This window comes from Homalodisca vitripennis, chromosome 6 (assembly GCF_021130785.1).
Source record: "Homalodisca vitripennis isolate AUS2020 chromosome 6, UT_GWSS_2.1, whole genome shotgun sequence".
Classification (NCBI taxonomy): Eukaryota; Metazoa; Arthropoda; class Insecta; order Hemiptera; family Cicadellidae; genus Homalodisca; species Homalodisca vitripennis.
Window position 1 is genome coordinate 143,628,260 of NC_060212.1, and position 50,538 is coordinate 143,678,797.

The window sequence follows — 50,538 nt, forward strand, 5'->3', positions numbered from 1 at the left end:
CAAGCGGGCGACTGCTAAGCAGTGGTGGGGATACTAGGATCACAACGGCGGAGGGGTATTTACCCCACCCTGCTTGAACTAAAATCGTCCAGTATCTTTTTGTTAGTGGTTTACCTATAACAGTATTAGGTGTATTATTGTTCAGAGGTTTAATATAAAATAAAAAGGTTATATATTTTTTAGCTATGATTTTTCAATAATAATAATAAGTTGTTTATATAAAATTTCATTACCCTTCATCCTAAATTAGTCATTTATTTCTTTAATTATTCCTTTTCAACATAGAGTGTGTTGTTGACTATTCAAAACATGATGTACTAGGATAAAGAAAAATAGAGTAATTATTGAGAATGTTGTTTAGCAATTGTAATTCAAGAAACAAAATTATAATTTTAAAGCAATTTTTATTAAATATTGTTCTTGTACAAAACACATTAAACTTAAAAAGCTGAGGAATAAATTTTCAAGATGAATTTTCTACAGATTCACTTGTACTATCACTAGAGTCTTGGTTTAAACTAAGCAAAAACAATCTGTGGTTGACCATCTCGTCGACAGAAGGCATCAGAACTTCCAAAACTTTCTCACTTTCGTTACGTTCCGCCACAAGCCGCTCACATTCTCCCACCATCCTGGTCAGCAAGGGCAGTGCATCACGCAATATTTTCAGTTCTTGGTGCAGCTCAACGTCAAACGACTTTGTCTAGAACAGTTGAGTACACCATAAACCATTGAGAACACATACAGAATTTGTATACTATTTTATAAAAAGCAGTAAGTGTACATTTTAGAATTGAGATAAGAATATTCAAACAATCAAAATAAAACCATGATGTTAATTAATTGTTGACTTAACAATCCAACTTCACATATGAAGTTTTTTTTTCATGAGTAAGTTTTGGCACTTTTTTAAGAAAAAGACGATTACATTTTTATAGATACTGTAGGCGAGCCACGAGATGACCCCTGGTCTCTTTGCATACCGGCAAATTCAAGGTGCTAATCTGAGGAGAATTTTCTTGACAATATTGTCAAGTGAGGACTTGAGACTGTAACTATAATCGTGTGCATTATTGTTGCAGAAGTAATTACTGACTTACATGCATGTAAAATAAGGTGATACCACTTCAATACACAGCTGTATCGTGTAATGGGCCAGGGATCGTCTCGTGACTCGTCTACAGTAGTGAATACAGAGAGATATTTTACAAACATATTGATGTTAAAGTGCTATGAGATGCTGGTGTAAAGTTCTGTCATCATGTAGTGTTAACAAACTTTATTACAGAACAGTGAAACAGTGAATGAAACATGCACGGTAAGACCAACTTGAATTATCACTGGCCACAGCAGGGATTTTGTAAATACACACACGGGGTAGCAAGAACTGCTAAGTTAACTACGTTCTTCATACAAAAGCACTAATTTCAGAAGAAAAAATGACACTTGGTACAGAAGCAGCTAAACAAGATTAGAGGCCAACTGTAGTGAAATGGCCTTGAGTTTTACCCCATAATAATAATTTTAACTTAACTTTTAAACACTTATTTTTGGTTAGAAGTATGAGTGATATCGCATTTTAAAAATATAATTAATACACATCTAAAGTTTTAGTTTTTCTTGTAAAATATTTACCTTTTGGATGATTAAATGCCAAAGTACAAAAACATTTAAAATTTTTTTAACCAATCAAAATATAAAAAATATTGAAAGAAAATTTGGATTGTATATTATTCATATCTTTAAAATGAGACACATCCCACTATTAATATGATTAAAAAATACGATTGGAAAAGTTTTTAAAGTTTAAAATTGTTCTTATGAGACTAAACCCACGATGGCAACAAGTACAGCCGGCTCTTAACTCATTTATAAGTTCTGGTCTTTAAGTCAAAGGAGAAGGGGTATTTTTTGCTGAACCTCCTTTTCCTGGAAGAGTAGCTTACAAAAATTATATGAAGAGCTATTATCTTAATCCTGGGATAACAACAAGTACAATAACAGTTTGAAAACAAGCTTATAAACAACTCTTGGCCCCCAATGTAATTTACCCTCTTAATCCTCATAAGAAGGTCCGACAACTGGTTGTCCATCTCTTTTTCTTCACTGGCAGAGTACTGGGTTCTCTGGATGGTGTCCCCAGGAAGTAACACATGTGCTGGAATGTGGAGTAGATCTTTCAGTTGAGTCTGCGACAAACATCATAATCTCTAACACAATTCTTTATCACTCGGGGAGAAATTAGTGCTCTGGGAGAGAGCAATGTGTGATAATTTAATAATTAGCTAAGTTCATTACACATAATAAAGTTTTGAAACAACAAATTGATAACTAACTCACGTCATAACCTTTCCTTTTTATACACGTTCAGGGTTGTTCAATCCTGTAAAACTAAACGGTGGCTTCAAGAAATATTAAAAAGCATTCACATAAATAAATATGTATTTAATTTTTTTTTTTAATCAAGAAAGACAAATATTCATTTAAACACTGCTTTACATATTTTTAAAGAAGTTCGTTTCAATTTCTTCTTTTTATATAAAAATTCTTTTTAAACGTGATCAATTTAACCTTAGAACTGACAATCGACATTATAACGTCAATCAGTTGATTCACAAGTGGCAATCGACATTATAATGTTGAGTTATGAAGTCGGAGAGTGAAACTGTTTTTGATTAATACTCTGAAATATATCAGAGAAGTTTAACACTGTTTATCTTTTACAGGTTTTTAAATATCTAGATTTAGCAGCGACAAAGAACCCTGCAGATCACTTTTGACGTCCAGTTTATACCAAATACTGTGATAAAAGGCCTTAAATTCATTTATAAATTGCAGCGGTAGATGTATCTTCAATAGATTTATCATTTTTATTCAAAAACTTCCAGTACAACAAATAGAGTTTCAAATGTCTGTGGTGTGGTATCATTACTCACATCGTTGCAAAGAACACATGGAGGTAAATTATAACCGTTTGTGTTAATGGAAATGAATCCATATTTAATGTAATCATAACTATATAATCTTTTCTTTAGCATCAATATGACCATTTTATTGGCCTACAAAAAAATACACAACTTGTCTGTCCCACTTTTTTATGCTTAAGTTACTGATCCAACAAACTGCAGAATATTACACTAATAAACCATGCAAGTGACAAGAACCACTCCATAAACAAACTGAGCATTACGAGAATTGCTTGCAAGCAGTGTTCTCCAACACTTTCTTATTATTCTAATACACTGACACATCCCCCTCTCACGGTTGAGAACCACTTTAATAAATTATGGCATTTTACTATAGTTGATTAAAATCCCAATAAGAACAAAACCAGATAAATTAAAGCTTCTGCACGCAACATGACATCTGTATAACTGATTTTGACTGATAAATAACAACAAACCACTATCACCTGTTTAAATGTGAACAAATAATTTTACTTATTATTCTTGACTTTGACATGTAATTAAAAACACATTACTATCTGCTGATTAAGCCAAGTCAATAAATATAATGGAGTGTCATTTCAAGACCAGTGGGGTGGAGGGATTTTTGAAATAGGAATTTAGGCTTATATGTTTTAAAACCGGGGACCCTAAGAATGTCCATATAAAATCAATCCAGTAGTTTTTAGGTGATTGAGCAACAAACACACAGAAAGACACAATTAGATTTTTATGTATTTAATAGTATAGATTAAACTACCACAGTAAAAGTTATCAGGTTCAAAAAGACAAAAAAAACATTTAATATGGTACATAAAATGTAATCAGAATTTAAAAACTTACTTACCTCTAAGGTCTTTAGAGGTTCCACTGATGCATTCATGTATTGGTCAATCAATGATTTGGTTATTTCTTTGACTCTCCCTATTTCTGGATCATCATCAGCATATTTCTTTATTAATGCTGTTGTCATTGCATCAGTGAAATGTGTCACCTCATCCTTGACAAGGAGTCGGACTGAAAAATACCGGTTATTCATTTTAAAGACATGAATTAAAACATTTCAAATTAAATTAATGAAAAGAAACTGTTCCTGAAGATTCAACATGAACTGGAAATTAGACAAATCAAATTGTTTGTTAATGAATTACATTAGAGACTATGCATCACCACTGTCAAGATTATTATCTTGTACTCATTTTAAACATTATTCAATATTTAAAAATCGTATGTTTACTGCCATTTTTCTTGCTGATGTCACTAGCCTACTCAGCACGTAATTGACTTTACTTTATAGAATTAAATTAATGTTCATCAATATTACTATTCTGGTAAATAAAAACACCTGGTACTGATTCATTATGATTATCTATGGGTCAAATGTTTATATATTCTATAGTCAGATATTTTTAAATTGATAATCATGATTCAATTGTATTGGTGGCCACTTATTACATTGCTGCCATAAAGCTCTCTGTGTGGCTACTAGACATTGTCATTTCACAGCATTGGGGTACAGTACGATAAGCGGATCCGGTTTTTTATATCGAAGAATGTCTAGTCATCGATACCTAATATTCGCATCTCAAATACTAGACTATCAATCGATATAAAAGTATCTATAGTACTCAATAACAATCATGTTTTAAATTAAAATATGAATTTAACACGTTCACGACGACGGCAATTTTACGTGTTGTTACATATTGAGCAGTCATATATAACACACAAAATCTTCAAAATAGGCGTAAACGTTGTTTTCCATAAAACTATTCTATAATGCATAAATAATGCATTTTAGGTTGAAAAACAATGATTAAATATATACGAATAAGTTAAAACCGGTGTGTCCCCCGTGTCACACGACGCCTATACGTTGCCCTTCGCTTCAATGGGCGTTGTGTGTCACCGGTGACACACTGTTTTACTGCATCTAAAAAGTACAAAATGGTACAAGAAGGTAGCAATCGAGCTTCTATTGGGTACATGTGTGGTCAACGCTTATGTAATATTGAACGAACATCGGCAGAAAAAAAATCGAAATGTTACATTTCAGAGAATCACTGGTAAAGTCACTTATAGCACCAGCCGGAGGAGATCATCGCAGAAACACAAATTTTTGCAGATACCAGGACCATCTCGAAAACGATACCTGACGTGCCACGAGAAAATTATCAGTGAAAGGGGAGCAAAAGAAGCACGAAAAAACTCTAAGCGGGTTGTAACGTATTGCAGTGGCTGCCCAAATGAACCTACCATGTGCCTTGGATGTTGCAGTGTGAAACATTTGTAATTTTATATATAAAACATAACATGTTGTAGTTGTTTTCTTCATAGTTTTGTTAACAGTGTGATTGGTTATTTTTAAATAAACATTTTTATTAATACTACTGAGACTTTGCGTACATTTTTACCTCCCAACCACAATCACTTCATATAAGAGAGAACACCATGCTAACTTTTATTTTAACCGTATATATTAAAACAAACATTATTGTGATAGGCGTTGAACATAAAACATGGCCTCAAACTCTGGCGTAAGTTAAAAATTCATCATAACAACGTATAGCGATAGTGCGTCACCCGTGCCACACTCCGCCCAGTTGTAACGTATAGAGTGCGTTACCGGTGACACACGCCGGCATTCTGAACGAAGCAGCGTGTGACACCGGTGACGCACGTCGTCGTGAACGTGTTAATATTTACAGTAATCAAACAAATTATTATAACCAAAATTAGGAAAATTGAAGATGGACCATATTTGCTTCTCTCAGTTACAGTAAAGTTGTTTCTTTCCCACAAATTTCACATAATGGGTTTTTCGGTACGAGTCCAACAAGTTGAAGTCACGTAAAACATGTCTTATCATCTTTCAAAGCAATGTCGTGTAGTTTTCTAAAATTGACTGCCATTTTTAATAATCAAAATTACTTATGTAAAATTGAAATATTGCCCTACATGTATTATTTGAAAGTGTATACAGCTGTTGATATAGTTTATTTAAGTAAATAGTTCAAAATAATTAATCAGTATCGATTGATTATATCGATGGTTATGATTGAAGTAATATCGGTTGCTAATTTCGATATAAAAACCAGGTCTGTTTATCGTATCCTACACCAGCTATTTAAACAAGACATGATTTAAGTAGAAAATACATTTCTATTGAAAAAAAATTTCAACTTGTGCCAATTAAAATTTTCCATACAATGAAGAAATTAAATTAAAAATTAGAGTGATATTCAGCAAGAATGTTACCAAATTGAGAAGTGTAAAACTAGGCTAGCCTCAAAATGAGATTAGGCAATTCTATTTCTCATCCTTTATATAACTAATAAATCCTCTAATTCATTACATCTTAAAATACCTATACATAGGCCTAGGAGTAACTTCCCGGCTTTGGAGGTTAGCTCATTTCCCACGATCTAATGTTTTACAAATTTCACAGGTTTGTTCCTGTGGCCAATAGATATTTAGAATAGGGGGCCATAGTACGTTACAAGGGGAGGGGGCAGTCTGGGGATAAAATGTACATTATATACTCAATATCACCCTTAGAAACACACCTGCAAATTAAAAAAAAATGAATAATGTGAAATAGGTTGAACCCGAGCTTGGGGGTTCCCAGCTTAGGATTACTATTTAAATTAAATAATATATACTTAACATTTTTATTTGAACTTACTTGCAATCATGAAATCTTCTACAGTAAATCCAAATAACTGTGCATCATATTCTTGCTCTTTAAACTCTTTTAAGTCCATTCTAAAAGAGTTTAGCACACTCCTGTTTCAGTTCACAATTATATTTCAAACAAAGCTCGTAAAATCTGTTATATAAGACTTGAATCAATTTGGAAAATACTCACTTATACAACTCTGTATAGCAATATTATTATTTATTTAATTTTAAAAAAATCATTAGTTTCACCGAACTTTGCAATAACATAACCTACGCAATAAAAAGTATTTAAATATTCTACGTAAAATTTCAGAAAATTAGCAAACAAACGTAACACAAACACTACAAGAGATTACAAAAATGAAACTACTCATTGCATTTGGGTTGTAAATCGTAGTGTAGTGTAATTAACAACACATCAAAACACTTCCCAGTCGACAAATAAAACAAAAACATCCATTTGAGTTTTTGGAGGAATGAAAATGGTTGTAGAAAACTTTATTCCGCGGGAAAAGCCAAACTGTTTAATTTGCGAATGGCCCGCTTTACTTTGAATGTACTGCAGCCTTATACTCTTAAATGTGCATGAGTTCTAAGGTTTGTTTATATCAGATTCTGGCATGCTTAAAAAATTTTTTTATTTTATTTTATTTGCGGAAAATCCATTTTTACATTCAAGCATAGTAAACATTACATAAACTTTACATTAAAATACAAAACCAATATTTAATACATATTATTGTGAGGCCTTTCGATATCCAAGATACCTTCATCAGACACATCACAAAATAAATACAAAAAGTAAATCAAACAAACACAGAAGATCTATTAAATCAAGAAGATGGACCAATTCAAAATTCAATATTACTAAAACGAAAATTACAAAAAAATAACATTCAAAATTTATATAGTATAATACCAGTAATAATTTAATTATATTTACACACTACGCCACCCAAGACAAATTATTATTAAATCACATATGTTAACTATTATTAATAATCAAATTTACTTTTTGTATTTATTTTGTGATGTGTCTGATGAAGGTATCTTGTTGATATCGAAAGGCCTCACAATAATATGTATTAAATATTGTTTTGTATTTTAATGTAATTTAACAGTGACCAATATAAGCTCCATCTACAGCATTACATAAACTAGTAAAAGAAAAAGTACAAATATGTCAAGGAAGTCTAATATTAACTACAACATCAAAGCACCAAGGTATTACATGTACACAAAAATTTGCATGTATATAAATGCACTCAACGTTTATATATAATAAGTTCATACCACTTAAGAATAACAAAGAACTACAACTATAAAAAATCTAAATGAAACAACAAAATCACAAAACATGTCGGTATAATCACTAGTGAAACAACAGAAACTAAAACAAAACAAATTTATAAACAAGACAACAATGTGACAACTAAGCAACAAGACACAGAATTAACAATATATCAAGATGACAAACAACTTTTATAACAATAACAAATGACAAGGCAACGGTTATAAAATAACTAACAAATAAACTATAGTAAATAGTTGCAGATACAACAAACATGCACGAAGTATTTACTATTTAAATGTTAAGAGAAATAAATTATATGGTAATATACAGACCACTATTTTTAACATCAATTCGTAACATTACGCATATCGTCTTGCAGGGATATTAAAGTCGTCGATGTTAGAGACAGTGGAAACCAATTTTACATCGTTAACAAAGAGCAAAACATTGGCATTGAGACCCTTAAGCAGATCATTTATGAAAAGGTTAAATATGAATGGCCCCAAATGTGAGACCTGCGGGACACAAGAGCAACAAAGGTGGCAGACGTTGTTTCAGCAAAGTTAACCATCAGTCTCCGATTGGACACATAGCTCTTAACAATAGCTTGGAACCATCCAAGTAGGGGTTCTTGAATGCAATAATCGTTCAGTTTTGCAAGTAGATGAGAATTGTTTACTTTCAAAGACCTTAGAGAAATCTAAGAGAAGGCAGTCACCTACTTCCTCTCTTCAAACGCTGGCAAAACAAAGTTATGGATCAATAGCAGTTTGATGAAAGTCGAACGCCTAGATAGGAGTTCATGTTGTTCCTTTGCAATAATATTTCTAAACGGGAGAAGACTTTCTATTACAAGGCTTTCAAAATCTTTAGCTAGGGATGATTTCATAGCAATCGGTCTATAATTAGTTACATCAGATCGACCCCTATTCTTGAAGATAGGTATTACGCAACCAATCTTCAGAGTCTCCGGAAGGTTTCCCAGTCATATCAATGCATTGAACAGATGTGTTAGTATCTGGAACAGTTCAAAGAGACAGTTTTTTAAGACGGAGGAGGATGTGATCTGGACCAGCTCCCTTAAATGGTTCCAAAGCTGCAAGCTGCACAGAGACCTCCTGTATTGTAAACGATCACGAATATATTATATTGTAGTCGTCAAAGAAATAGTCAGGAGCAGTGGTTGGGCCCGGGGAACAAATGAAGAAAAATAGGAAGTAAACAGTTCGCAAGTTATTCCTGGATCATCTGTGCAGACTTCCATGGGGAATATAGCATGGACTGTATAGTTTCTGGGTGGGCAGAAGAGCTTCTGGATTGATTGAAAAACCCCCAAAACGATTTCACGTTGTTAGATTGGGAAGCTTCCGTGTAGTTAACATTGTTGTTTGTTGTAGAAGATAGAACTAAAACTAAGGCAGCTTTCTCTAAATTGTCGAAACCTCTCCAGGCGATGTGAGCGCCAAGATTGTTTTAGACTGTCATGTGCAATTTTCTTCTCAATGACGAGTAACCTTTAGTCTAAAACCACTGTGGGATTCTGGCAGTGCCCTTTATTTAGTGAAGTGTTACAATGAACTAGATCAGCCAGTAATGCACATAGGTTGTTAAAATGCGTATCAGGGTCATAATTCATGTGATACACGTAAGAATCAGTCAGGCCCCAGCGCACCGCCTGAACATTACACGTATGGAAGTCGTATGTATAGTCAACTATCCTCTTATGAAATTCTTGGGCACATTTACTAGTGTGGTTAGCGCTCGATGTGCAGGTGGAAGAATTTCCTCAGCAGCTTTGGCCTCATTACAACTGGCATAAACAAATATGAGGTCTAGTAATATATCTCTAGCATTCTTTGTACTGGGTGGTTGAGATGATATAGGGTAGCCAAATCCGCCAGCAGCTTCGTGGCAACCAAAACAGAGGTATTACTAGATACAGGCCAGTCTGACCAGATTAATTAGTCTCCCAGAATAATTTGTAGAATTGAAGGGTGAAGGCGAAAGGTATTGTTCCATTTCCATAGCATATTGCAGCTTTATACTCTTGAATGTGCAAGAGTTCTAAGGTACGTATATGATTTAGCTTTGTTTTACTGTACATATAAATTATGGATATTTTACAATTATTGATAGTTCTAAATTTCGCTAGCACTTTAATTTCAACAAGTATGTGTAATATATAATCCATTTTAACAGATGCGTTTTATCGTTTTCAACGAAACTATATTTTTAGTTTTTCTTTTGCCATGGAAATAATTATCTTCCAAAACAATGGTTACGGTTAAAATTATTCCTCCTTTACTACGGGTAAATAATGAGTCTTTCCATGTTTATACTCTTTTATTTATAATTCTCAATCACAGACTACAGAATCCAAAATATTTGTTTGACAAACAAATCATATCTAGTTTTTAAACCATATTGCTAAAAAAACAATAATAACGATGTTAAAAGATGCTTATGAATAAATATAGCACAGAGATAACAATGTTCCCATATTTGAAAAATAAACTTGCAGTCCTGCTGAAAGTAAATAGAACTCGTGTCTCTTAAAAGTATCAATAAAACCATTGCAAATAACTATTATAATCTAAGTAGAAATCAGTAGCATAATTTGTACCTAAAATATATTATCGACACAAAATATATTAAAAATTAGTCGACACAAAAGTTCATATATAGTATTGCCTTAAATTGTATTGTCTGTAAACATATCATATTTAATCTTTTGAAACGTTCATCAATAATTACTGTTAAGAGTACGGTTGTACTGACGGTCATCTTGATTCTAAACGTATATGAATATGGACAATGTTTAGCCTCTAACACCTTTCGGCCTTTTTTATCTTAGAGTTATGAGAGGTAATTTTAAAGACATGATTAATATTCATGCGAACACTTAGTTTTTCTACATATTACACTATGTTGTTTAGTTTTTCTACATATTATTGATGGATTGTTCAGAAAAATTTCAAACTTGCATACATGGAATAAAGGGGATGGTGAATATGGCTCTTCCCTCTATCTGTAATACCGCAATGTTGCGGGGTTTCAAAATATATTTTAGCGTTATTAAGTCAGTACTAGATTTAGTAACGTGCACTTTTTAAACTATACAGCATCATTAAAAAGTTAAATTTGCAGAAATCGTGTATAATCAAATCTAAAATTGTAACATTTTTAGGTGCCTTCCTCCATAATAGCACCTTTAATTTGCCCCTGTTAGCACTTATAGAGAAGGATCCGAGACCTAATTTGCATTGTATAAGCATACAACGTGGTTTTATATCAAAAGAGGAATTTTTAAGAGAGAAACAACCACACTAGCTTCGGTGGGGATTGAAGTGAGAGAGGTATCACAGGGGTTAAAATTTTAATATTTAATATAAAATAATGATTTTTTATCAAATAATATTTTGCTAGCTTGAAACATAAATAAAATTGTTTGAGATATAAATGAAAGCTATATCACTACCTCATAACTTTTAGATAAATAAACTGAAAATCGCTACTTTCAGGGTCTCTATATGGTTGGCTTACATTGATTTAACATTAATTTACATATATTTTTTAGTGTTAAGTATGTTAAGCTACGGAAAATATATAAGAAAAATTGTATTACTTTATATTTTAGTTTTTTTTTAATGTCCTTGTATTTTTATCTCTCTATTTTTATCTTAAAAGAGCGGAGACGGTTAGGCTAACGGCCCTTTAATGTCTTATGACAAATTCCCCTATGGATTTAATGATAATCTTAATTGTGTTTGTAAAATATAAAATGGCTTTCTGCGCCTGGACTCAGTAATTTCGTCATTTAGAGAGTATAGCCGTTAACTTTATTACATAATCAACGGTATATCTACTGAAGCGTGTGTCTAAATTGTTGTTTATAAGCCGGTGTTTTGGGAAATATATGTTGTTTGTTGGCTTTGAATATTAAATGTCATTTTTCTGAAGTTGGTTGATGATCTGAGCTCGAGTCTTAAAGTCGGAGTTGAATCATAAACTATTTAAACATGAATTTATTATTTGTATTGCTAATGTATTGAATGATATAAATTATAGTTGGTATGTAATTGTTTAAATATACTTTTTGTTTGAAAGAATGAGTTAACTTTCATGTATGGTAGATTAGCTGAGATTTTTTAAGGTTCCACTTTGGATTTGTTATACAAGTTACATACAGTGATTTGTTATTGTTATTTTGATTTCTTCTGGAGCCAACAATAGTTGATGTAAAATGAGCTGCTTACCGTAGGTATAGCTGCAAAATGAGTTAGCTAAACTAAACTTTTAATTGAGGATGGGCTTTCTGAAGTCCTGTGATTAGAAATTAAGTGTAGCCTACTAATACTATAATTTTGTTAGATTTTTGTAATTATAGTTAGATGCAGTATAGCAAGTGAACACCACCACAATTGAAGCAGGAAATAAAATTATTGATTAGAAATACCTTAACACTTTTACCGTATCATGAAATTACAATCACTTACAGTATCATCCGGTCTCACAGACCTGAGGGAGGTTTTTTGCTGTTTTTGGGCTATTCTTGTTTTTTAGTTCAGATTTAAACACAAAATATATTTAAAATTATTCCCTGTTGATAACAAAACTACAATTTATATTTTTTTAATTCTTATGATTACAAAACAAATTATCAAATTTAATAATTTGGGGAATTTAGGATGGAAAATTATTATTCAGAATACTAGTATAGTATAAATCTGTATTTACAAGTATCAGAAATACACATAAATTTTTTACCAAAGCAATTAAAACTTGAAAAAGGCATTAGGCTAAGTATATACAAAAAAAGTATCCACAGATTTTAGATATTTTAAACACATGAAATGCACAACTTTCTGCTGCACTCCAAAACAGATGGGTTGTCCGCATTTGATACATTTGTAATTGGTTTTTCTTTCCTTAGCAGCTAGGCACTTGGAACATGTCTTCCGTTTTTCCAGTTTGTCACTAGGAAACACATTCATTAGGATTTGCAGCTTCTGTTTCTCCAACGTACTCCGTGATGACGCGTCTAATGTCTCTTGGCAAATTTTGAATTTCTAGGCGTCCTTGTCATGTGAGGCTTTATAAGTTTTAAGGTCAGACGTTTTTATGAATTCAAATCTTGTAATGAGTGGATTGTTACCTAAGATTGCTAATTGCTCTTACTCTTGCATTAGGCCCGGGTAATGGTCCCCTCAAAATGTTATTTTGAGGTGTTCTGCGCTGCTTGGGTGGCTCCTTTCTGCACCATACGCTACCATCTTTCCCCAAAAAAGTCATCATCAGATTCCTGAACCAAATAATTTTCGACACTATAGTGGATCATCTTCATCTTCCAGTTGGGGTTCATCAACAGCAAAACTATCATCACTTTCACTTTGATTTAGTTTCGTTATCAGACACTACATAGTTTTGGATCTTAATCCGATATCGTCAACAGGTTCATTGTCACTATCATCCCCTTCAACGTTATGTAGACTTGTAAGGGTACGGTCCAATAAGCGGACCCGGTTTTTTTATATCGAAGAATATAATCATCGATACCTAATATTCGCATATCCGAATCATAGACTATCAATCGATATAAAAGTAATAACAATCATATGTTTTAAATTAAAATGTGAATTTAATGATAACAAATAATAAATGAACATAACCAAAATCAGGGAAACTCATAACTTTAACTAAATGAAACAGAACGAAAACGTTTTTACTAAAGTTGTGTCCACCATTACCTTCTTTTTTTTGCATCTGAAGACGACCATGTTAGCTCCTCTGACAGTTACATTTGTTACCTTTCCACAAATATCACATAATGGATTCTTAGGTACTAACCCAACATCCTGAAGCCATAAAAAACATATTTTATCGTCTTTTAAAGCAATTTCGTGAAGCTTCCTAAGATTGACGGCCATTTTAATACACAATGTTACGTGAAATTTAAAAATATTACCTTAATTGTATTATTTGAAAGTGTTTACAGCTGTTCATATAGATTATTTAAGTTGTTAAAAATAATTCATCAGTATCGATTGATTATATCGATGGTTATGATTAAGTAATATCGTTTGCCAATTTCGATATAAAAAACCGGGTCCGCTTATTGGACCCTACCCCTTGTAAAAGTCGCTCTTTAAATATTCCATCGTTCACCCCCTTAAAATTTCCGACTCACACTCATGATTATAACAAGTTATAATGAAACATAAAAACTGATATATACTAACACGTAATAACTATTCAGACTTTAACCGTATCACCCGGTATGGCAGACCGGTAGAATAGTTACAGTAACCGTATCGTCCGGTACAGTAGACCGTAGCGCTCACAAAATAACTGGACTGATTCAAGGTCAAACGCCCTAGACAAACTAAAACCAATAAAAAACGGCTCAGTAGAGACCAATGACAGCTACTGAGCGTGGTGGAGGCAACCGAACACCAGTAGTGCCAATTTCAGAAACATGAAATTCCCCTCCGGTCTCACAGACCGGTGATACGGTAAAAGTGTTAAACTATCACACACAAAAACATTCTTATTATGGTTATTTAAAATTAATAATTGCCCACTCCTTATTATGTATTGAGTTACAATATTGTTCAAAATTAATTTAAACAACGTAAAATTACTCTTATAATATTTGATAAGACATAATGGTCGCAAGTACAACAACAATGAATGAACATTCGTTAATGGTGTCACAACCTGTCATACAAGTAAATATTTCATATAGTTAAGAGTAACTACATAATACACTGCTTGGGTTGAGTACGATAAGCGAGTTTTTTTATATCGATATTGTCAAACGATATTACTTAATTATAAGTTTCAATATAACCAACCAATACTGATTTTTGAACAATAACTAACTTGTATTGGGTAGACTTTATTAAGCGGACTACACTCATTATTCAGCTGTTATTATCAATTGGTTTGATTGTTTTTTCCAAATGAATAATTCGATATTACAATTTATTTAACAAAACATATGATTCCTACTTATTAATTACAGTCATTTGTCATTAAACAATAAACAGCAAGAAGGCTAACTAAGTAGTTGAGGATTTGAAAATGACGGATATGAGAAAATTATGTGATAAATTTATGGACATACATATGGGTTTGGCTACTGCCTTCACAAAAGTGACAGCTCACTGCTAACTGCACAGTCTGTAAATATTGTTACATATTTCTGAAGCATAGATGCAGACCATAGTTGATGTTATTGTTTAATGTTATTGTTAAATTTATGTTATTAAAAATTGGAATGTATTATTCTTGTTGTTAATGTATTATAATTTTGGTTTTTTATGATTAATATATAATATTGAATTTGGAAAACATTATTGAATAGTTCAATAATAACAATCAAATAATGAGTGGAGGCTACGTCTTATTAGTCTCTTCCTTATATCAACTATAAACACTTTTTCATATAATAAAAACATTTTCTTTTATAGATAATAACAAACAGTTGAAAGCTTGTGGAGGACTGTGAAATGAAGTTTAAAAGGTGGCATATTAGTTGACCTACTTGCAGATCATCTCTGTGAATATTTGTACAGAAGAGAAATACGGTTTTCTGTACAAGGTGCTTCAACAACTTTTCAAAAGCGGTTAATCATTGCTGCCCAGGAGAAAACATAAATAATTACACTTTTTTTGTAATTTCTGTTATAAATGTTCATTTAGTTGTTATCATTTCATTATTATTTATGAATTTTTCCTATTTCCAGTTTTAGTTGTTTGTTTGATCGTTAGAGATCATTTATTATTTATAAGATTATCACTGTGTACATTATATTAATTAATTAAATTTAAAATATGATTTTTATTATGACTATAGAAATATGATTTATAAACGTGTATTTGATAAATGAATATTAAGTATTGATTATATTAATAGATATAAAAACTAGGTCCGCTTATTTTGTACTCTAACCCATTGCTTTGTTTGTTACATTTAATAAATAAACACACAAGTCTAGATAGTGTTTTTATTAGTTAGGGAGTGCAGTTTTATGCAATTCTTTACTGAATAAGAGGGAAGTCAATAAGCATATCCTTTTTAAAAAGGATGTCAAGCAATTTTGAGATAAGCAATGGTTATTGGAAGATACTCCGATCTTCTGACCCACTTAAGAATTATTGGACTTAAAGTACTTAAGGTTTAAATAAATTTTTACTGTTAAACAAGTTTGAAAATTTCATCTCTTCTCCAGGTTACAATATTCAGTTTAATGTTTCTGGAGTGTAATTGAAGCAAGTTTATCTTACTTTCTTTACTTTAATCTTGCATTTTAAAAATCTGAATTAAAAAAGTTCTTATTATTAATTAATAATTTAAATAATATATATATTGCAAGGAAGTTATAAATAATAAATACAATTGGTTATTTTAATTCGTTCAAATTATAATAGGTATTTATTATTAAGGAACCCCTGATTACCCCACCATCCCGGGGGTAAACAATTCCACACCTTGAGGAAACTCATCAATTATTTTTTACTTATTCAGAAACTTCCTCCATTAAACTTTAGTAGTGATAAACCACTTTATTCTTCATGAATATTCATTTGGCCATCTTTTAAATCTCTAAACGTTATCACTACCATTCCATCTCCTATAATGTATTATCCATGAATATTTGTACATCAGACTGCAAAAATCCCTAAAATCAGGCACGGAAATCGAACCTGCGACTCCAAGTTTAATTAGGTAGAATACATACAGTATATTCTCCAACATACAGGTAGAATACCGGTAGGTGGTTGATCGATGAATGCAGACGTATTGTGATCTGTATTCTGAAGTTGACACACAACATGTTGGTAAAGTTGACACACAACATGTTGGTTATGATTCCTGACTTTGGCGTGTCACAACGCTCTGGTATGATTTGTTTATTTTAGCCTAGTTTGTAATTATGTGTTAAGTTAGTTATTTAGGTATCAATTTACAATAACGTGACCATGGAAAGGTATGTTCATTTTTTTTCCTGAAAACTACAATTTTTCCTGAAAACAATAGTGAAGAAAAAATTCGTCGGCAACAAAAATCAAAGGAGTTACGATTTTTTGAAATCCTCTGAAAACTCTTGTTTTTGACAGTACCTCTGGCAATTTTACTGAAATGATGCTGACTAGTACGTTAATCCTGTCAACGATGCCTGCCCGCTGCGCAGTGCTGCGCACTGCTTGCTCTTTTAGAAAAAAAAATTAACTCGAGCTTGCAAAAGTCAAATCTCAGATCACGTGATGCCCCTGATCCTTAACCCTCCAAGTGTTGTTTGACAAAATTTTGTCGGTTATTTTCCATCCTTAACGCAATAATGCCTGAAAGGCATCAATATAATACAATAATATACTTTCCCCCCAGTTTATATGCACCTGTGATAATAATACTTGGCTATAAATGCCCAACCCATGAAAAAAAGTCCATTTTTCATGGTCACGGTATTGTAAATAAATACCGTTATTTACAAGAAGAGATCAGATTGCAGATCTCGAAACGTAGTGTTACCAATTTTTTTGTTTTACTGGACGGTGGCAAATGTCCTGAAAAATCCAGTTTCCCTCACTACACTTAATATATATGTATTTATAAAACGTTTGCATTTTCCCAACTGTTTCTTAATCTTCTTCAATAAACTCTTCAGAAAAGAGTACACAGTCAATTCAAAATATGTATAAAAAAATTTTCATCGTCCTAAAAAAGTGTAGTAAATGTATCTTAATGGAATCATTTGTTTGCATTTTTAGTAATTATACACTGTCCTTTTTATTAAGTTCTAATGGTAACAGATTATTACATTGATCCAAAGATAAAGTCTTGACTGAGGGTGAGCTTTAGTGCAGACCATTTTTTAGAATATAAGTAATAAAATGGATATGGATGGAATGGAATAAAGTGGATAGTTTTAAAGTTTTGTTTCATTTGATTTTTAGGCCATGAAAGCTGCGTGAGGCAATTGATAAGTTATATCACGAGAATTAAAGCTAAACTGTTTTATTGTTGAAAACCAAAGTTACATCAAGACTATGGGTAAGTATTTCCATTGAAATTTATGATTATTTAAATATTTTATACATGAATTCTGTTGTTCGATGAGATAATTTTATCTGTGTTGTGTGAATGTTCTTTTCCAGTGTAAATATAAACCAATATCTATAACTTACCAATCAATTAAAGGAACAGTTTTGATTTATTGTTTCTTTGCATAAGTAATGTAACTGTAACTTATGCAACATATGAAAAATAATAAGTACAGAAAAGTATGGTGCAGTGCTGTACACCTTTACCCTGTAACAAATATAGAAAACAGAATTGGGTGGGAGATTAATATTTACACCTCTACTAAGTTAATTAATTTAATCCTGTATTCTGAATATAATAACAATTTTGCACAAATTATCTAAGTTGAAATTTTAAAATATTTAACTATAGTTATATACACTCAAGTATATTTTTAAATACCATTCATACAATAATAACATTATTTGTTTTGAAAATTAAAACCCAAGAAATGTATATATATATATAATCCTAGTAAAAAAGATAAAACTAGTAAATGAAAAGTAATATCAGCGTTATCTGTTATCCTCCTGATGATCTGCATGGTAACTCTTAGAGCTGGTCCTTATGGGCATAATGTCACAGAAACTTATTTTAAGCTCAAAGTAGGCACTCTCCCAAATGATGGATTGCATTCAATATGTACGAGGGAGGATCAAAAATTGTTGCAACTAGGGTGGTTGGGCTGCTCAAAACCACACTCTCGCAGGGCAGCCTGTGCAACAAGACTAATGAACTAGAGCATTGTCATGCAGCAGGAGAATACCTTCATCCCTCGTCTCTTTTCCAGTATGGCTCTTTCTTAAATTCTGGAGTAGTTCGGGATAATATTCCCCTGTTATTGTTCTTATGTTGTCAAAGTAATCAATCATCAATATACCCTTGGAATACCAGAAAACTGTGGCTATCACTTTTCTGACTGATTTCTGACTTCCTAACTTCTTTGTTGGTGGATATCCCTTATGCTGCTACTTCATGGACTGCTGCTTGGTTTCAGGGCCCCATTAGTAAAGTCATGTTTCGTCCCCAGTCACTATGTTTACACTCATCAAGTCGGGGTAGTTTTCATAGAGGTGCAGAAGCTGTCGAGAGGAAGTCACACAATAGGTTTCAAGGCACATGTCTGGCTGAGACTTTAAACATGCCCAGAAAATCATGAATTATCATGAATGTACTACCCATAGGATACATTTAGTTCAATAGCAACTTCAGAGACCTCTATCCGCTGATTTTTCATAATGAGGGTTTAAGCACGGCAAGGACGATCTGGGTCAGCCAAGGTGGAATGTCTTCCTGACCGTTGGTCGTCTTTCATGGTGGTTCACGTCCACGCTTAAAACTCATTGAACCACTGAGTTGTTGTAGAAAAATACACTTCGCACTGTAAACTTTCACCACTCTTTTGTAAATTTTCTTTGTAGAAATTCCATTTTTACATAAAAATTTGATTACACTGCGGTATTCAGATTTAAACTTGGTGCAATCTGCCCTGTTTGTTGGGCAGCTGCAGAACTGATACTTAATCAAATGAAGTGATATTAACCCTACAGCTGGCATGAAAAGAATATTTGTTGCAAAAGCTCCATCTGATTTGGCAATGACGAATATTCATCACCAAAGTAGGCATATAAAGTTATTTAGATTTTAGGTATTTAAGTTTGTATAAATGATTTTTATTTTATGTATTCTGGCAGAGCATTTACTATAGTATCGATTTATTGTTCTTACTTCGATTATCGTACAACATCAACATGCAGTTCACATGAATGTAATGCGCATCAGCTGTGTTGTTGTGAAACTGCAAACAAATGCAGGGTTTTGTGTTTAGAATTTTTTTTATCCTGAGGGAAAAAGACGGTTTTCCCCGCTTTTAGTCCTGAAAAGGACCTTTGCGCCTCCATAATTATATTTGTGTGTTTGGAGTTACGAATCCAATAGTATTTGTGGAAAAAATGTATTTTATAGTGTTTTAATGTTATTATTACTGTGGTTTAGCTTTCTTAGGTTATAGTTTTAGTTGTTCATTATGGATGAAAGCTTTAGAGACCAATCGTGTGATCTTAGGGAGCTCGTTTTGGACTGTCCATATTTCTAGTGATGACGAAGTTTATTTTGACAATGAGGTAAACCTGACATAACGTGATATCCTTGTTAGTGTTCTCTCATCATTGTGTGAGTGAGACAGAGAAGTTGTTCTTCCAACTGGTGATGTCCTTGGCTCTGCTCATGAACTCGTGAAACTCCCCAACTCGAACAGTCGTTTGTGTGCCGTATGTGAGTATAAAAAACTCAAAAAATAAAACCAATTTCTTGTACCTTGGATGTAATTGTGGAGTTCATCCTAATTCATTCTATATGCTTGAACACTATGCCAGACAAGTTCGACAGGGAGGTCGCAAACGCAGGGTAGAATTCAGTGACTGAGTGAAAGAAGAAACTGATATATTGTACATAATGTAAATAAGGTAGGATTAAAATGTAGTAATAATATAATATTAATAAACTTTTATCACTTTTAAACTTTTATTTTTCGTACGATGTACATTTCGGAATCATTGATTCCATCTTAGAGGCTACATCTCTAAAATGTAGTATTTTATTTTATTTTTGTTTTAACTTTCATACCTACATAAGTATAAATGCAGTATTAAGATTATGTTTACCCATGAAAAATATTAATTTTTAGACATCAACGTATTTTGAAAAAAACAATAACTGCGTGCTTTTTCATACCCGCCATGTAACAAATGAGTTTTGGAGTGAAAGTTAGGATAACTAGATATATTTGTGGAATTGGCATAAAATTTAGAATAAGTGATACATTTACAGTTTTGATGTTAAACTTATTTCTAAGCAGTTGCACAACAGAAAAATTCACAAAAATAATTAAAAAATTTCTTAAAAATGTTGTTGAAAACATTATTTACATGGAAACTAACAATTATTGTTATTATAATATTTTCTAAATATATATGAATAAATTTACATAATTGTTTACATTTGGACTGACAGTTATGAAATGGGATACATTATAAAAAACATCTCCGTGGCTGTTAGAATAGAGCCGCCAGTACAGAGAGTGATACCATTGTCAGTTCTAGGGTTAAGGGTGCATTCTCTTACAGAAATAAGATAAAGAATCAGGCAAATAGATAAGCCAGGGCTGCTTTCTTTATATCTTAGTTGCAAAACTATCCACCCTTGTAAATCAATCAATATATTTTTGGATACGTTTTTGGGTTTATAATCCTTATTACAATAACAAAATCAGAACCTATTCAACGTCCTGTACATGTTCAAGTAGGACTTTAAAAATACAATAATTATAATAACTGGATATGATTATAATAAACCAATATCAATATTTATTATAGCAAAACTAAGTAAAAGATAAACATTGTCAGACTGAAATTGTATGTTATATATTCTCTTATAACATGTTAATAGTTAAGATTAATACAATTACTGCTAATTATTTAAACTTAACATTAAAATTCTTGTTTTCAAACAGGAATAATTTGTAAAATCTTTCATTGTGTTTAAGAACTTTGTATAATATTGAGTATTAAAGAGCAAGAGGCTTTCTCATGCTGTCTTCTCAAAGGAAAACATGAAAATATATTTTAACATCTTTATCTTGAAAGACTACTTTTAGTAGATTCACGGACTTCAACTGTCTAATGTAAAGTCTAATGGGTTTGTAGAGGGATCAAACCACAGTTCCATATAAATTCAAATTCAAATAACCTTTATTCATTTGTTGTTACAATACGATAACATGAATAGTATTAAGGCTTGATACTAGTATGATACTAGAAAACTAAAATACAGTAGTCATAAATTAAATTTATAAATTGCAAGTAGCTACTATTTATACAGAGAAATAAAAAAAAACCATGTTATTTTTTCTTATGTACATAATTAAACTATTCAATCTGATAAATGTTACAGATCCAATTGTTATAAATGATGAAATTCTTCTAAAGAGTAAAAGGCCTTTTCAACTAAAAATTTTAAGTAACAAGTAACATGTTTCTTTTTCTGTGTAAATGTTTTTTATTTATTGTAGAATAAATTTAAAAAACTTAACACCATTGTATGATGTTTATCTTTTAAATTTCTCTAATTTGTGATAAGGAAATATTATTATTTTTTTATTTTTTGTGTCATAATTTTGGATATCTTCATGTGCTATAAACTCGTTAATATTGGGTTTACCAGCATTATACACTGCAGTTTATATAAACTGTGGACTGTTAACGTTTTAAATTCAATAACATATGGTCTTACGATCTTGTCATTTTTTATATTCAACGTTGCTTTTAGAGCCCTTTTTTGACCAATTACAATCTGTGTTAAATTTGTATTACTCGTAGATATCCCTACGTAAACACATGGCCATATGACACATAGGATTGTACATGGGCGTAAAATATACTTTTTAATACTGCTAAATTACAGAAGTGAAAATGCATTTTAAGAGTGTAAATTCAAGAATTGATTCTACCTGAGATATATTCAACATGCAGATCCCAACTCAGATGTCTGTCAATAACTAGACCTAGAAATTTCATATTTTGAACTTGGGCAATTTCTTCATTGTCAATACAAATATTCAGTTTCTCATTATTTGTCCTTTGCTTAGTGCAAAATGAGATGTAATTAGGTTTTTGTATATTTAGAATGAAGTCATTTTTGGAAAGAAATCTTTAATATTTGCTAGCTCCACAATAGAGAATATCTAATTCTATCTGCCTTTGCAGACAATATTAGATTTGAGCCGTCTGCATAGAGACAAAGCTTGGTTTTAACCTGATCAACTTTACTAAGGCAATCTGGCAACGGCTTCTCTAAATGGGGAATGGTGTCTTAGGAATTGAGGGCAGTTTCTGAATCCAATATTTAGTATGAAGATCAGCTATGAGTACTGAATCTAATGCTAGATGATATTTAGAGGTTCTTTTGTATCAAGCCTGCTGATAATGGTGATTGATAGCTTACTAGGTGTGGGAAGCTCCTCTCATTACTGTTGGGCATGGTAAGGTTGGAAACTTGTGAAGTTAGTGGGGACGGATTAAATTGTCAGGAGTGGTAGAAATTGGTCATTAGTATCGATAAAATAGTTTTATTATTAAATCTAGAAAGTTTAAACCGTAAAACTTTTTAATAGTTGCGATTCTAGCATGCTTATCCTTTAATATTTGATGCCTTATATAACTTGTAGACAATAGAGAACAAAAATATTGTTTCAATCATATATTTATGAATATCAGTAATTAATCCTTCAACGCGTTTTGCCGTACTAGGTACGTCATGACACTTTCACTTGAGATCGCGTTTTGCCGTACTGAGTACGTCATGGAGTAGTCGGTTATTTTTGTAGTTGTAACAGACAACTATCGAATGTTTTCAATGAAAAATGTATACCAATCGAAAGGAGAAGATTCAAACTTTCGATTAATTGAGTCAATATCTCGAAAAATCGATCTTTAGAAAAAATATCTGAGAAATAAGCTGCATTCAAGACGATGTCATTGCCGTGCAGCCGATCGTTTTGTCAGATTACGTTTCTTGTTGTTTACAGTCATTGTTAGTGTGAAGGTTATGTTCTACTGACATATTTTTGTGTGTTTATGTTCCTTTGTTTAGTTATTATTATTAGTTATGCTTATTATTAGTTTTACAAGCTAACTATATTGTTTTTGAAGAAGGAAATCCTGTTTTGACAGGAACAATTTGTTGTGTTTTATAAACATGAGTTGGGAATGGTTTTTAGGTTAGCTAGGTTTTAGGGAAATATTTTAGCATATTTTAGGGAATTTATTTTTAAACTGTTATCGTTTTTGTAAAATGTTTTAAAATCAATTGAAAATGAGTAATCTTCAATGACACCTAGTGGAAAGAGACAGTGAAATTGACAGACTTTTGAACCTTGAATCAGATTCAGTTTGAATCATTGTAAAGTTAATTAACTAACCTAAAGTAGATTAATTTTGTTTAATTTGGCTAATTTTAAACACTAACAACATAGAAGTATAATAAAATAATTATAAACTTGGGTAATTTGCTTATATTATTTATAAAACACAAAATCTCTAAAAAAAACCGCCAGACAAATTAACGCAGGAGGGGGTATGACCATGAAAAAAAAATAAAGCGTTGAAGGGTTAAAAAGGTTCAAGTAAATGGTTGCAAAGATCTCGCTCTCTCTCTCTCTCTACGTTCTTATTTATTTTTAACGAGATATTATTAACAACTAACAGATTGTTAGTAGTTGGGCCTATATATACATTAGTAATATGATTACATGGAATTCGGCTATAAAAGACGGTTATCCAAAGTGGTGTACATTATTTTTTTTTGTAATCCAGTCATTAGTATAAATCCATTTTAAAAATAGAAAATTAACTAACTACAATTTTCTAATGAATTGTTTTATACATTGATACATCATAAAATTCTACTGTCTGACAACAAAATGTCTTTTATAAGATGTGTTATGACAGAGACAAGTCTTAAGGGACTGCAGCTAGAAGTCAAACTATCTTATTGGCACTTGCCGAAATATTTGTTACCCTTAAAAAATAAATTTGTATTATGGTAAATTTTCTTAAAAACAATATTAGAGTTACTGGTGTATATATTATTATACTGTTAGGTTGCTTTCCATTAGGAATTGATTACATTCTAAAGGCTTAAGGGCCCCATACACCTGCGAGTCTGGCTCGCCGAGCCTAGCTCGCGAGCCGGACCCGCTGATTATTCACCATACACCTACGTATCTTGCTCGCCCAGTTGCAAACATGAGTTTTTCGAAGAAGGTTGCAGTTGCGGTCATAGTGTTAGATGAGCTAGGTGTATTTAAGAAGAAACGGAAGAAAAGGGTAATGTGGTCAAAGAATTGGTTACTAAATAGACAGAGAATTAGTCACATGAATTTATTGAATTTTGTTAGGAATGATAGTCGCCAAGACTATCAGAACTATTTAAGGATGTCAGCTGAAAGTTTTAACATGTTATTGGACAAGGTTAAACCGCTTATAACAAAAAAGACACTATACTGCGAAACGCTATATCACCAGAGGAACGGCTCACTGCTACTCTCCGTTTTCTGGCCACCGGACGGTCTACATAATAAATGCTATCGGCAAATTTCAATACTCTTCAATAAATGTTGTTAAAAAATCAGGGCTCATAAATAACTTGGAGTCAGCCATGTTAACTCAAAACAAACAAAACCCTTACCCTTGACGGAACGAGTGGTGCGTAACGTTTGGCCTACAGTAGTGAAAACGGAACGAACAGATTTTTCAATGGTGGGGGCACGAGTCCGATCCGTAATGCGCCATACACTGGCGAACTGATACTCGAGCCGAGCCGAGCCGAGCCGCACGGCAAGCAGTGGTGGATCCGGCTCGGCTCGCCTGAATTTGACTCGGCTCGGCTCTTTATTGTCCATACACTGACGGATTTGGTCCATTTCTAGGCGAGTCGAGCCAGGCTCGCGAGCCAGACTAGCAGGTGTATGGGGCCCTTTAAATAGAGAACACTAACCCTCGTATGTGTACGTGTGTGTGTGTGATACTGCTGTTTTTTTTTTTTTAGTTATACAGTATAAATGCCAATGTTAAGTAATAGTTTGCAGTTGGAATATACTAAAATTAATTGTATGTTTATGAATTATATCTGACTTAGCTAAGAGTTAATCTGAAGCAAAAAAAAATACATCAATAAAGTTATAAAATGTTGTATAATGTGCAGAACACATGACAGCAATAAGATTGATAAAAATTTTTGCTTCAGCAGTTCAGGAGCTACATTCATGGGAAGAGTAAAGTGCTTGAGATGTTGGGTGTACAATCACATGATAATCAGTGTAAATTATGTGTTTGCTGATTTGTGTGGTTTTGTAGCGTCTTCTCGTCAGAGTGATGAACCAGACGAAGAGGCTGATATAAACGATGACGAAGAGGAAATTACTGAAGAGGTGCAATGTTTTGTCAGCATGCTGATTTGTTGGCTGCTTCTTTCTTTTGTTTGGCCCGTTTCTTTACCGTTTCCTTTAGTTGGCCACAAAATTAATACGAAAATTGCAGTCCACAAATTAAAAAAATTACTCATATCATAATGATTTCTGACTAAAACGCTGTCAATGACACCAGTTTACTTTTTAAACCCAACACAATAAGTAAGTGAATTATAGAAAAATTTATTCTAGGTGAATGTTTAAAACAAATTCCCAAAGTTGGGCATCATATAGCGCATACTGGGCATCAAAAATTATATTCTTTTGAATTTATATTTATCTCAGAAAAGGTTTGTCAGCTGAAAGTTGTTTTTGGAAGTATTTAAAAAAAGAATAAAGTAGTGGAAATTTTATAGCCTGAAAAGAGGTAGCTGTTATGCTTGAAATTTAGAGTACCTATTAAGTCCAATGAAACATTGGGAAATATATCTTGAATAAATGAGGGAATCGAAAGGAATAATGCCAATGTGTATGCAAAAGATGCCCCAGGAATGAGAAATTGCATTAATGTGGGTGTGAAATATTGCTGAGAAGAAAGTAAGTATGGAACTATCAGATTAAAAATTGTCTATTGGACTGATGGATGTTCTAATAAAAAGATACAAAGAACCAATAAATTGAAAGATTGGTTGTGGGAAAATTAGTAATAACATTGGGGAGAGAGAAGTGCCTTCAGATTCTAGAGACAATCGTTAAGGGGGATCTGGCTACAGAAGGTGATTTGTTTTTAGTAGAGAACTTTTAATCAATTAATCCTTCAGAGGTTTGGTGGTAATGTCATTGCAACACAACCTGTGAATCCCAACAAATCTCACCCTTTACCTAAATTTTAAACTTTAATCCTGTATATTCTTATTTCTGCTTTAAAAGAGAACTTTGATGGTTTACAATTACAGACATGGTATATCAGGTAACCAATATTATTTTTAATTGGCTAAATAGCCTTGAAATAATAAACGTTTCCTATTTCACAACACATAACTTGATCACTAGTATTATAGAAATTTTGTAACTGGATAATTTATCTGTATCAGTAGACTAAATTACAAGACCATTTTACATTTCTAGATCTTTTGACATATTTGTAGTTTTTAATTTTATTTCAGTTAATAAAAAGCTTTGTAGAAGAAAGATCTGAAAGAATAAAAACTGATTATGAGCAGTTTTCAATAACTGTAACTACTTCAGAATTATGTTCAAAACTATATGAAACAAATTAAATAACCAAGCAAGTAAACATATTAATTGGGAGAACCGATGGTTGCGTGGTCTAAGGTGTTATACTTGAGATGTGAGTTAGAGATAACGTAGATTCAAATCCTGTCAGTTACCATAACACTTTTGATTAGTATCATTGACCTTGAACTATATCGATATTCTTATTCTGTTTGATAAGACCCTTGCATAGGCTAGTGGCCCATGAGGACAGAATTAAGGTTTAGAGAATAGCTTCACTTTAAAAAAGATAATTCTTTGTGATTTTTCCATTTTGAATTTCAGAATATTTGAAATTTTATAAATACGACAATGGTAATAGAAATTATTTCTAACTTCTCATCTTCGACCCTTGAATCAGCCTAGATTCTTTTTGGGGTTGATAATTTTGAATGCGCACAGGATTGTCAATTTCAAATAAACATTAGCTGACTACATTGCTATATTTCTAAGCCTACTAAGAGGTAGGTTAGATTGTTGTGGGATGGTGATACTGTTGTAACACAATGAGGGTTAGGTCCTCACTCCTTGCAGCCATGATGTGACTGATCTTGCCAATGGTACCTTTTAAAGTCTGAACCACCTGCCAGTGATATTTTAATTTGGCTATTCACAGAGAAAAAAATCGTAACTACTCAACGGTCATCCTTTGACAAAGTAAGCATGCTCGTTGTTGCTTGCAAATTAGAACTGTTATAAACAAATCAAATTATTATAACCCAGTCACTATGGAAGTCAGTAAAATAGATTTCACACTATTAAAAAGTGAATGAAGTAGAGTAATAAGAATGTAAGTAGTAAATTATTATAAAATAATGTAAAATATATCTTGGATTTTATGAATTTTATATACTGGTAGTCTTTATAATACGGAAGGTGGATTTTGTTATTCACTAACTGATTTTGTATATATATATATATATATATATATATATATATATATATTAAGCCCAGTTTCTTTTATTACCTTTTTATTGGTTATCTTATGTTGCTGCATCTGTTTTTCGTGTTTTCTAGTAAATGTAAAAAAAATGTTTGATGTCATAGGTGATGTTAATGCACTGTGTTTAAAAATCTATTCACTGCAAATAGTTTTATTCAAATATAAAATAATGTATAATAATGACTACATGTGTAAAACTTTCTCGAAGAACAATAAGACATGCTCACAGAAATATCTGTTACATATTTCGCTTAAAAAATTATAAAGATAGGTAGGTATGCTTCATTAATGGAAAGAATAAAGTGCTCTATTATTCATTGTAAGATGTTACTATAATTTCATACATCTATATTTGAAACTTGTCAACTCTTCAAATATTTACATGATCTATAAATTGTAAATTTAACTTTAAAATTTTCTTTTTAGCGGTACTTGAAATGTGAGCATTCAGTAATCTAAATTTATATTCATATTATAAAAAGCATTTTACTAAATGCTGAATCTAATATTAAATTGAACAACTAATTATTTAACCATTTGGTTTTGAATTAAGAGATTTAAGTCTTAAAGCAGAAATATGCACAAATAAGTTTTCTTTCCAAACTAAGTTATTTTTCTTTCCAAATGTGGTGGAACGATAAAATGAACTGAAAAATAATATCTTACGAGAGTACAAGTTGATATTAATTCATTAAAAATAAAAATTTATGAAATATATTTCGATTTAACTCAAAATAAAAATATTTTATTCTTTACAGGTCTGTGGATATTTTTATATTTAATGATCTGGTTTGAACAGGAATAAAAGTTAATGAAAGTAAATAATTTGATTTATTAAAATAAAACTAAATTAAGTAATCTCCTTATTATTGACATAGAATATTATAAAACAGTAGTCGAAATTCTAATCATTAAAAAACTGTATATAGGTACATAGATATATTAAAAATATGAGGCGAAAACTAAAAATGCTAGTTATTAGGTCATCAACCTAATAATTTGCTCTTATTATTTACACATTGAGATACATTTCCAAATCATAAAAACTATTTAATTTATTATTGTCTAAAGTGAGTATGTGCAATTTTTTAACTGTATGATGGAATGTTGTGATACATTTAATGTAAATGAAAAGAACGTTGAAAAATGCCAGCTGATTTGTACTTTGAAGTAAATACCTGTATGAAGTTCTAAAACAAAACATTCCAAATATATGAACGATAACGAATGGTGGAGTGAAAAGATGGAGTACAGGTGATGTTATGATATCAGGAGGAAGTCCACGAGTCTGGGAGCACTGCCACAGTCGGGCGCTCCGTCACACTACAGAAGCTCCTTGCAGCCGGGATTCTGCAGCCCGGAGAGAACACAATGTCGATCGAGTACTTGGTGAGCTCTTGCTTCAGCCGCTCGCTCTTTGACACTTTCGTTTGGCATGGTTTCACTTTGGTTTTCAGTGTTTCATGTTTTACATTTCAATGTGGAAATTTCTCGGCACTGAAATGTAGGGTGAAGTGAAGGATTGTTTGTATTTTTAGGACGTCTACCGACATCGATTGTGAAGACTGCTAATTGATTTTAAACACTGCTTATATATGTATATATATTTTAAGCTATATTTCAGCTTTGTTCTAGCACTTTCAATAATATTGTAACAGTATGCTGGTAAGTCACTGTAAGTGTAAGAACTAACTATAAAGTGCTGTTTAATGTAAGTGTTATTGGGTTTTGAGTGCTTTTTCTTCAACAGGCTTGGTTTTTTTTGGTACAAGTATTATGTTAGAGGTGAAACACATACACAACTCATCGGTTCATTAAAAGATGTTATTCATTTTGTTTTTAATTTATTTATTTCAGTAATTGTTGTCATCCGATAAAATGTTCAAAATTATGATTTATAATTTGTTGTAATAAGAGTACAAAGAAGACTAGATCTAAATAGTGTACAAATTTTCAATTCGCATCAAAAAGTTAAGCTTAAAATTTTTGATTTCTTAGATTTTTTGGTTACAATTTAAAATAAGTTGTATCCTTTTATATCTAAACAGGATATTAGAATGTAGCAATGGGCTCTCCAAGACGCTGTTGCCACTTTGATATTACTAACTCTATGTGCAGGTAACTCCTTAATACCTGAGTAGCATTTGAGAATCCAGTGCTTCCAATGGTTTGATTCTGTTCCAGGGCCAGAAGTTCATGGGCGATCTGCTGCAAGATGGGAAGATCCGGTCAGTTGAGACAGACATAGTGTTTGCATCCCCCAGCGCATGGGCCATTCATTGCAAACGAATCATTAACCCTGACAAGAAATCCGGATGTGGTTGGGCATCTGTGAGTCATCATGTGTTAGATGTCTAGATGTGATGTTAGATAGTCTGTAAGTTAAGTCTGAAATTTTGATAGTATCCACTTGGAAATATGATTTGGGATTAATAATAATAATTATTGCAACAATAACTAATATCAAAGTATCATTCAGAAAGTCTTTGACCCTCTCCCATATTGCACTCTGTCTTTGATATAAATTGACTGAAACAGCCTGACATGGCTATCAACACAGCATTGACTTACTTTTTTGTACATTTATTTTTCTTTCAGTACGTGATGATTGCTATTTATTAGTGCTTTTGCAAACGTGGCCAAATTAAATTGTCTGTTGAAAACGCCTTAACACGTTCGCTGCTAAAAATTAATAAGTAATGTATGTTACTAGAGGCTAATTTTTTTTATTAGTATTCACTTACCAATATAGTTGTTGTGACACGGGTTGGTACAGAAATGTCATCAAACACCAAAAGAGCTGAATTTCACCATTTTGAAAATGTGCAGTAGATCTACCGCACACGCTCCTGGGGCCAGTCTCTCTTCAAAACGCGCACATTAATGGTCTCTTGAAAAAACAGACCATTAACGATTGTTTATAATAATACTGGGAACAAATCACTTAGTATAACTAAAAATATATTGATAAAAAACACTAAAAACTACTATTTACAACCCAACCATCCTCCCCAAGGTACACTTCATTAGTCATGGAATTGGTCAAAGCAATGTGGGACACATAACCCAGGCTGTCCATCACATTCTAAACACTGCCACATCACGTATTTCTTTCTGCAATTTGCATAGCAAACTCTGCACCTCTTTTGTTTACTTCTCTTTCCACAAGCCTCTTTTTCTGTAATCCGTGAGGGTACATGGGGGACGTTGCGGCGCTTCAGAGGTCGAGGAGGCTCGGGAACGTCAGGGAGTAGCTTGTCAATAACCTCCAGACGGAAGTCATACAATGGCATTTTGTTTTCTCCACTTGATGTGCGAACTTCGTTATAGAGATAATGTGCATTCACTAACATCATCTGAATTACGTGAACAAAAATCTTCTTGTACCACCGCAGTGTTTTCCTTTCGCAAGGATAATATGACATCATTTGGTCACTGCGGTCCACGCCTTTCATAAAATGGTTGTATTGAACAATTGGTAGTGGTTTTAGTCTCTCCAAACCAGTTAGATTAATTGAATTCACCATGTCATTTTGAAACTCAGTGGATATGTAAGAGACAACGCGTTTGTCTTTGTATTTGGCGACAACAACACTTTCTGCGTAGCGGGCGATGGTTTCACCCTTTTTCAGGGTTGCCAATTTGACTTCAGGAGATATGTATTTTCTGTTCAGCCGAAGAGTTCCAGTGCAATATGTATTCCTACGGAGCAGGCTTGAGGCAAGAGTAAAACTATTATAATAGTTATCCATAAATAAACTGTGGCCACAATTGAGTATCCCTTGTATCAGCTTCAATACAACGTTGGCTGCATGTCCCTTACCACCATAATCATCTAAAACTCCGCAATACATAAAAAAACGAAGTAATAGGCCATGGGGGTCACACAAACTGTACAGTTTGATGTTGTACTTATGGCGTTTCCCTTTTATATATTGCCTAAAGTACAACCATCCCCTCCATAAAACCATTTCCTCGTCAATGCACAACTTTTTTTGAGGATAATAAATTGAGTCCATTTTATTGTTGAAGTAGTCAATTAGAAACTGTACTTTAGAAGCTCTGTTGTTTGGGTTAGGGTACCTTTCAAAATTAATGCATCGCAAAATAAGCATGAATTTGTCCCTGGTCATGAATTTGGGGAAGCACGTTGAAAACAGCTTACTAGTTTTCCAATAGTCTTGTATTCGGGGTAATTGCAATATTCCCATGTGCAGCAATAGGCCAATAAAACATTTGAGATCCTCTACGGTAATGTCTTTCCATTTATGGATTCGTGAGCCTGGGGTTGTAGTAGGTCCACAGAATAACTCCAACGCGTATCTATTCGTAGTAGCCACAATGCCCTCCAAAAAAAATCACATCCACCAGTAACAAGAAAAAATTGATTGGGGTAATCTCATTAGGGTTGTCTTCATAATCAGAATCACTATTAGCCACAAACTGACATCTATTCTGGATTCCGCTAGTTCCAGGAGGCAAATCCATGTCTATTGTATTATAAGAATAACACTAAACACACAACAAAAACGGTAAAATTTGAAGTAGTCTAAAAACTAACCAGAAAACGCTAACTGAGAATGGCGACCAAAAAAAACGCGGGAAAAGTATGTCCCCACGAGCGGCAAAACGGACAACCATACACAACGAGTGCTGAGAGCACACTGACTGGGTTACTAAACAATGGTGCTGTGCAGTAGATCTACGTCATGCGCGCGAGGCAGCTGTGCAGTAGATCTACTGCACCCGCATTGAACGTGTTACTGAACCTTTTTTGCCAACTTGAATCTCTTCAGATCAATGTGAATTCCAGATTTAAGGAGTTAAGCATGTGACAGTCTCAGATTTCAGATACTGTACTGAGCAGAAGGTGATATCGAGCTAAAATCAACATTCACGTTAGATAGAATAGTTTTTGCATTTCTTTAATTGAATAACATGTATAATGGTAAGTATAACAGCTTAACCGATTGCGGATCGTATTGTTTTGGCGCGGGGGCACCAGCGGGCACGAATTAATTTACGGTCAGCGGCCGAACGAACAGCAATGGTACGCCTTATCGCTCGCTATTGTATATTAGAAAATTCAGCTGTGAAGGTATTCGTTCAGATGGAACATGGGCCTGCTGAGTTATCCATGATGTAGGAACGATAACACGCGAGCAAGGTTCCGGGGTGGCAGGGATGACATGTGAATCATAGTCTAAATAAAGCGGCTCGGGCGAAGCGATTACAACATCCAGCCATTGTCTAGACTAAACCCGCTAACATGTACTTCTGCGTCGTTTAGTTCTGTGTCACTAACCTGAAAAGTATTATAATACCAACTGAGGAAAACACTCAATCAGAAGCACTAAAAAGCAGAGAGTAAAATATGAATGATTTTTCGACTTCGACGTACAACTGCGATCTGTAGGATATTTATAAAACTTTTTGAAAACTCTAAGCGTAGACCGTTGTTAAACATTCTTAGTTGACAAGTGAAGACGATTGCCCGATCTATCAGACATTAACAGAACTATTTGGAGGGAAATTTAAAAGCAGACCGCTTTTGCGACCTGAGCTCGTCATCGTGCCATTAGGCACGGCTGCTGCGTGACGAGCTGGGCTCGTCAGTGATCCGCAATGGGTTAAACAAGTTTAACAAATAGTATAATGATAATTTTAAAATAAATTAATAATAAATAGTTTTATTTTTAATTCATGTACATTTATTGAGTGTAGATAGGCCTAAGCATAATAGCTTTGAACTTCCATCTGAATACTGTCTTTTACCACATATAGTAGATTTTTAAAGAGGTAACATCCTGTAACTATCAAGTTAATAATAATATATTCTTGTAGCAAGAGCCATAAGAAATTAACGGTATTGAATGTTTATATTTCCTGATTTTCTGGTTAGAAATATATTCTTTTTGTTATAGTAAGGTAACTCTGAAAGTTTTAAGATGTGTATGGAGTTTTTGTGCTGGACTTATCTAATGTTAGGCATATTCAAAGTAATTCCCTCCAGCGTCAGTGCAATTTTGAAGTCATTGAAAGCACACAATCACTTAGTTTTTGGAGTGGAGTCAGAATATTAACAAATTTCATCATCTATCATCGGCATCAGAAGAAAAGCGATTACCGGATAATTTTTCTTCAGATTAAAGAATAACCAGAAGAAGCACATAACAAGATCGGACGAATAAGGGGGTTGCTTTATTGTTTTGACATTATTTTCGGTCATAACTCCAAAGTTTTTGTAGGAATGTGAGAAGCGGCATTGTTGAGGTGCAAAATTAAACTCTCTTGAAGTTTTGGATAACTTCTGGCAAGCATTGTTCAGAGTACCAACTTACAGCCCTTTGTCCTTCCAGTTTAATAACTTCACCAGTCCTGTACTCCTGCAGAAAACAACGTATATTACTTTCTTCACCTATTGTTGTTTCTTGACCATTGTAGTGGATGGTTCGACTTTAAACACCCATATGCGACTCTCTTCTTGATTTGGAACATTATAAAATGGTATGTAGGTTCATCTCTAGTGGTAATTTTGTGGAAAGTTTGATGACAACTATTATTAAAGTTCTTGGGGGGTTTGCTGGCTGATCAAAGTCAAAAGTCAAAGTCAAAATATTTTTATTGTACATTCATCAAGAATTACAATATTGTCAATAAACAAATCATTTCAGCTTTAGTCAGATTGTAGGGGTTCTCCGTTGTTTTTCAAGAATTCGCTTATGCCGTAGAATGGTCTTCTCACTAGCCATGTCTTCAATTCTCGTCTTAGCCGATCTCCAGTGGTCCTTCATGAATGCAGGTAGATGGTTTTGAAATCTGCAGCCGGCATAAGATGGTTTTTTTCTCTGATAGGGTGGTGCGATGGACTGGCAAGTTATATCTTGAGCCATGACGAGTGTGGTAGGAGTCTAAGTCTCTGTTTTTTGGTGGTGTAAGTTTGTCCACATAGAGGATACTTTCTTGTATGTAAAGAGATACAACTATCATGATCTCTAGGTCTTGGAATGCCTGACGACAGGTTTGACGTGGTTCAAGGTTCGCCAATGCTCTGACAGCCTTCTTCTGTAGAAGGAGAATCCGTTTGATATTGTGTGTTGAGGTTCCTCCCCAGACTAGTAGACCATAACGGATATAAGATTCTACTAATGCAAAATAAGCTGTTTTGGCTGCTGCTGGTCCTGCAATCCATTTTATACTTCGGACGACATATATGCTTGTACTGATTTTTCTAGACAAGTGGTCGATGTGGTCTGTCCAAGTGAACTTGCTATCGAGCAATACACCAAGGAATTTTGTTTGTTTTGATTCTGTTATGCCTACTGCGTTGGGGACTTGGTTTTTTTTTGTGGTGAAGTGTATTTGGGTTGTCTTGGTGGGATTTATTGCTAGGTCGTTTATATTGCAGTAGTGTATTGCTGTATTCATGGCTGTTTTTATGTGGTTGGATTGTTCAATAGCTGTGTTGTTGCTAATTAGTAGTGTGGTGTTGTCAGCATACATAACTGTATTTGTGTTTTGGCTCTGCATTACTATGGGGAAGTCATTTGTTACTAATAGAAAGAGTATTGGTCCCAGGACTGAGCCTTGGGGCACTCCTCTTGTCATCTGTTACGGTTTGGATTGATAGGTGGAGACTTGACCTTTCCGTGAGTGTTGTAATTCCAAGATTTGTGAGCGATCCTCTAGGTAGCTTTTAAACCATTTATTGGCCAAGCCTCTCACTCCTAGGTCTTCCAGTTTGTTGCACAGTAATTCGTGCCCCAAGCAGTCAAATGCTTTACTGTAGTCCAAAAATACAGCTGACACGTACTGCTCATTGTCTATTTGGTCAATGATGAATTCAGTTAAGTCAATCAGAGCTGTGGTTGTAGATTTGCTTTTTAGGAAGCCATGCTGTTTATCAGTCAGTAAGTTGTTTTGGATCATGTGTTGCATTAGTCTGGCTAGAGCAATACTTTTTCTGTAATTGCTGTGCTGATTCTCACATGCTCAGATTTTGCTCATCTGAGGAACCCGTTAAGAAACAACTTTTCTGAGTTTTATAAAGTCATGTAAGATTATTAGCACTGCTGCGGATCCAATCCTTATGGAAGCTTCAATCATTAAATCAGTGCATTGTCTGTTCTCTTGGATCATAGTGCGCACCCAATCAAAATGTTTTTTAGTGACGGTGGTCTTCTTTAATGTTTGTCTCTTGAAATGAATTATTTTTCATTTGAAATTCTGAATACCACCTAAAATCAGTAGCATGAGAGATGATGCTTCAGAACTAAATGCAAGTCCTGAGCAACTCCATTCGCCGCTGTTTTTCTTTAAAACTCAACAATTTTGGAACATATTTTGCTGCCACATGTTTCATACCTCAAATATTTGAAAACATTTCATGGCATGAGGCAATTGATATGCCAACACCATCAGTGAGTTCTCTGATCGTAATACGGCAATTGTATAACAATTTCTTCCTCTTTTTTGACATTTTCATAGGTTGTTGATGTGGAGCACCTAGAGCATTCGTCATCTTCAATGTCTTCACGGCCATGTTTGAAACGTTTATACCACTTGTAAACCCTTATTTTACTCATAGCAGACTCACAATAGGCAGTTGTTAACATTTCCCACACTTTGTTACACTTTATTTAATTTTTCACACAAAATTTTATAAAATTTCTTTGATCCACTTTTTTTAACAAAAAAAAAATCGATAAGTTCATAAAACACACCTAATCTTTGCAGCTGCTACTGAAAAAGTAAAGAATGAATACAGCTGAAAATTGTATTATACTTTAGGACTATAAATACAAAATTAATAAAAAAATTTGTTCAATCGATTACCCAAACTCACGGAATTAAAAAATTTCCATTACTTTTTGAACACTATAAAATGCAACCCATACGAAATTTAAAGCTATCACTGCTGTTACCTCTTATCTACCAAAAGACATTCTCCTTTGAGTTAATTCAGTTTTTAAAAATATGGTGTTAAGTGGCTATTGCAACAACAATACATTGATTGATATTCAAATAAAAATATTCTGTTACAGGTGAAATATAAGAATAGAAAACTAGATGCTTGCAAGAACGAATACTTTTTTAAGAAAAAACCGTTTGCTAAAAATAAGGAAAACGAACTTCACTTAGACCAAAAGGGGAAAGAAAACGAACATCAGTCAGACGCAGGTATTTATAGCAACTCTAACAATCTTTTTGAGATGACAGTTATGAAATCTTGTAGTTTATTTAGCTCAACTAATGTCTTATTAACACTGAGATGATGGATTTTACGTACTTTGTTATAATAAGTATATTTTAAAATTAATATTAAATGAGGCACATTTTAAACTAAATAACCTAGATTCAATCAATTTTTAATTTTTGTATCAATACATAAAAAATTTGGCATCTTTGTAGTATTATTATGTTAGTAGATTTATTGGTTTATGAAGTGTGTTTAACTAAAGACCAAACTTTTGCTATAACATATTTATTGCTCATTGTACAACATTTTAAACATTGTCTCCCTTAGAATAGTCCCCTTAGCCATGGATCTATGATCCATGATCAGGCCAGTACATACATTATCTGATGATCCAACTTGTTCAGAGATAAAGAATTTTTCATGGTTTATGTGGTTGTAGTGCTAGTGTAAGGCAGTAGTATTTTTGGAAAGTACCCAGATAAGAATTTTGTGTGTGGACTCGTGGTAGCTGTTTTTCGGACATAAGAATTGTTTTGAAGTGTCAGAGGGGGTCTAAGTATCATAAGGTCTACATGATGTTGTATGTGGTGGTCATATGTTTCAGATGAAGAGATGGAACTGAAACCTCCCTCTACAATTCTACCTCCCACCCCTGCCCCGACTCCAACCCTTCAACCTGCGTTTGTTCGCACTGTCGTCAAACACAATATGTTAGGAAACCGATCAACGTTACAGTGAGTATCAAGTTTCTTGTAAAATATTTTTGATATTGTTGGGTGCTATTTTAATCATTTATATTTACTGCAGAGTAATTGATTTTTAATGCTTATGAATCTGATGTAATGAATCTGATGTAACTTTTATTTGGAGACATCTACTCTATTTTTTAGTCTTTTTTGGTGGATTTTGTAAACAAAATCTATACGAGGTCTGTCCAAAAAGTATCCGACCAGTAGGCGGTTGCGGATTAACCGACCAGCTCGAACCGGTTATTGGAGAGGAGGGGCGAGCCTACTCCTTCCCATATTAGGCATTGAATACAATCCAGTCACTCAGTGAGTCACAGCGTTCTGTTCCTTACAATACTGCCGTGTGTGTGTGTGTCGCATTTCAATATGACTGAACGTGTTGAGCAGCGCATTTGCATTACATTTTGCCAAAAACTTGGCCATTCAGCATCAGAGACGATTACTATGATATGGAAAGTTTATGGTGTCTTGTCTATGGGCGATACACAAATAAAAGATTGGTTTAGGCAGTTTAAAAATGGCCGCATATCAGTGGAGAGTGATGACCGATCTGGCAGGCCTTCAACGGCCAGAAACGCTGAAAATGTTGAATGTGTTCGTCCAGCAATTAATGAAAACCGTCGATTGACTGTCCGAAAGCTGGAAGAAGATTTAGGAATTCCAAAATCGGCAGTTTGTAACATTTTACTGTGGCTACGAGATGCAGTGCGAAGGAAACAACCTGAACTTTGGACAAGCCGTGACTGGATCCTGCACCTCGACAACGCGCCAGGTCATTCCTCAAATCTTATTCAGCGTTTTTGGTCAAACACGACATCAACCAATTACGACAGCCTCCCTACAGTCGTGACATAGCTCCTTGTGACTTCTGGCTATTTCCGAAATTAAAAATTCCTTTGAAAGGAAAAAGATTTGACGATGTTGTACAAATAAACAAAATGCAACGAAGGACCTGTTAGCCATTTTGCAAAATGAATTTAAAGAGTGTTTCTGGAAGTGGGAGGAGTGTTGGAATAAGGTAGAGGCTTGTGGAGGGGAGTACTTTGAAGGGGACCAGATTGTTGTTGCCACCGAGTAATGTCAGTTCATGGCAGACATCAAGGTCGGATACTTTTTAGACACACCTTGTATTATACAACGTGAAAAAGATAACTGTCCCAAAGAAAAGCCAAAACAAGTTCAAACTTGGTACAAAAATTGATTTTATAAATATCTGTCGTGATCATTGGTTTTGTACATAATTTAATTCACAAAATTTACCTACTTCTGGCTGAGTTTGAAGGACAATTTATATTTAAAGTTACTTTTTATCGAATAACAATTTCTTTATTCTATAAAACGATGGTCTATAAGTGATGAAAGTGGATGGTCGAAATGGTTGATTGTCATTTGAATTATGTCAGGGATAAAAAACAGAATTTTATATATAAATTCTACAATTTTGTGATTTTGGTATATAGTTTGATGACCATCATCGTTAGAAATGTTAAAATTAAAGAGATATTTTAGTGTTTCTAATTTGTTATATGTTGGATTATTTTGAGCCAATATTGTTCAATAAAATTGATCAAGATAAATTTTTTTTTTCTTTTCACTTTTTTGTTTTTCAGTTTTTAAAATGTTAGTGTAAACAACAGTGTTAGTGGTAGTTGAAACAAATTTCTTGTTCAGTGACCCAAACACTTTGGTGGAGAGTATACCATTCTCGCTGCTTGGGAAGATTCAGCCATTCCTGGTGTCCATGGCGACCAATGCAGCTCTGGTAATGGACTTCCACTGTCATCTGACCACATCAGAAGTGGTGGGCTATTTGGCAGGCCATTGGGACGTGAATGCCCACAGTGAGTGTAGAACTCTCCATAAATAATTATTGTAATACTAGCTGTTACCCGCGGTTTCGCACGCAATCTTAGAACCAAAGTCCTTATATTACTTAGTAAAAGCAATTATAATGTAATATGATGGGAGTCCTATACAAATTTTAAAACGTAAGTAGGCATACATCAGGTAGATATTATTTAAGTTCGTGGTAAATAGTATCAGAATACATTCTTGAAGCTCTTGTCTTATTGGAAATTATCTATTAATTTAAGCAAACTCTCCAATAATATAAAGTTTTTATTTTTGTGAGGCCTTTCGTACTCAATGAGTACATCTTCGGACTCACACAACTGAATAAAAGTAATAATAACAATAGTAACATAAACAATTTTGTACTAAATAAAAACATATGTCATTAAAAATACAAAGAGGTAATATTGTATGACAGCACAGTATGTTATATGTATATATAAAAATAAAGTTTATATTTAGTTAAATCAAATAAAGTAACAGTGAATTTTGAAAACTTTATATTATTGGAGAGTTTGTTTAAATTAATAAATAGTATCAGAGTTTAAGTTAATTATTATATCATGTTTGGTACGTGTAGGAGCATTTCTGGTTCTAATTAATAATATACATAACGTCACAGCTGAATCTGCTTTGTCATCCCGATCAAGAAAACACAAATCTCAGATCACACAGGTCTCGGAAACTTACTTCGGTCAAAAAGCGTACATTTCCAGTCCTTGTCATATATTTCAGGTCTAAGATATTTCCAGTACTATAGTAGAGTTTGCCTTGTTGTTCTGACGAAGAAGAAATATATATATATATATACGAGTACTTACGCAGGACCGAGATGCCTACTTCGGTTAAATAGTGCCTACTTAAGACCATTTAAGTTCACTTACCTATTATGTCACAGTTTAGCTTGCCATATTGCCTCGATCAAATTTTATATACGTTCGATTATCTAGTTCTCGGAAATCTACTTTGGTCAAAATCGTGTTGACATAGTTGAGTTTGCTAGGACTGAAAAGCCTATTACGACCTAGGGGGAAGTCCTACCTACTTCTTATGTACTTCCGGTATAAGGGGGAAATCCTTATTAAGGTTATGCAACATTCCAAAATCATCATTATTAAAGTTTTGTGTTACACTTGGTTTTTGGACTGTAGCCAGGGAAAGAATGAATCGTTAAGGTATGTTAGTATTCATTTCTCTGTTTCTCCGTAAGCCATTGTTAAAATGTAATATCATAATGTCAAGGAAGCCCACCAGTTTAAAGTAACTTATGTGAAAACATTCATAACTTTGTTCATTAAGGTTAGTTTTATAACAGTATTTAATGCATTAGATGATTTTAATTCCTGACTGGCGCAATCTGGAGTAAAATTTATATATTAATGTTTTATTTACTATCTGCTTTACACGATAAAATTCAAATGTAAACAGATGTTTCAGAAAGTTTGTCGAACTATTGCTGTCAACAGCTGTCAAAATACATTTCGTTCTTATCATAACATTCGAATGTAAACAAACTAATTTTTCAATTTGAATTCGACTTTTATTTGTTGAAATGAATGTGTTATGGGTGGTAAAAAGCACTCTAAATGTTAATTCAGACTAAAAGCTATACCTGTTCCAAATTTCAGCACAATCTGTATAGCAGTTTCAGTGCGATTCGAGGACAAACCTCCAAACATCCAAATATCAAAACATTCAAACTTTCGCGTTTATAATATTAGTGAGATATCATAAAAGACTGTTAGAAAATTTTAAACATCAAGGTTGTTCAATAGCTGTTTAAATAACCACTGGTGGCCAAGTGGTTAGCATCTCAATGTTATAACTTCAAGAGTTCAGATTTCAATCCCAGTTTAGGCCTAACACTCTGACTAACATCTGAGTTTATTTCTTTATTTGCAAACTTTAAGTTTATAAACAGTGTCACAGAAATAGGATTCAATTCAGTACACATATTCAAAATATTGCTCATATAGTTTTAAAATGCCCTTTATATGAACTCTTCTATTGAATAATAAGTTCAGGTTCGATGTAAGTTCAGGTACCTGCCTCTTTTAGATTGGAGGTATACATGGGTTGAGGTGTTATGAACTCCCAACACTAATGGTGGATGACATTGTTTTGGAGAAAACCAATTCTACTAAATTTCAAAGAATACATCTAGATAAAGGGAACTATTACAATGGAACTATCACATTAAAACTGTATGAGTTAAATTGGCATCTGGTATTTTTGTCTTTCAAAATTTATCAAAGCTTTGTTCCTCTGATATTTGATGGCTTACTACGTTTTTGTATTTTGATTTGTATTTTCATACCTCTTCCTCTGTGGAGCAGTTGTGCCAGATCGAACCTAGAAAGAGAATTCGAATGCAGAAAAAAAGTTGTTCGAATTATGAGAAAATTGAACACTAGAGAGTTGTGTTGAAGTGCCTTCTGGGAACTCTGCTTGCTAACTCTACCCAGCTTGTATATTTTAGAGACTGCATTTTTCTGTCAATTCAAGTGTATATTAATACATGGCAGTGGCATACACAAATATGAGACAAGAGCTTGGAAGTGCTTTCAAGTGTAACGGCATAGGACAGCAGCATTTGAACGCCTCCCTTCTCAAACTGGTATCAAGTTGATTAATAGTTTACGATAATGTCGTGGCTGAGGCAATCAAATGCTTTACTAAAATCAAGAAATACTGCAGTTATTATATTTCCCTTTGGTGATTCGTCAGTGGCAGTTTTTCCTTAGGTTGTGTTTGACACAGATCTAGGTTTGATAATGCTTCTGAGCTACAAATTGTACTAAAATGAAAAGGTCCTAGCATCCCAATTTCAGAAATGTTTAATTTATCTTTTTTTAGTAAAAAACTATTAGTCTTAAGTGGTTTATTGATATTTCCAGGTTACACTGAATGCAAGTATTAAAGCAATATTTAAAGTTATAAATTACATAAATATTGATATCATGGAGTTTTATTTGATTTTATGTATTCTAGAGTTAGTCTTAATAAAATATGTTCAATTGAAAGAAAAAAATTATGGTGCAATGTAAATGTCAAATAATGTAACTGAATCTGCAACATTTTTAAAAATCATTTTAACTAAAGGCATTTTGGAATAGTTAATCATGTAATTCTACCCAATTGTATTAAAGGAGGTATTTATATTTCAAATTTGTAATGGATTCCTGATATTTTTCAACATAGATTTGGCAATAACACATGCATTCCCATGTCGATCTCGGCTGAGTGATAAGGAGATGGCACCTTTGGTGGAATCTGAGATACAAAGGGCAATGGAGTCACGAAGGCTGACGTTGGTGGGTTGGTACCACTCCCATCCCTCTTGCCCTGCCACCCCCTCCCTCCGTGATATTGACACACAGCTGGAGTATGAGATCATCATGCGTGGTGGTACAGATGCCAGCTACACTCCTTGTGTTGGTGTTATCTGCTGTAAGTAAAATATTGTTTGTTTGTTTATTTACATGGGATATAAAGCATTGTTAAATATAAAAAATGATCATCCTGTTGTTTGCTTGCTGCAAGTCTTTATTACCTTTAATTTTTCTGGATGATTTCTTGAGAAGTTAAACTCAACTCTTCTGATGTCTCTTTGTAACTTTTTATATTTTCCAGGCACAAGTCCAAAATTTTATCATAGAATCAGAAGGTACTTTAAAAAGTTTATATTTACCATGCATACAAGGTAAGCAACTGGACTGAGGCTGAAAACATAATATTTACAATTTGATGTTATCCCCTTCAATGCAAGGCTACCAAGCCAATTTAATCCATTAGACTCCTGTTCAAACTGAATTTTACTTTCTTTAATTAGTTTTTTGATATTTAAAACTTCATTTAGGTCTCACAAGTTATATCTCCCTACACATGGGTCACCCATGAAGGGATCTCTTAAATAAATACAACTAAGAAGAACTGAATTGTTTACTCCTTCCATATGTCTGTAATAACTTTTATAGACAATGGTACTGCTACAAATTGAGATAAATCAAATAATGCATAGGTAAGTGCTTTGTTTTTTTGTGAACTGAGTTAAAATTTTTGCAGCCCCATACAACAAGGACAGCCTGAGCCTGGAGTCGACAGTGGTCAGCTACTGGGTGGTGCCACCTCCGGAGAACAAGCCTCACGAGTACGGCAAACCCATGCTTATGTCCTACAGTGTTATCCAGGATCAGTATCTCACGCAGGACACGCTCAACGAGATGGTGAGTATCAGAGTCTTCACTGTTTGAGTAAACCTTTGCTTGTATTAGTGACATAGGAGATTAATAATCATACAGATGTGGTGTGCTGTGGTCCAGGGAAGTATTTCAGTCAGTTCTAAGTTCTAACACTAGGGCTGCTCCATATAACTTTGATTTTTACTGTTCAAATATTTTCTCGCATAAATTTGGGCAGTCGTAATGTAATTGCGTAAACATTTTCTAATAAAAGTGATATTCCTAGCCACAGTTACTTCAAAGATAATAACACTTGATTGTCCTCTGTATTGTGGATTAAAAAATCCTATATTGCAGTTTTGCAGTCAATAAAACATGTTTAACTGTGATTTCAGAAAAAGTGTGCTGATTATTACAAAGGAGATCCAGATGTAGTAAAATTTGGTGATAAATACAAAGGCAATGTGACTTACCTTGACAAGCTGAAGGTAAGTCAACTGATTTGTAATTGTGTTTACGAATTTTTCTTGGAGTTAATATTTAAAATATCAAATTTGTTACCCCATTCACCATTTACTGTTTAAATTAATTCCTAATTGCCATCCGCTGCACTGTATAAAGTTTTCTTGCCATTCCATTTTTAAAAAGCTACCCACCTGGAATTTATAGGTGTGATCCTGGTAGATGAGATTCCTCTAAAAGCTTGTACTCTTTGGATTCAAACAAAATAAATAAAATGAGACCAACTTGCCTTTCTAAAAACAAGATAAGGAAAATGAGACCAAAATGTATCTCTAGATAAATGGTTTGGTTTTGATTTTTTGAGTGGATTTGAGGTGCAGAAATGAATTTATACTTAGTTGAGAATACTCTCTTCAAGAAAGTAACATTGTGCCAACATCTTAACCGTTGACGATGGAAGGTTTAGAAAGATAACAGTATTTCTGACATTTGCCATTGTTATATGTTAAAAAAAGGTATAACACAACATTTTGAGGATTGGAATTTATCCTCTTTGTCATGTGGGGGGGGGGGGAGGTGTTAATACATACAAAAATAAAAAACATAAAGAAGAGAAAGAAAAGGGTTCAAACATACCCAAAAGCTGCTTGGTCATCTTAGTTGTTTGGGTTTTTTAATACAATATATTTGTTATATTTATAATTAAATACATTAATGGATCATATATTAATGAAGAGTTTGCTCGCTGTATTGATATTTATTTTGCTACCAACATTTATATGTTAGGTTTTCTCTAATATTAATGGTTCATTAATGATGAAACAATTGCCACTTACAACAGGGGTGATACAGGTGATGAAAGGCCTTATTTATAAGAGGTGTACTAATCTATGCTAAGGAATGAATTGAGTTGTTTGTTTCCTACACCTATGGCAAACCAAGGTTATGTTATAAAGTGTCTGTTTTAGACGACTCTGACGTCCAAGTTCCCACGGGACCAGAGTGATGGAAAGTTATGGAGGTATCTGAGTGAGCTAGTGATGCCAGGCAGTACAGGGGAGCTGGCACCTCCCACGGTAAGCACTCTACAGATGCATTGCCTCTCTTCCTCTCCATCTACCTCTGCTGCTGCCGCTGCCGTCGCCTCCACCTCTATGGGACTCAGCATACCCAAGGCCAGCTCTCTATTCAGCGCCGAAATAGCCAATGCTCTCTTCAGTGCCAGTGAGTATTATTCTTCATGGATTTCCTAAAATCCTGAGTCACTGAGGACAACATTCAGTGAACAAATTAAGGACAATTTTTGTTATTTCTAGGGCTTTTAATTTTTCTACTAGCTTAGAGTGTTTAATACTATCAAAAGCTTTTGAGATATCCATGAATACCCTAATTGTACGTGTTAAACTGATTCAATAATTGTTTCGATATATGACACAGCAACACTTACAAACTGAAGTTCCCGATCAAAATCCATGTTGGCCACTATGTAAAAAAATAAAAGTTTGTAAACATTCTGTGACCTGTAAATATACTGCTTTTTCATAAATTTTAGACATTGTTAGTAGGACAGATATTGGTCGATAATTAAGAATGTTCTTTTTATCATCTTTTTTACATATTGGTATTATTTTTGCTTGCTTTAATTTAATTGGAAAAGTACCAGAAACAAAAAAGGAGTTAATTAAATGTGGTGCATTTATACATTTTTGTAATGCCTTAATTATTGTGACTGGTACTTCATTGTGTCCACTAGATGTTTTGTTCTTGAATCAGTTCTATTATTTGTTCCACCTCCCTTATGTCTATTGGGCTTAATCTAAATGTTAGTTTTATAAACTGAACATCGCTATAATTACGTTCCAAATCAATATTTACACACTGATCTTTATTTTTTTAAATCTAAATCTTTTACTATATTAACAAAATGATCATTGAAAACATTTGCTGTTAATTTAGGATCAGAAACAATTTGAGTTCCCTTTATCAATGAGATGTTGCTAAGGAGCTTCCCTTTCTTATACCCCTACTTCCGAATTTATCAATTTCTATATGGTTTTTATGGACATTAGCTGATTTATTGATTTATTTTTGAAAATTGTTTGACTTGGATTGGACCAATTAACACTGATCTTATAATCTTTTTTTGCTTTGTTCAATTTAGTCTTTGATTCCAAATTTTTATTTTTTCAATACTCTTTAGTTAGTTGAATGATATTTACGTTGTTGCATTTTAATTCTTCTGTAATCCAATTATTTTGTGTGTGTTTTTTTGTTATTAGTATTTTTGAAAAAGCCTGCTCAAAATAAAAGGTTAAATAAACTGTAAAAATATCATTTTTTTCAACTGAGGCCAAATATACATAATTCCATGTTATTTCAGACAACAACTGTGAAAAGTATTTAACATTTTCTGGTGTGAACTTTCTTATTTCTTGTTTTATAGACAATCTCTCTTTATTCAATGAATTTTTTACTTTTATTTCTAGCAATTAGTCATCGTGATCTGAAAGACTGGTTATCAGGCCTTCGATTTGAACAATATCTAAATCTATATTTTTTACTATGGAATTGTCTATGGCTGTTTCTGGGTTTTCGGGTACTCTTGTGGAAAAGTCTACTAAATACTTTATATTGTCCTATTAATGATTCTTTAAATCGTTTATAAGTATTGTCATTTTTTAAACATCAATATTGAAGTCATCCCCTACTATTATTTTATCATACCTTTTACTAGTATATTCTAATAGTAGACTAAGCCTATCAAGGAAATTCCTAATGTTTGAATTTGGTGATCTATATAATTATTCAAAATAATGGCAGTTTTAATTTTAGGGGTATTAGAGCTACATATACTAAACTCGAATTGACACTCTTCGGTTAACCTTACAGTTAAAGATGTTGGCATAGATACCCGCTCAACTCAAATCCTTCTTCCGCCACTACACCTCTTTTTGATTTTTTTTCTTGAAAAATTAGCTTTTACTGTATAGTTATTAGTACTATTTTGTTCCATTTCTTCTTCTTTTGTATCATGTTCTGTTAGTATAATAATTTGTGGTTTTTATCTCGTCTAAAATTATTTCTAATGCATTTGTTGTGGAAGAAACATGCTATATATTTTGCTAGATAACTTCAAAAGACTGGGATTGAAATATGTTGTCGGAACCAGCAAGTTTAAAGATGAATCCGGTGAATGAGTCACACTATAGCTATTAACAAATAAATTAACTATTCCAATCACAGCACCACTGCCCTGGTATAGCGCCTCAGAATAACTGAGGTCACCTGGCACCACTGCTCAAAACCATAGCAAAGTAACTGTCTGGCTGGGCTATTGAATCATCCACACTTACAAAAAAAATTATAATCCCTCGATTTGATCAACTTTTCAGTTGTTTCTCGCTTGATTTCAGGCAAGTTTCCGACGCCCGCCTCGCTTATGGGTCTATCGGCACTGTTTCCCGCTCCAGCACCTCCCAGCCTGCTCAAGTACCCGTCGACAAAAATGCTAGATAAGAACTACACCATGACCAGTGGACACTCCTGAGACTTACTCTCGCTTTTTAAGCAGTGATCTCATAGACAACGAAAATCGCCACTCTTGCGATACGGGTAGTTTGACACGTCACATTAGGTTTATGGATGTACATCGAGGTGCGAGAGTCTTACCTTTATTACGAATTTTGGTTTTAAGGTGTAAAATGTTTATATGAAATACTGTTAACGGATTTGAGGAACAGTTGTATCTTAGTAAACAGATTTGCCATGCAATCTGTACATCGAGAAATGTTGCAGTATTTTATCTGAAAGGGCTGGGAAGTTAAATATTTATCTAGATTAATTCTTCGGTTACGTTACTTAGGGTAAAGTCAAGAGTGTCAGTACATTCCGAGACATTAGATGTAGTTTTGATAAAGGGGGAATACCCAAAACCTGTACAAATATAAACAGTGAGATTTTTTTATATGTTTGTGTGTTTCAGTAAGTTTTTTGTTGTCTGAATGTACATGTGTGTTGAGTGGTTTTGTATCCGTTTATTGTAAGAGATGTCCTCAAATTAATTCTCAATTGGTTGTGGATAAATTATGAAATACATTATAAAAATGTAATTTATACAGAAATTTTCTGTAAAATAATATTGATAGTTTATAAATCATTTAATTTCTTCTAATTTTAAAATTATTAATATGCGTAATTCTGTATTTTATAAATAAATATTATTTAATAAGTTTGTTAATTTTGTTAGAGCGCAATTACAAATATTAGTAAATTATAACAACATTATTTGGTGTATTGGAGATATTTTCATCAAAAGAACATAATAAATGTGTATTTTTAACCCGTTTGCCACTGCCCACTTGTTTCTGTAGTGTGCGAAAACTGTTAAGGAATTTTAATAATAAATTATCACCAGGTTTAATATCCACAATAAATATGTCCGTGTTTTTTAAGATTTTAAATTTATGTAATTAATTTGATTTTAAATAAATGAGTTATTCAGACTAAATAAAAGGAAGTTCATCTTCAAATTTTTACAGAAAGGTTTATAAAAAGCATATAAATTTCAGAACTTTGGCTGAGTCTATAACATTAAAAGAAAACTGTATCACTATAAGTAATATTATAAGTGAGACAATTTAGTTATATTTTCAAATTCCAACAAATCCAATAAATCTTGTACTTTCAACATTATTATATTATTTGGTACTCTTCTGCAATATGTGCAATATGTGTGCATATCAAATATTTTTGCTAAAACAAAAATTTAAGACAGAAACTTCGATTACTGGAAATTAAAGCACAGTGATGGGTATTCTATTAAATACACTCTAGCTAATAACATTTCCCATAAAATGGATGAAGTGAATAAAAGGTAAAATCTACTTAATAGAGCCTAATGTCTAAACTTAGCTCTTGGGCTAACTAGATGTATTCAACTGAAAAATAGTTATTGCTAATTCCAAGTAGTAGCAATTAACCAGTCCAGAACAAAAGTAGAATCTATTGGGCAGTCAATTAATAATAATGACTTAAAAATGTAGAACAGCGATGGGCAAATACAGAATTTTTGAATCTTTCGACCAATTCTAAATATTGAAAAATCATCTTCGGATTCTTGATTTTCAAATCATAATAGTTTTTTTAGCCTTAGTATAATTGAAACAAAATCATCAACGATCTAATTTTAGCCTTTCTTAAGCCTTTGGAAACTGTCCGACGATATAAAAATATTCCAAGAGTACAACTCTATTGATTTAAGGGAATTTGTAGAGGTTCAGAGAAATAGCTACATTTTAAGAACTAAGTCATTTCCCTATCTTCTACTTTAATTTGCTATATTATAATGTGGGCTTCCAGAAAATGTCTTCTCCAAAAATATGGGCATATGTTAGGTTACCTATTATGGTTTATTAAACACAGAGTATAACAAAGACGCAATTTAGCGATTGGTAATTTATATACACCCGACAGATGTTGTTAAATGCTACAAACTTATGGCGATGTGTGTACATAAATACAGTACTGCTAAAAAATATTATTTGGAAAAGTATGATTGTCAATTAGGTTTTCTATTTATGATTTTTTAAACAAAAATTACTGCGAAAAGCACGTTTTAGCGATCAGTAATTCTTATACTACCGATTAGCCAATAACTAATGACACGGTGGATCTATGTAGATTTTGAATCTCATTGATTGATTCTCAGATACGAACGAATATTTGCCAAAGATATGGTGGATTCGAGATTAGGCTTTGACACATCTCTGTAATATGGAGCTTTTATCAAAGTGTCAGACCCAATGATAGCACAAAACTGAACCAAAATAAATTTTTTTATTTACTGTTTTAGAACAAAATTTAATTTCTGTTAGCTATACCATGGTGAATTCAAATAGTCGTTATA

At 33.1% G+C, this 50,538-nt stretch overlaps 2 protein-coding genes across 4 annotated transcripts; one reads left to right on the plus strand and one right to left on the minus strand.

Moving 5' to 3' along the window:
* Window positions 1-384: 384 nt before the first annotated feature.
* LOC124364973 lies at window positions 385-7,120 on the minus strand. Its single transcript, XM_046820829.1, has 4 exons — window positions 6,631-7,120; window positions 3,793-3,962; window positions 2,052-2,189; window positions 385-703 (listed from the first exon to the last, which is right to left on the minus strand). The coding sequence occupies exons 1-4, from the start codon at window positions 6,707-6,709 to the stop codon at window positions 464-466; spliced, it is 627 nt and encodes a 208-aa protein (XP_046676785.1). The 5' UTR covers window positions 6,710-7,120; the 3' UTR covers window positions 385-463.
* A 4,749-nt stretch (window positions 7,121-11,869) lies between these two features.
* On the plus strand, window positions 11,870-48,985 carry LOC124364974 (MPN domain-containing protein-like). 3 transcript variants are annotated; one of them, XM_046820830.1, is made up of 13 exons: window positions 11,870-11,991; window positions 17,881-17,977; window positions 25,921-25,994; window positions 29,464-29,580; window positions 30,376-30,522; window positions 37,236-37,371; window positions 37,995-38,124; window positions 39,811-39,980; window positions 43,192-43,440; window positions 44,056-44,216; window positions 44,567-44,659; window positions 45,602-45,857; window positions 48,047-48,985. In XM_046820830.1, the coding sequence occupies exons 2-13, from the start codon at window positions 17,974-17,976 to the stop codon at window positions 48,178-48,180; spliced, it is 1,671 nt and encodes a 556-aa protein (XP_046676786.1). In that variant the 5' UTR covers window positions 11,870-11,991; window positions 17,881-17,973; the 3' UTR covers window positions 48,181-48,985. The 3 variants fall into 3 exon arrangements, with proteins under 3 accessions (XP_046676786.1, XP_046676787.1, XP_046676788.1); XM_046820831.1 differs by lacking the exon at window positions 25,921-25,994; XM_046820832.1 differs by lacking the exons at window positions 25,921-25,994; window positions 29,464-29,580.
* The last annotated feature ends 1,553 nt before the right edge of the window (window positions 48,986-50,538 follow it).

What these genes read in the sequence shown, in the direction of transcription:
- LOC124364974 (XM_046820830.1), top strand. An exon ending in TTGTGTTGGTGTTATCTGCT is followed by an intron (nt 43,441 to 44,055) that starts GTAAGTAAAATA and finishes AAATTTTTGCAG; the next exon opens with CCCCATACAACAAGGACAGC. An exon ending in CAATGCTCTCTTCAGTGCCA is followed by an intron (nt 45,858 to 48,046) that starts GTGAGTATTATT and finishes GCTTGATTTCAG; the next exon opens with GCAAGTTTCCGACGCCCGCC.
- LOC124364973 (XM_046820829.1), bottom strand. Translation starts at nt 6,709, where the DNA reads ATGGACTTAAAAGAGTTTAAAGAGCAAGAATATGATGCACAGTTATTT. An exon ending in AACCTCTAAAGACCTTAGAG is followed by an intron (nt 2,190 to 3,792) that starts GTAAGTAAGTTT and finishes TGTTTGTCGCAG; the next exon opens with ACTCAACTGAAAGATCTACT. An exon ending in TTCTTATGAGGATTAAGAGG is followed by an intron (nt 704 to 2,051) that starts GTAAATTACATT and finishes CAACTGTTCTAG; the next exon opens with ACAAAGTCGTTTGACGTTGA.